Genomic DNA, 72,089 nt, shown 5'->3' with positions numbered 1-72,089 from the left:
CCTGTAGCAAGTGCCCCTCCTGCCCTGCCCTAGTTATGACTCGGAGGGTGTCACATGACCAGCATCTATGTGCTGACCAGGCAGAAGCAGCCTGTAGGTTGAGAACCACTGCTCTAGGAAGAGCCCCTTCAGTGTGCCAGAGCCCTCCACGTGTCTCATGCTCAGCGGCAGCTCCAGGCATCGGCGCTTCAAGCACGTCCCTGGGGCAGCAAGCCGCGGGGGAGCCCTGCCAGTCCCTGTGAGGGCGGCAGTCAGGCAGCCTGCCTGCGGGAGGTCCGCCGGTCCCGTGGATTCAGCGGCGGGTATGCTGAAGCCACGGGACCGGTGGACCTCCCACAGGCATGCTGCCGAAGGCTGCCTGACTGCCGTGCTTGGGGCAACCAAAAAAGCTATAGCCACCCCTGCTCATGCTTCCTCTAAAGTAAGCCATGTTGTTTCACTGCCTCCTCAGAATGGATCTCTGGGCCTTCAATACTCTTGCTTCATACCATGAGCTCCATTCAGTGAGTCTAACTGATAGTGTTAGATTTATTAGTCAACTAAAACACAGCACAGGAAGCCCTAATATTAGCACAGAGAACTGAAGGTGAAAGTATAGCCCATTCTGGTTAGCACAGAGCCCTGACAAACAGTAGCGAACCCCTTGGTTCAAGTTTTGTCTCCCCGTCTGGCCTCCTTCATTAGACTCCAAGTGGGAGCCCCTCCTCTTTCCAGCAACCAGCTCTTATCCCCCACCTCATACCCCTCCAGTCCTTTGAGCTCAAGCTGGGGATTGTTCAATGTCCTGGCAATTGCATTTGCCATTGTCTTATGGTCTGCTGATATGGAGACTAAGGCTAAAACAGCTAGGTGACACCCACACCTATGTGTCTCAGCCTGCCCAGAACGAAAACAGTCCCCTTCCACTTATTGGGTAACAATGCAGCACATAGGGGAAACTGAGGCATAACCAGGACTCAGAGTATTTCCACTTAATCACAATAAGCACCCACAACTTGAAGTGAAATAAAATGGCTTTTGGAAGAAGAAGACGACATCACAGTGAGTCACATCCTCACCGAATGTAACTCACAGTAGCTCCATTGAAGGCAGCCTAAAAATTCTTGGTGCTATACAGATTTACACAAATTGAAGCTCTGATGCAAGGTCTATTTTGCCCTTCAGTCAGTCTTCTCACTTATTCTTCTCTGTAATCAGTATAGGAGTGTTCTTTACAATAGAGTGTATAGTACTCTGGCCTTGCAGTTTTAAGTGTCAGCTTAATAGGCCTCACAGTTCGACCATTTAGCTGTATGTTCAGCCAAACAGTCCTCTGTTTAATTTTATCCCATGGCACTTAACTATAAGGGGATGTCTACACTGCCCACATTACAGAGCTGCTGTGGCACTATCTCTGTGGGGAGAGCTGCTGTAACACTATCTCTGTGGGGAGAGCTCTCCCAGTGATTAAAAAAAAAAACACCTCACCCCGAATGAGTGGTGGTAGCGGCTTATATTGGCGCTTTTCAGCACTAAAACTTTTGTTGCTGAGGAGTGTGTTTTTTCACACTAAGGCCCTGTCTACGCTGGCAAATTTCTGTGCAGTAAAGAAGCTTTGAGTGCTGTAACTCCCAAGGTATACACACTGCCAAGCCACTTAGTGCGCAGAAACTGCACAGTTGCAGTGCTGTAAAAAACCCATCCCAATGAGAGACATACAGCTTTCTGCACCAGGGATACAGTGCTGTGATGCCAGTGTAGACACCATAGCAATTACAATGCTGTGATTGGCCTCCAGGAGGTGTCCCACAACACCTGTTCTCACCTCTCTGGTCATTGGTTTGAGCACTACTGCCCTGTGACAGGTGAGAGAGTACTGGCTGTGTTTTAAATCACTGAATCAGTGTTCTTTGTGTTGCAACCAATACTATTTCTGTAAAATGTTGCATTTAAACTTCACAGAGATGACCCTGGGAGCACAGCCTCCCTCTTTGTTATTGGTGTCTGAACATCTGTGCAGAATTAGAAAGTGAGCAAGAATACCTAAGGAGTAATGTTATGATGCACTCTGAGGCCAAGAAACCAGAATTGAAGGAGTGGCAGGACAGCGAGAAGAGGGACCGAAAGGAGAACGCTGCATGCCAGAATGAAGCCACAGAGTGGCTCTTAAAGATTATGGAGTGCCAAGTGGATGTGCTCCAGGCGACACTAGCTCTTCAAACCAAGCAGCTCCTTGCCTGCCCTCCCCTGCAGCCACTATCGCAAAAGACTCTTTCCTGTGCTTCCCCCCCCAGAAACCACCAACACACTCTTATTAACCTCCTGGCTCCTGTTTATATCCACAGCATTCCACTCCTCCCCCCCTCACAGTCCAGCAATGCTGACTCCCACTATCCACTGCACTCAATACCCATCCCTCTGCTGTTTGGCCCTGCTGAAGTACAATACTCGCTCCATTTTACTCCAGAGGAGAAGGTTGGTGTATGTCCAGGGATCATATCCAATCTTTAGCCATCTTGGGACCCCTCCTCCTCCTGAGACCTTCCCTTCCCACATGCCCCCTCACAGCTAATGTTTTTTTGGTTTGACTCTTTCCTCTGGTCATTGTTTTTTAATAAAAGAATAAGATTGCTTTCAAACCAACACAATTCTATTAATTGAAAGCAAAAAGAGCCCCGCAAAACAACATTTTATTATGTTAAAGCCACATGCTTCTGTGTCTGCACCAATCACCTGCTAGCATTACAAGCACTACACTCAAAAGCATAGCAACAAATATTAGTGGTGTTCAGCTTTAAATTGCTGCCTCAAGGCATCTCTGAACTTTAAGGACTGCATTGTGTCCCTCTAAAAGTCCTGGTCTTTGGTTGTTCAAACTCAGCAGCTAGGCGCTGAGCCTCAGTGGTCCAGTCCTGAGTGAAGCTTTCACCGTTCCCTTCACAATATTATGGAGTGTACAGCATTTGGCTATAAGCATGGGAAGATTGTCATTGGCCAGGTCCAGTGTCCCATACAGGGAGCATCAGCAGGCTTTTAAATGGCCAAAAGCACACTCAGTCATTCTGCACTTGCTCAGCCTGTTGTTGAACCTCTCCTTGTTGCTGTCAAGTTGCCCCGTGCATGGCTTCATAAAACCACGGCATTAAGGGGTAGGCGGGGTTTCTCAGGATCACAGTGAGCATTTTGATTTTCCCTACAGTGATCTTCTTGTCTGGGAAGAAAGTCCCTGCTTGCAGCTTCCTGAACAGGCCAGTGTTCCCAAACATGTGTGTCATGCATCTTTCTAGAAGAGCCTGTGTTAATGTTTGTGAAATGCCCAGTGATCTACAAGTGCCCCGAGAACCATAGAGAAATACCCCTTGTGATTAATGTACTCGATGGCTAGGTGGTCAGACACCAGACTTGGAATGGCTGTGCCATCTATCGCCTCTCCGCAGTTAGGGAAGCCCATTTGTGCAAAGCCATCTACAATGTCATGCATGTTGTCCAGAGTCATGGTTTTTCAGAGCAGGATGTAATTAATGACCCTGCACACTTCCATCAACATAAGGCCAATGGTCAACTTTCCCACTCCAAACTGGTTAGCGATCGATCGGTAGCAGCTTCCACAGTGTAATCGCCATGCGCTTCTCCAGTGACAGGGCAGCTCTCATTCTCGTGTCCTGGCGCTGCAGGCAGGAGCGGTGCCAGGGTTTTTGGCACCCTAGGTGGAGGTCCTTCCGCGCTCCCGGTCGTTGGCTGCAATTCTGCAGGGGAGGCTGTCCTTCTGCGCTCCCGGTCTTCGGGGCACTTTGGCGGCGGGTCCCGAAGCGAGTGGAGGACCCGCAGCAGAATTGCTGCCGAAGACCAGGAGTGCAGAAGGACCCTCCACCACCGAATTGCCTCCGAGAGCGTCAAAATGCCACCCCCCCCAAATCCTGGTGCCCTAGGCTACCGCCTAGGTTGCCTAAATGGAAGCGCCGGCCCTGGCTGCAGGGCTGGGGCAAGCTCATCACAAGGTCCCATGAATGTGGCTTTCTTCATCTGAAAGTTCTGTAGCCATTGCTCTTCATCCCAGACATACATCATGATGTGATCCCACCACTCAGAGCTTGTTTCCTGAGCCCCAAAGTGATGTTCCACTGTGGTCAGCACCTCTGTGAATGCCACAAGCAATCTTGTATCATAGCTAATATGTGTGGCAAGATCCAATGTTGCACTCCTCTTGTCTTTGCAGTTTAAGGAGTAACTCCACTGCCACTCATGACGTGTTGGTCAGAGTGAGCAGCATACTGGTCAACAGTTTGGAATCCATTCCTGCAACCCGAAGAGGCAGGGCGCACAGTACACAAAGGGTTGAAAGATGGCCCCAAATGCAGACGGAAGCACAGGGATTGCTGGCATGCGAAGCAATGCATCGGGGCATTGGGACTGGACCCAGGATGCCCCGCAACCCTCTCCACTTTCCCACAACTCTTAGCGGCAGAAGAGGAAGAAATGCTCTGTGGGATAGCTTCCCAAAGTGCACCGCTCCAAATACCTCTTCAAGTGCTGCAAGTGTGAACATGCTATTGCCCAGGCAGTTGACAGTGTGAACACACGACAGTGGTTTCCCTTCAATGCTCTCTGAGCGACACTATAACTCCCAGCGCCGTAACTCTTTCAGTGTGGACATGCCCTAAATAACACCTCAGCTTCCTTGGTGCTTTGCTTCAAATCCCTATAGACAATGAGATTTCTGCAAATACTCCATGGTACATTCAAAGAGTGGTATATCCTGATTAGTCGAACTGGTGTCAGAGAGCCAATGTTCCCTGGACAAGACACCAGCAGAAGGAGCATGGAATGTGGTGGCAAATTAAGCTAGAAGCAACTCAGTGACATGGACAGAGCAGACCATGTGGTTTAATAAACTTTCACTCCTTCTGAATGAAACAAGTGGGATATTTTTACCAGCATGTATTATTGTGGCTGCCAGATCATTCCAAGTGGCAAAATATTTCCCTCTGCTGGTTTCCCTGTCTAACAGATTTTTTGTTTTCTGGCCCTGCTCTAAATGCAGACCAACAGGAGCCAGAATACACTTTCAGGTCCAGCCTTCCTTCTTAATGAAGGTGAAGAGAAGTGCTCTTTTTTGTGTGTTTTTGTGGGGGTGGGATCAATAAGGGAGTTTCTGTAATTTCAGCTGGTTCTGCAAGTCATAATTTCTTGTTGTTTGTTCTGCTTTATTGTTTTCCCTTCTGTATCAGAAAACAAAACTCACCTTGATGGCATTTGTCAGTTTATAACTTGAGGATTTTTGAATGCCACATCTCATCAATTTCAATATTTCAGGGACTGTTCTAGGCATCAGTAGGCAGAACTCTCTTGATTTTTTTTCCTCCACCAAAAATAGAAATTGGCAAATGGGAAGATACACGGAGTCTCTGACATCCGATTAGCATGACCACAACTTCAGGCACCTCTGTAGTTGTCTAGAATTCAGGATTACTGATTGATGGCAGTCATTAACCCTTTCTCACATAAAAGTAACCTCTCTGCCCCATTGGAGTTGAGAGCAACAAGGGCCAGTTCAATATCTAGGGTTTTTTTTAAACAATAGAGAGCAGAAATGGCTCAAGCCCCCACCCAGTAATCTGGGAAAATTTACCACCCCAAGATACCTCTAAGAGCTATACTACCCCATTCACAAGCACTGAGTCTGCGTATAACAAAAGAGAACTTTTAATAAAAGGGAAAGGAAACCAAGCATTAGTCTGGGAAAACATTACAAGCATATTCAAAAGCATGCAACCACAAGCAAAACCCTACCTCACAATGTGTTGGGCAGTGTCCTCAGTTTCCCACGTTGTGGTAGCAAAGTCCAATGAACAAACTTTGCTTTAACACATCACTCCCCTCTTCCTCCACTGCACCCCACTTACAGTTGGCTGTTCTTGTTTAGCAAAGACCCAGAGTTCAGAGATGTGTTTGTAGAGGTTCATCTCCCACCCTAGAAGTAGGGGGGGACAGGGGTGTTGAGCAATGTCTCTGGGGTCACTGCGCTTCTGCAATTGCTGTTTGCTGCTGCCTCCGCTGCTTTCCCCTGCTGCTGCTGGTCACGGGCTGCCACTGTTGGACACGCACTGCTACTTCTGCGATGCCAAAGTTCCACCACTGCTTAACCCAGGTCTTTAGTAATTTCAGCTTCTAATGATTTCACTGCATAGCAGGGAACCTTACTGCAAGTACAGCCTCTGCACTGTCTTTCATTTTACCCCTATCCCTACACCAGGTCTAAGGCATAGCCTTGGGAGCTGCTTATCAGGGAGTCAGCTCTGGTAATTACTGAACAGAAATGACTCAGTTTAGTCTAATCAGCTCTGTCTCTAAACAGTAGAGGGGAAGGACAAATGGTGTCCAGGCCTCTTCAGACAGAATCCACATCACAGGATAGGTATACATATTCATACCAATGCCCCTTCTCATCTTCACTAGGACACCCTCAATCAAGGCATGCAAAGCACGTTCCGCTGCCCTTTACTCATACAATAAAGATAACATTTCATTAACCCTGCACTCAAATACTAGAGCGATTTGTAACTTCAAGTCAGCCAGAATTGATCATTATTGCAAAGGAGTTCCATCATGCTGTGCACCTAGACAGAGCAGACACATCTATGCAAACACAGTGTACTCCTAAGTCTTTTCTCCCAGTACCTCATGGATGTCACTGGAGAGCTCATTCAGACCCAGCTTACATAAAAATAGCCCTGCCCCCCATCTCAGTTCTGCCCATCCTCGCAGTAGGACCAGGAAAGGGAGAGAGAAGAGAAAGAAAATTAGGAGGAGTAGGGTGTGCACAGCTCCTAGCATAGGGGAAGAACTGGGGATAGGGAGAGAGTTTCCAAACCAGATTCATTATTAACACCAGGAAACATGGTGATCTTTGTTTGCCACTATAGCAATTGGGAGCTTGGGGTTGTGATACTGCAGGATAGTAACATTCACCAGAAGAGACTTGTGGTGTAGCTCCAAAGCTACTTGAGCCTTCTTAATGATGATGATGGTGTAGCGTTGGCTGGCTTAAGATCCAGGCCAGGATAGGTGGTATGGCTAAGTAAGTTCTTAATCAGGCCAGAGAGAATCTTCGACTTTCCTTATTATCATTTGCAATAAGGTATGTCCTATTCATGGGAGCTCAGTTGACAGCTGCTGCAAGGATTATTCTTTGTTTTCTAGGGTTACTACTAACGTCAGTACATTTGTACCCTATATGTCATTTTACTAACCCACCATGTGAGCATTGGCATCTTTGGCAATTTCAACATGAAGGGAAAAAGGTTGTATTGATTTTGATGGTTTGTGTGCTTTTCAGTGAGATTCCATACTGAAGTCCTGTCATGTTTCTGACGAGCTAACACTCACCTTGTAATTTAATTGCTTTCTGATTGTTCTCAGGAGGTGTGTGTTTTGACACAAGAACTGGGTTTGTTTTGAATTCAATTATAGTATACAAACAAGATTGGTTTCCTCAGGAGGATGTGGTGATATTAATTTAGAAAGGGAGGGGGGGAATATTCACAATTTATATTCACTTCAAGGCAAGGTCAGTCTCTGGTTTAAGAGAGAGAATTTCCTTTTTCCTGGCTGTTACACTGCCTAGATTGAATACTTTTGTCACAAAAGTGCTGGTATGAATCTAGTCACTGGGCGAGAGAGAGAGAGAGAGAGAGAGAGAATGAATGACTCTATAGCCCACCTGGGAGCTGGGCGAGCCAGGACCCAGTCCCTCTGCTCTAGTGAGTCTTTAATTAGTTATCCAAGGTAGAACAGCGTCAACAGGAGAGACTGAGGAAGCCCTATATCAGAAGGTCCTATAACTCAGTAAAAAGAACAGGAGTACTTGTGGCACCTTAGAGACTAACAAATTTCTCTGAGCATAAACTTCTGTGGGCTAAAACCCAGTTCATCGGATGCATGCAGTGGAAAATAAAGTAGTAAGATATATATTTTTCACTGCATGCATCCAATGAAGTGGGTTTTAGCCCACGAAAATTTATGCTCAGATAAATTTGTTAGTCTCTAAGGTGCCACAAGTACTCCTTATTCTTTTTGAAGATACAGACTAACACAGTTACCACTCTGAAACCTATAACTCAATAATTAGAGCACTGCCCTGTGAGATGGGAGAGCCCTTTTCAAATCCCTTCTCCCCCATCTGACAGAGGAGGGAATTGAACCTGGGTCTTCTACATCCCAGCTGAGTGCTTTGATAACTGGCTAAGAGTTAAAAGATAGGTACCTGCTTCACTCCACCCAAAAAAGTCAGCTGGAGGTGGTGCCCAGCTTATTCTCATAAGATACTCCTAGCCATCCGGTTCCAAGAGAGGTGTTCCAGGTGGTGAATCACTAGCAGAGATGGGCACCTCTCTGGACTTAGGCCCTATCTCTGTCAGAGGGGTGAGGCTCTGATCCTCATCTTACATCGGCTAGTTTAGGTAATTGCCTGCTTAACTTGCTGTTTTTGATGAATCATGGAGCCCTTCACTGTTGTTTCACTCTGACTTGCCCCAGAACAGCAATCCCAAAACACAAGGAAATCGAAGCAAGACGTGCAGATAGGTGGTTAATCAAAACTTGCAATACACATAAACCAGTTAAGTCAGCAACACTGAACAAAACATAACAGTCCAAATAGCATGTAGCAGCAGGCTCCAAGTAACTGCACACACCTAATGCTGCATACACACACACCAGAATAAAAACACAGTGTTCAGTAAGCAGGAAGGCAACACGCACACGCACACACCAGAAATGTATAGGAACCTACATACCTACCTTGAAAGTATTGCTCCTGTGACTTTCAAGGTGCCCAAAAGTTAGGTTGCAATGCTCCCTTTGTGACTCTAGCCCAGGGGTAGGCAACCTTTCAGAAGTGGTGTGCTGAGTCTTCATTTATTCACTCTGATTTAAGGTTTCGCGTGTCAGTAATACATTTTAACATTTTTAGGTCTCTTTCTATAAGTCTATAATATATAACTAAACTATTGTTGTATGTAAAGTAAATAAGGTTTTTAAAATGTTTAAGAAGCTTCATTTAAAATTAAATTAAAATGCAGAGCCCCCCGGACCAGTGGCCAGGACCCGGGCAGTGTGAGTGCCACTGAAAATCAGCTCGCATGCCGCCTTCGGCACCCGTGCCAGAGGTTGCCTACCCCTGCTCTAGCCCTAAGTTACTTAGGAACATATGAACATAAGCCAAAGTTTCATGTAAAGTCAATGGAAGTAACAATCCTAAATCACTTTGGCACATTTGAAAATTTTACCCCGGCCTGGAACCTCAAATCTCTTTAACCCCATTTCTAAATTAGCCTTCTCCTATCCTTTTCCAGGCACCACTAAGTACTTAGTTTTCTTTTGCTCCTTCATTAGTATACATCTATGCATCAGGTTCATCATGTGTATATCTTACATAGAACACATACAATACAATGCCCAAACAAGTATTTACAAAATGTTCAAGTGATGCCAGAAAGGTAAATCTTTTTACATTAGCCAAATGTGTCATGTAGTATTGACATTGGTGAAGAATATATGCTAACAGGGAATTTTTTGTCATGTAAGCAATCTGGCAGTTATGGATCCTTGAGAATCTCTGGGGATGAATGATCTATATTAAGAATGAAAGGGTTCCATATTTCCTCACAGAACTTTAAATAGAAAACTATGCACTCATTGTTGCAAGGACACATGTCCCTAAAAGTTCTTTCAAATAATCTTGTTTATGTTCTGAAACAAGCTGAATTTCCCGCATGGGCAAATAAAAATACAATGTATACTACTATATGGATTTCTGCTGAAATAATAGTATTGTGTGGGAAAGGATTCTGCTAATGCGACTTCTCTATAAAACATTGATAGCTTTTAACAGACGATAAATAGGGTATTTGGGACTCTGATCTGTACAGGAAGTAATATTTACCTTGAAATGTCAACCTTTTCCTTTATATTTTTGCTGAAAATATATTTCCATCATGTTAGTAATTTTTGGAATAAAGCTTTTCCCATTTGTATTGCATTTTTTAACTGAACAAAAGAGAAACAATGGGTGTTTTGCCTGAATAAAGAATGAATAAAGGACTACAGGACAGGATCTTTTATTTTTGATAAAAGCTATATTTATAAGGTCTGTAAATTTTTTTTTCCTTTTCATATACACATTACCAGCTACATGGATTAAATGTGGTTTTGATTTTGCAGTCCAATTAGAAGTCAGTGGGCTTTTTTCCTGAGTTACATGAAAGACTTGTAGCCAATCCTATAGTAAACTATGTAAAGATTTGTTAAATAGGAAAAGGAAATGAGAGGTATTTACAAGATTAAAGCAGGCAACACATATACAAAAAAAGAATTACAATCTTAAATTTCAAAAGGTAATAGAAGCTTCTGTAATAAGTAAGCTCTATATGTTCATAAGTACCTGAGGATCCCTTGCTTATGTATAGAAACTTTGCCCCTCAGAGTCCAAGCAGCAGAGATACAGTTCCTTCTTAGCAATGTTATGCCCTTCCTCACTTGTGCCTCTTTCCTGTCTGGTGATTTACAGTCAGAGATTCATAATACAAATGCTCAAATATTCCCTTACAATATGGGATACAAATAGTATAAGTGAGATGAATGCATGCAGCAGCCCAGAAATATTCAATAAAGTCTAAATACTAAATATATTCTAATATCTTTTTAACAATATTTAAAAGATGAGCTAGACTGATTCCAGCTATGTATTTTTCAGTGTCCATTTGAGACATGGGGACCTCGGCATGACCTGGCGCCTGGTCTGCCGATGTCACGACAGGGTCAAGACATCCATGGTAAAAAAAACTTTTTTGGGAAGAGTATCTGAATTAGATAATGTTCAGACTACACAGAGGACATGGAAAAGACCTATTTGGTCATTTAGTACCTCTCTGCCAATCCATTAGTTCCTTCTTACACATGGTACCCAATGAAGTCAAAGGTGTTTTTCCTGGCTGCAATGTTGGGCCCCTATTCCATCTTGTACATTGACTTAATGTGGTCCAGTTTTTTTCTGAAATTTCCAAGTTGCAGCAGCTTCCATGCCCTTTTCTTGGAAGACAGTTCCTCAATTTAACAATTCTCATTAGCAGGAAGATTTTCTCATATTTAAGTTTCTTAATTCCATGCCTCTACTCCTAGTCACTTAAACCATCTCTGAGGCCATGTTATGCCATCATTTTTAAATCAGAACTTCCCACTAAAAATCAGTGATGAAATATAATTTAAAACAGATTAACAATAATGTCCTTTGCCTTTAGCACCATCAGATATTTATTAAGGCATTTTCAAGGTATGAATAGGTCTGTTAAGCTGCACTAAAGACTCTGGGGATGCAAACAGATTGTTTGTCCAAATTCAGTAAAAAAATTAAGTGTGACCCTTAACTTCTCAGTGTAACAATTTGCAATTAGACAAATAGGTTATATTACAAGAGAAAACAAGAATTTTGCTGCTCCAAATGCTTACAGAATGTGAATGAAGCTTGGATCAAACAACAACAAATTAGTCATCATGTGTGGGTGTGGATAAAACATGAACTGTTCTCAAAAAAAGTCATAGCTTCATAGGGCTTAAAAACAGCATAGCCAAAGGTCACAACAAAAGACAAGAGCTTGAACTTTAAGACAAAAAGGATGGAAATATAGGAGATAGCATCAAAGTCAGATCTATGTCTGCATCCTTGAGTATAGTTCATAAAACTGGATAAACGAAGCTCACTTTCCCAGCCTAGAGAAATGTACTTGGCAAGTGAACAAAATAAATCAGAGGTATTTACTAATTTAAGTCATAGAATCAATACCATGCAGCCCACAATAGTGCTTTTATATGAAGAGACTTATATTTACTTGTACAAGGCTCCATTCTAATACATTTTTATCCTTCAATCAGATTTTGAATGAACTGCAATAGCCCAATGGTAGAATATCATCCTAGTATCTATCAGCTCAATCTTGTGAGGTTCTCAGCACCCTTCTACTGCTATGACTTCCAAAACTTGAAGAATTGGGCCATAAATCATATGAAATCTATGCTCCCTTGTGAATTTGTCACACTGTAATTGGGATCAATTTAGTTAAAAAAATATGGGTGCCCCAAAAACCATAGATACCCATTTACATGCAAGTATTTAAGGAAGAGATTCATAAACATTTTTGCTGCATCCTCCTTTGGAGATTCATGTCCTATGTGCACCCCGCCATCTCCCTGTCCACACCCTCCTGATTAGCTCCTGCCAGCCCCCTTTCTCTCATTCTACCAGCCTGTTGCCTCCTCCTGCAGCCCCACTCTTCCCACAGCCAGGCCACAATCCCTGTCAGTAACCTGCCGACTCCACTCATTAGCTCCAGTTGTTTCCTCTGTACTGCTGCTCCCTGTGCCACTATCTGCTGCTACCAGCCCAGTGTTCATGGCACATGCAGGTTCGGTGTGAGGGGACAGGGAAATAACAAGCACTGTTGGGGTGGGCTTACTCTCCAGCCCCTCCTTCTGGAGCCTCCCTTTTTGTTCTGGCTGTTGCCACTGCCCACAGAAACGTGTTACCTCTGCTGACTTCTGCTCCTCAGAAAGTAGCTAGGATGCAGGAATGTTCTAATTCACATCAGGTGCCTCTTCCCCCGATAACGTTATTGGGTGCCTGCATGGGAGTAGGGACATACATGCCCCACAATTTGAAAACTTATGATTTAAAGTAATTTAGGGCATGAAATTGCTGACCTTGTCAGCTACATTTATTCTCTCTCTCCTTGCTTTGAAAAATAGAATCGTCTCTCCTGTCATTGCATCACTTTCAGAGTCACCTTACACACTGAATAAAATCAGATCATCCAGGGTCGCTAATAGAGTCTTCAAGGGAAAAAAAAAAAATCACTAAAAAAAATAGTAAAGCCCCGCAAAAGCCTGTGAAAGAAATGCCAAACATTACCCTCCAAAGCCAGGAAAGAAACTCCCAAAATACTAATGCAACTTCAATATGAATTGTCTTATCAGGCTCTTCCCAAAGATGGTCATGTGTCCCAGGCTGCAGTTCCTTCTCTGACTGCACTGATACCTCCATAGTGGCTACTGCCATAGCACACTTCCCATCCGCTGCTTCCAGCCTCTACAACCATCTTTCCCCCCAGCAGAAGGGCTGCTTAGTAAATGCATGGGACTCATTTTGCTCTGACTGGTCATGGGAATTCTGTGCTGTAATTAGGTTCTCAATTGCTCAGCTAACATATCAAAATCAGGCTTTTTTCCTATGCCCAGTTTTACTTCTTCTGTTACGTTGCCTCCTACATTTGGAATGGCCTTCCTGACATCCACAAAGCATCCTCTCTCCTTAAAAAAAAAACCCAGCCCTTCCAGTAGTCCCTCCAACCTTCTCCTCAACATCTTCCCTTACAAGGGCTACGGTATAACATCTTGTTGAGGTTTTTTTTGGCTTTCATCTTATCTTTATTTATCAGCTTAGTAGAGATGCTGAGTGTAGGCCTGACATTCAGCAGGCTGAAATCTGCCTAGCACCATTAACTTCAGTGGTGATAGGCCAACTTACACCAGCTGGGGATCTGGTCCTATGGTTGCAAAGAACTAGTGTAACAACCCTCTACATGTGATGTGAACACGGTTAGAACTTTCAGATCTGCAATTCCAACCCAGCTCAGAACATTTCAGGAAGGTCAAAACAAAAGTGTTACTTAGATTTTTTTATAGCAAATTTTGTTCCAGGGGAAATTTTGAAATTTCTATTTTTTAATTCAGATTCAGAACAAAAAAACAATTACTATTTTTAGGAATTCCTAGCAGAAAGGGAATTTCAGGTTCTAACCAGCACTACCATTAACTTACATTCACTCCATGTATTCTCAGCTCTGTCATCACAAATATTTTAATGATGCTGTATTGGGGATATTAACCATATTAGATTGGATGAGTGGTCTGCATATGATAATTGCCACTCGAAAGGGTTTAGTGTTTTTATTTTGATTTCAGGGGAGATATGAATAAGAGCACATAGCAAGGCACCACCTCAGCAGGCTCAGTGCTTCTCCCTCTGGTGGTGGTGGTGGTGGGTGGATGGGAGTAGAATAAGGTAGCCCCACTCCAAATGCTGTTTACTTCCCCACTTGGGGTTTATGTCTCAATATTTCCCAGGTGGGCCTCAGGGCAGGCCCAGGAAGAGCTCCTCCACAGAACAAAAAGAAATAAAGTCACAAACACAAAACAAATTGAAATACCTTTTTCTACTCACCTTTCTCTGAGGATGGAAGGTGGCCTTGTTATCAGCCCCAGATGCTGGTCCTTCCCCTAAGAGGGCAGGCAGTTAAATAGCTTCCCTTATAGGAAGGAAAGCTACCTTCCACCCTGGAGAAGCCCTTCTCACTGCTACAATTAGCCCTGCAGCAGCTTGTCACTCTTCTTCCTATCTAAGTGGGAGTGTGGGGGAGTATTAAAGGTCCCAGGCAGCCCTTAATTAGACTCAAGTGTCCCCAGGACCGGCGCCAGGGTTTCTCTCGCCCTAGGCACACGGCCATTTTGCCGCCCCCCACTCTGATCCTGCGGCTCCAGTGGAGCTGCTGCAGTCATTCCTGCGGAGGGTCCGTTGGTCCGTAGCTCTGGTGGAGCTGCCGCAGTGGTGCTTGCGGGTAGTCCACCGGAGCCGTGGGAGCAGCCGACCATCTGCAGGCATGACTGTGGCAGCTCCACCGGAGTCGCGGACCAACGGATCCTCCACAGGCATCACTGCGGCAGGTCAACCGGAGCCACCTGCCGCCCCCCTGGCAAAATGTCACCCCCCGAATAATCCTGGCGCCCTAGGCAATTGCCTAGGCTACCTAAACGGTAGCGCTGGCCCTGGGTGTCCCTAGTTAATTGACCACTGTCTGGGTTAGTGCAGCTATTACCAAAATATGTGACAATTAGTTTAGGAAGTAGTTGAAAGAGATGACTAGTGAGATACCAACTGAATTCTGAAAACTAGCCTACAATAGGGTTATTTGATTGAATTTTTATTCACGGCACATAAAACATCACAATATAAATTGCTCTTAGCATTAGGTACCAAAGCCATACCTTTACTACAGCCACACAAGTCCAAAACCAGTTACCATGGGATTGAGATTCCCCTTTTTTATATCTCAAACAGCACTTGCAAAGTTGTTTCCTCTGCCAAGCTATTTGCAATTGTTAATTAATTTGGGGAAGATGGAAGAACACTTTAATTTGCGAGCAACTGAAAACTGCCAAGGACTTTAATAGGCCTACTCACAGGAGTATGAAATTCACCCCATGTGCTGAGAGCCAGCACAAGGCCCTGCATAGCGGCTGCACAGAAAGTCAGCCAGGTGAGCAGTCATGGAAAATCCTGTGCTTGTCATGGAAATAGTTAAAAAAGATTTTAGCCATGTACAAAAATACACTTTACATGCAGTTTTTTTTTTGGGGGGGCTCTTTATATTCTGTAATGAGTAATTTATATACATTACTCCTTGCAGTAGTATATCCCGTAATGAATAATCTCTTTGTAGTGTTCCTTAGTGAGCTTTAACATACAACTCTTTTCAACAGCACTATGTTCAAACGCACAAGGGAAACTTAAGGGGACACCAACAGAGTCTACATCGGGGTAGGCAACCTATGAAACGTGTGCCCAAGGCAGCACGCGAGCTGATTTTCAGTGGCACTCACGCTGCCTGGTCACCGGTGGGGGCTCTGCATTTTAATTTAATTTTAAATGAAGCTTCTGAAACATTTTAAAAACCTTATTTACTTTATATACAAGAATAGTTTAGTTATATATTATAGTCTTATAGAAAGAGACCTTCTAAAAACATTAAAATATATGACTGGCACGCGAAACCTTAAATTAGAGTTAATAAATGAAGACTCAGCACACCACTTCTGAAAGGTCCTGACCCCAATCTACATGAAAGAATCAACATGCAGAATATTAGTGCACTTTAGAAATCACTTCCCTGTCAGCTGCATTACTGCTTTGTGTAGACAATCCCTTAGATATGGATAACCATTTCAGATATTTATTAAATAAATGCCAATATCATATATTTTTGGTTTTGGGGGTATTTTATTGGTATTTATCAGTTAAAACAAAAAAAAAGCCCATATTTTATATATAGACATATATATATATTATACACACACACACACACACACACTCGAAATTAAATGGATATCTCAGTTACAGATGCCTATATTTACCCTTGGGTATCCTCAGAATTTCCAGTGCAGTAATTTCAGTTCTTTTGAAACAATTGTTCTGGCACCAGATGTGGTCACCATATAATGAGCATAACCCATACTAATTATTATGTTGGTAGCAGTAATAATATGAATGCATCCACCTATGAGGCTTTTGATTCTTCCATCTACCCTATGTTTGACATAATTAAAATCTTCACAGGTACTTCTAACTATCTGATAAGTCCCAGGTTTTGAATTCTTACAGGCCATAAATAGAAGAGGGTAACTAAAAGGGAAGATAAGGTAGTGTCAGGATAGCTGTGAGTCAGATAGATTACATCACCTCCCAATTTAGTGGCTTTGTTCTTATTTTTGTTGAGGTTTTTAGCTCCTCTTGTCCTGGAATGAATTCCTGGGTCATTATAACACCTGGATTTGGATTATGTGCCTGATCTGTTTATTTTATTCTCCTGTTAATTCTCCATCTTCTTCTCTGGCATGTTAAAGAAAAACCTAGCCCAGGTTGCTTAAGGGGGAGAGGCCAGTGGAAGCTTGAAGAGTTGTCTGTTCAAGTAGATTTGGATGCAGTTCCTAACAAATGGAGCTGCCCCAAACTGAACAGTATTGCAAGAGGAAGATACATTTTTCTTTATCCTAAATTTTGTTCTGTATTAAAAATGCTGTAAATCTCTGAGACAGATTTTGCCCTTACATCTTTCCAATGGAATTGAATACAATGTAACTCAGGACAGAATTTGTCCCTTAATTTCTACTCTAAAAGAAATTATAAATAAAACAACACCAAAGCAACATAAGAACAAGTAGAATGATCACATCAGTGGAAATACTGGTATTTATCCAGCAATAAATTAAAATATTGATTGTTGGAATGTGATGACCTGAAAATTAAGAAGTGTTTTCTCTGAACTCTACCTCATGCACCAGCATCAAAAGCACTTTCAAAATGTCTAAGTGAAATTGTTGCAATGAGGCTGATTATATGTGTGGCAGAACACAAAACAGAGTCATATCCTGATTTCACACCATTGTAAATCAGGAGTTATTCCACTGAAGTCAGTGGAATTCCACTGGTGAAAAGACTTGTGGAAGTAAGAGGAGTACCCGGCCCCATGAAGTAGTTTAAATGTATATAAGGAATCAGTTTAAAAGATAAGCAGTGCAATTCAACTCTCCTGCACAAGGCCAGAATAAGGAAAGGATCCTCCAGGGGCTGAGAGAATTTAATTCACTCCACCGTAACCTGTAAGCAGGATGCAGATGTATAACATAGCCCATCCATACTTGCTGTTCCACAATGTAGGCTGAAACAGTGGCTGCTGTCTCCTTGTGTCCTTTGAATGAGTATTTGTCACCACTGGATCTCTCAGTCCCTCCTTTCGTGACCCTTCAGCCCCTCCCTCCCCATGGCTCCATGAGTTACTGCCTTTCTGAGGCTTTCTATCATGGAATCATCACTGCAGCCAGGAAAACACTCCCTCTGCCTAGTCACTCTGCCTGTATGCTCTCATGCTGGGGTTCTGAGGGTGGCATACAATAGGCCAAGAGCCTAATGTGAGCATCTGCATTTGGATGAGTTTCATCCCTACTGTATATTGAAGTGCAGAAAATATTTGTAGCTGTATTGATAGGCTAGTACAAGACCTTTTTATTTGGCTAATAAATATTATAAACAATATGCTGAGTCATAAAAATTGCTTCTTGGCCCCTTGAAAGCTTGTGTATTATAGTTCTGATGATGATAGCTTATCTCAATCGATTAGACTCTTCCTGTTGGTATGCATACTTCAAACTTTTCATGTTCTCTGATGTACAAATATCTCCTGTCTGTGTGTTCCATTCTATGCATCCGAAGAAGTGAGCTGTAGCTCACGAGAGCTTATGCTGAAATAAATTTGTTAGTCTCTAAGGTGCCTCAAGTACTCCTGTTCATCTATATTATGAACTCCATCCATATTTATTTGTACACACATTTAGTAGCTGGCACAATATGAGAGCCTGGCATCTAAATAAATAATATTTCAATATCACTTATCTGTGATTCCTTGTCTTTTTTAGTAAATTTGTGTGTAGTCATATTAAATCATTCAGATGCAAAATTCCCATTCGAGTCAATGGAGCTTCAGGAACAGATAATGGTAGAACTGAGACTCTTGTTATCATAGTGTGACTGTAAGAGCACCCAAGTGCAGGAAGGCAATAGGAACCCTCGTATGTAACAGTAAATCTCAGCTGGCCTGACCAGCTCAATACACTTCTCACACTTTTGTCTTGATATTTATTTTAAAGATCTGGTAATATATTATCTGGAAACTAACAACATGCTGGTCATTTAATGTGTGAAATGTATGTAAAAACACTGTGCATGAAATTATGGATAATATGTGATATTATGATTTGGAATCTGGAAACAGATACACAAGGCAAAACAGGTTTCCTCCCCCGCCCCCCTCCCCGACAAAGGAGAAAGACAAATACCGCTCTTTGGCTCAATTATAAATCGAGCCAGGTGTGGCCAAGGACGGAGACAAAAGGTATTCATTTGCATCAGAGCCTGCGGAAAGATCATTTTCATTGTAAATCACAGGAGACTACAAAATTAACATGGTGTCAGCTCCGTGGTGAATGCAGAAAGCTGAGCCCCCAGGAGGCCTTCCTCACTTTGAAGACAGAGATTAATTTTGGGGATATAAGAAACAGCTGAAAGACTTCACGTTATCCATCGCCTGAGTGGGTTATCCATCCCCTGAGAGAACAAAGAAGCCAGTGCTTCCTATCTATAAAAGATGGTTCCTCCTGATAAACAGGCTGGAGAATGCTAATAACTTGGTGAGCGTGGAACTATGTTAGGAAAAGCTATATCTTACTAGTATTGTAGACACTAGAAAGGGTGCTTTTTTGTTTTGTTCGTAAACATATCTCTTCCACTCTTTATTGACAAAGAATATAGAGTTAAGTAATTTCAAACAACTTATTCTTAGTTTTGCTGTAAATCATCTAAGTACCATGGATTAAGGTGGAGACTCTAACCCCAGTCGAGTGTAAAGGCTCTTTGGACACAGCCAAACTAGTAATAACTTCTGTGAGTGGCCAGTGAGAGGGACTGAACAATGCAGAGAGAAGTCTCAAGAGAACTCAGGAATTGGGGTGCACTGATCATTACCTTGCAGAATCCTGAACAGTTTGCTGGCAGGGCAGATGAACAATTGTGTGTCAGGAAGCCGACACATAGCTTAGCAGCAGCAAAGCTCTCACTTGCTCAAGCTGAGAGGGGTAACAGAGTGGCTCATGGTTTTGGGTCCCCCATGCTAAGCATCACACAGTTTCAGTGACTGGCTATTACTGAGTACAAGTGAGGATCTGGGAGACTAGTGAAGAGTTGTGGGCTGGCTGATTATCCCTGGATCCATGCATGGAGATAGCCCTCTACACACAGATATCCTTTCTGTGTAATGGACACATAGGCAGTGTCCCCTTTGCATCATCACGATCCTCTTGCTTGCTGCATGGATCTATTTCCAGTAGAGCTCAATGAGCACTGAGCACCACAGAATTCAGGGGAGGATGGAGAGAGAGATCAGAGGTGGGGAGCATAGGAGGTGAGCATTGTTGTACTGCCTCCTAGGCAGTCACATTATTTCCACAGGGAAATAAGAGCAGGAGGCAAAATTGCTGAGAGTTGTATTTCCAGCCTCTGGGTCCCTGCCATGGTTCCTATTGAGCATCAACAAGAGGACTGAGCACACTGGAGTATGAGAATAACAGCTATGAGAGAAGACTAAAAAAGAAGGATGTTCCTGTCTTTAGGGTACTAGCCTAGGATGCTCTTCCATGTCTAATATCTCTGATTGTGAGAAGTGTATATCTACCCATCCTCTAGTCCATTCATCTGAGCAAGGCTGAAATGCCATTCCCTACCCCATCCCCTAAGTTTTTACCTGATAGCTTAGTTACTACTATTAAAACAAACATGGAGTTGAAGTCAAGTAATCATAGGGCACATTTTGAGAACACTAATCCTGATCTTGACAGGAAGAATGTTGTTCCCATGACATTACTCAGCTGCCTGCACAGGTGTGGCAGAAAGAAATGCACAACTGTCTCATAAATTAAAATGTTTGTCAAAGTTTACCCTGAGCAGGTTTTCCAAGATCTGAATTTGTCATAGGAAAAAAAAAACACTTCATGGCAATGTTGGAAAAGTAAGTGCAACAAACTGAAGTTTGTTATGCATATGACAGGTTCCCCCCTGGGGGGGGGGTGCCACCTGGAACTGGGGTTTCACTGAGCCCTCTGACCCACCAGCCTAGGCTCCTTCTCTCACTGAGGTGCTGTGACAAGCTGTAGACCCACTCCCAGTCCCACACTTCCACCAGCTGACCAACCACTGCATGTGAACCAACCATACAGAGGGTACAGCCAAAATAATCACCAGCTTCCCAGCCTCCGACCCCGGAGCTGTATCATCCTGCCCTGGTCCAAACTCCAACCAGTATGAATTTGTTATCCAGTTCACCTCCCCCTCAATGTGGAAAGGAATATGCATAAGCTTTTGCCTCTTGAGCTGTGATTCCCATGCACTTCACTCCAAACTCACAGGTTTAGATTAAAACAAAATACATTAACTACAAAAGATAGATTTTAAGTGATGGCAAAGAGATCAAAGCAGATTACTTAGCAAATAATCAAAAATGCAACCTGGGCCTAAGATATTAGAAACATAGGATAGAAATTAGCAAATGCTCACCCTGGCTGATGATACAAGCAGGCTACAGATTCTTAAGGGACAGGCTGCACTGGCTTTACAGCTTGGAATTCCCAGGTCTTTCATACTCAGGACAGAAATTCCTTTAGCCTGGTTAAGTACTTCCTCCAGTTCAGTCTTTTTTCCTCAGCTGTTTCCAAGAGTGTTGTTGTGTGGGGAGTGAAGAACAACAGATGATGCCACTCCTTGTCTTATATAGCTTTAGCATATGGCTGGAACCCTTTGTTTCAAAACTTGTTTCCTAGACCAGTTTGTGGAAAAATACTGACATCTCAAGATGGAGTCTAGAATCATGTGGCCTGGTCACATGCCCTTGTATAGTCATAGCAGCCATTACTTACAGGCTGTCTAGAGTGTTCTCAGGCAAGCTCACCAGGTGAGAGATAAGCTTCTCCTAAGGCCTATTGTTTTCCCTAATGGTTCATTGCCCTGAATAGGCCTTTCCCAATCAGCTACCTAGACTGAAAGAATCTTGCGTAGTGGGCCTTACCCATGTGTAATTACATTTGAAGTACAGTTACATAGGCCATATTTCTAAATTTAGATACAAAAATGAAACATGCATATAAATAGGATAATCATATCCAGCAAATCATAACTTTTCCAATGACACCTTACACAACCCATATTGCATAAAATACATCATAATTATGCTATAACCATATAATAATAATATCACTATGAAGAATATTGGGTGAGGTGTGACTCTGCAATTGTACGCTAAGCTTATCATAATGAGATTTTCTTTATATCTGTTTATGTATGTTTTGTGGTCTATATTGCAAAGAATTTATGCTTGAATAGTAAACAACAGAATTTGCTTGATACACTAACACACTTGAGCAACTTCATCATGCAAACAGCCATACACCAAACACTGATTTATTTTAATCAGATCTATTCTGGTATGACTCTAAAAGTAATGTTCATTGGAAGAAATATAATTAATGCTATTAATGACAGAAGGAAACTGTTTTCCTGCATTAAAACTGTACAAATGAGTCCAAAACTTATTTGTTTTTGTGCTGGGAAAATTGCCACTGGCTGTAGCTTCTAGCAAAATGGTAAATACGCTGCCTGATTATTTTCAGTTCATCTGCTGTTTTCTGCTCTGATTTATTTCTGCAACAGTGAATTATTGCACTTGAATCTATTTCAGGCCAGATCTGCCATTAGAGTGTCTAGCTAAGCCAGGTTTGTGGCTACTTTGCATCACATACTGTTGAATCTGGTCTGTAATTTTTTATTACTGAGGAAATTCTAGTAGAGCCACAGAGAGCCCTATCCACAGCATCTGTTTGGCAGAAAGAAGGGAAGGTGCTTGGAACCTTCATGTAGGGAATTTGTGCTCTACATGTTGAGCCCACCCTAGCAAAAGGCTCCTCCCATGATGTGGTGAGTCATTCTGAGGAGGAGGTTGGAACAAGTGTGGGTCCTGACGGATGCAGGATTTATGTGGATACACTGACCTCGTCCCCACCTTCCAAACAGTGTAAGGCACAGCAGGACAGAAGCTAATGTAGCCTTATGGGTTGTAGACGTGGCTGGAGAGATTCCTCTCTTGAATCTTATAGAGTTCCTACCCCAAGGAGTGGGGCTCAGTCTATGAATACACTACATCCTTATTATAGCTGTGCCTGCGGATCAGGAGTGTGAGGAGGTGCGATCCCTGACTGATGTAGCTGTCCTGGGCCAGCAGAACCCCCTTATGTAGATGCAGGTATCCTGGGAAAACTTTACTTTTACCAACATAGCATGTTCTTTCATGGGAAGTGGTTTTATTACACTGGTTCAGCTGTGCTTACACTAGGAGATGTTTGCCAGACTAATATGCTGGTATTCCGATACTGGTAATATACTCCTAGTATAGACGTAGCTTCAGGCTTGGAACACAGAACACTGTGCCAACTTTTTTTAACATAAGACAAATGAAAAAGCAGTTTCCATTTGTTTTTCATATAGAAAACAAGCCCAGAATTTCACGGATGCACTTATCATAGAATATCAGGGTTGGAAGGAACCTCAGGAGATCATTTAGTTTAACCCCCTGCTCAAAGTAGGACCATTCCCCTGACAGTTTTTTTTTTAAACCGCAGTTCCCAAAATGACCCTCTCAAGAATTGAACTTGCAACCCTGGGTTTAGGGGGCCAATGCTCAAACCATTGAGCTATCCCTCCCCCTACTTGCATATAAGGAACACTTTAAGGCCTCTATCCTGCTCCCATGGAAGCCAATAGCGAAACTTCCATTAACTTCAAGAGAGCAGAATCAGACCATATATTCTTTGGCACAATCTGTTCTTGGAGATCACAAATGGCAGTAGATTTCTGTTGAAGAAAGCTATAGGGGCTACTCACAAGTAATTGAAATGATGGCGTTATTACACCATTTTCTGCTGGGATTTGCACTCCCACTGTGTTACTTAATTATTGCTGCTTAATATCTGTTCTCTAAATAGGCTTTCAGTTTCCATGAGATTACTTGTCACCTTTAACAAGGTTCAATGGTCCAGACAGAGATTATAATTTTGTTATCTAGTAATTACTCTGTAAAGGAATTGACTCTCTTCAGCCATTTGAAATGCAGTGGCATAGCTATTTGTCTAAAGAACTGTCTTTTCATAACAAAGGTAGAATGACTTTCCCAAGTATTCTATAATGAAGTTCTAAAAATCATATTGCTCTAATAAATTACTATGCCCCTTACATAATTCTCAGACTCTTCTTTCCTGTGTGGTATTTAACTGGCATATTTCTGCCACATGACCAGGCTTGTTGAATCTACTGCTATACTTACATTTTTGTTCATTAATGATGATAATGCATGATATACAGGAATAGTCTGTGGAGTAAGGGCTGCATAAATGTCTTAAGAAACAGTAAAATTATCTGTCATTGTCATAAACAGATAGCTAAGGGTTAATGTCTCTTTCACCTATAAAGGGTTAACAAACAGTGACCTGCAAACACCTGACCAGAGGACCAATCAGGAGACAAGATACTTTCAAATCTCGTGGAGGGAAGCCTTTGTTTGTGGGTTTTGGGTTTGGCTTTGTTCTCTCTGGATCCTGGATGGGACTAGAGGTGCAACCAGGTTTCTGCCAATTTCCCTGCTACAGTCTCTTATCTATTCAGAATTGTAAGTAAGAAAAGGCAGTCATAGTCTTTTAATTTGTTTTTTTTTTTAATTTACATATGTGTACTTGCTGGAAGTAGCTTAAATTGTGTTTCTGCTGGAGAAAGTTTCTTTCTATTGTTTATAAGTTGAAAGACCCTGTAACTGTTTACCATCTAAACTGCAGAGATAAACCTTTTACTTTTTTCTTTCTTTTTTTATTAAAAGTTTTGCTTTTAAGACCTGTCTGATTTTTTTCTCCTAGTTAAGGCTCGAAGGACTTGAGTCTGTGTACTCACCAGGGAATTGGTGGGAGAAAGGAAAGGGAGGAGGGAAGAAAAGCCTTCTCTCGGTGTTTATCTGTGTCTCTCTCTCCGGGGAAGAAGGGAGGGGAAGTGGTGATTCAAGGATTTGAATTACGGTGATCTCCTAGGGTACCCAGGGCGGGAAAGATCTGGGAGGAGGTAAAGAGGGGGAAGGGAATGGTTTATTTCCCTTTGTTGTGAGACTCAAGGAATCTGGGTCTTGGGGGTCCCCAGGGAAGGGTTTGGGGACACTAGAGTCTATCAGGCGCTCTACTTAAGTCCTGATTGGTGGCAGCCTATCAGATCTAAGCTGGTAACTAAGCTTAGGTGAATTCATGCTAGTATCCATATTTTGGACGCTAAGGTCCAGATTTGGGAATTATACTTGACAGTCATGCATTGCAAAGTTTGTTACAATAAAGTGTCAGATGGCTGGCAGATCTGTGAGTGTGTATTAGTTACTAATATGTATTTAAAATTTAACTACTCAAACACTTATCATTTCAGAATCTGTAGAGGCTATTGAGCAATATAATCATCAGCCTACCCAATTGGCGGGTTTTTCCACAAGGTCTTTGGCTGTACACATTGGAAGACAGTAGAAGCCAATTATGGATGAAGATGTAAGGCTGCTTTCTAGTGGTTAGCCCACAGATTCAAGGGACCTATGAGTAGAGGACTGGACTGGGACTCAGAAGACCTGGATTATTTTACTAGCTCTGCCACTGGCCTGCTGGGTGATTTTCAGCATGTCACTTCACTTCTCTATGCCCATCTGTAAAATGTAGATGATAGGATTGACCTCTTTTATAAAGCTCTTTGAGATCTACTGATGAAAAGCACTATATAACAGCTAGGTATTATTCTGTTGTTATTACTACTAGCAGCTAGAGGCATCCTTTAGCTCAACTGGAAGAATTTTTTCCCCTGGAGTTGAAAAACCAGTTCTAGTCATTGTTTTCCATGCATGTTGATTTATATGCCTTAGACATTGCATTTGTTTTTGTTGTATTGCTCCTTCAGCTTTAAACAAGGCTTGTGATTTTGGATATATAAAGGTATGGAATTGATTCACAATATGACATGGTTGCAGTGTGTGTTTATATAGATATATTCCTAAGACTAAGGGATGCCTTTGCAATGCACAGGTAACCTCCCACCTCCAAACCCCTTAAAACCCTCTTCCATTATTTAAAATGTAAGGGTGATGTATAAAAAAAGTTAGAAATTGCTAGTTCATTTTTAAAAAAATAACTGTCAAAATAGAGGCCAGCAGACAAGAAAATACCAGGCTAGAGCTAAGAGGAGCTTTTGCTGCTGAACATCGTGGGATCTCTGTGTATTCTGTGCTCCACGCCCCTCATAGGCTGCCTTAGTGGAAGACAGAACTTTTGCGCTATCTGTGTGACTGCTGAGGCAAAGTACGAGAGTGGTATGAGAGGTGTTCATTGCTTCCCTTTCCCTAAGGCCCGGGGACAATCCACAGGGCTCTCTCCCATTACACACTGATTAGACAGTGGTTCTAAGGGGAACTGATTTTTGCATCTCATTCCTGATAATTGGCAGAGCTTTATTTAAACAGTGATGAAACAACATTTTTCATGGCCTGACTCTAAACAGATAGAGAATCTACAGAAGAGTCTGTCTTGCAGGTACCTACCATATGAAGACAATAGAGGAAGTTGATTTTAGCTCCCACATGGGCAAAACCCTGTTTCGTTTTTCCCCTTATAAGCCTTCACCCTCTCTCCTCTTATCCCTTCCCACAACATTTTCTTTTTCTGAACTGGCAGCACATCTTGAATCTCTAAGGGGGAGGATGATTGATTGGATTTGTCAGAGAGAATTCCAAGGGAGGCATTTTTATTAGGTAGCTGTCTTTTTTTGTTTTGTTTTGAAGGACTGAGTTCTTCAATGATCTGACCGAATCTGAGACAGCAGGATTCTCATAAGCAAGAGACACCTTCTAGAGTAAGTTGTTGAGCAAGAAAGAGCTACTGTATTTATTATTTATTTGTGTGAGTGTAGCGCCCAGGAGCCTAGTCATGGTCTAAGACCCCATAGCCCCAGGTGATGGACAAACTTTATTATTTACTCTGCCATCTCAACATATTTTATAATTACAAGAACAATACATAGGCCTGTTTACTCTCTTTTTGTGCAAAGGGGAAACTTACATGCAGGGTGTTCAATTCCGTAAAAGCCAGAGTTTTCACTTGCCATCCAGACCTCCCAGCCGTCATAAGGATTCTAAGGTGAGAAGGGCCAGCAAAATCTGCAGAAGCCAGGGAACTGCCGATTTTTATTTCCAAACCCCACAGATCCACAGACATGCACGGTTGAGATACTCTTAGTCTATGCTCCCATTCACTCCCTTCTTCCCATTAGCAATGGCAGTATGGCGAGGTCAGTTACCATGTGATCTAGCTGAGAGGGAATGACCACAGAGCTGTGGTGGTTGGGTAGAAACAGACCTCTTAGGACCAAACTTTCAAAAGAGTTCAGAGACAGATTTTTGGAAGTGCTCAGTGTCCAAAAGCCTCCATTATACTGTGATCTTATGGGAAAGAAGCACACTTGTTCTGATGACTATCTTGCATCTAAGCTGTTTTGAAAGTCTGGCCCCCATAGGGTATGCCGTGTTCATTTAAAAAGTATGCCCTGAGGTGTGCAGTAGAGAGTCTACTATCAGCACATTTGTAGCATTCTCAATGACAAAAAGGGAAGATAAAAATCAGAGTGCAGTAGTTCTATATGCCTTCACCCCACCACTTCCTCCAGGTCAAAAGTCCTAGAGGAGAAAGTAAAAAATATGGTTCCTTTCCTTACCAAGCCTGCATCCCTATTTGCTGCAGAAATGATTAAACTGATTTGTTAGCAGGGGAGAAAGCCAGTTCTAAAGAGGAAGATCCAATAGACGGCCACTTTACTCCTTCCTTGCGGCATCTCCCCTGGTTATACTCTCCTCAGCACAAACCTTGCCTTTCAGTCATTTTTAGCTAACCTGCATTTGAGAGGAATGAAGTTTAAGCTAAGACAGTTTTGGGGCTCTATTCCTGACTTGGGTACTGGTTTGCTGTGTGACCTTTGGCAAATCAATGGAAAGCTCTGTGCCTGATTTGCCTCCTCTGAAAAATGGACCCACCTTTTAAAAGCAGTGTGAAGTCTTCAAAGGAAGGACACTGTATGAATGTACAGTATTACAGTTACTGTATACAGGGCTCCCACTTTGGCTAGTCTAGACTTCTGTGACCATGATGAAATCACTTAATCTCTCTGGCCTTCTGTCAGCAAAGCATGTGAGTAGACCCACTGACTTCAATGGGATGACTCAAGCACATTTCTGAGTTATGCTTAAAGTGCTCTGCTGAATCAGAAACTCTGTCTCAGGGTAGGTCTACATTACGGGATTATTCCGATTTTACATAAACCGGTTTTGTAAAACAGATTGTATAAAGTCGAGTGCACGTGGCCACACTAAGCACATTAATTCGGCAGTGTGCGTCCATGTACCGAGGCTAGCGTCGATTTCCGGAGCGTTGCACTGTGTGTAGTATCCCGTAGCTATCCCATAGTTCCCACAGTCTCCACCGCCCATTGGAATTCTGGGTTGAGATCCCAATGCAAAAACAGTGTCATGGGTGATTCTGGGTAAATGTCGTCACTTAATCCTTCCTCCATGAAAGCAACGGCAGACAATCATTTCCCTCCCTTTCTCCCTGGATTGCCCTGGCAGATGCCATAGCATGGCAACCATGGAGCCTATTTTGCCTTGTCACTGTCACCGTATGTGTACTGGGTGCTGCTGACAGACGTGGTACTGCAGTGCTACACAGCAGCATTCATTTGCCTTTGCAAGGTAGCAGAGATGGTTACCATCCCTATTGCACCGTCTGCCATGCCATTGTAAATTGGCAATGAGATGATGGTTATCAGTCATTCTGTACTATCTGCTGCTGTCATCGGTGCTCCTGGCCGGCCTTGCTGAGGTTGGCCGGGGGTGCATGGACAAAAATGGGAATGACTTCCCGGGTCATTCCCTTCTTTATGTTTTGTCTAAAAATAGAGTCAGTCCTACCTAGAATATGGGGCAAGTCTACTAGAGAACCAGAGAGTACAGCCGCTCCGTGTCAGAGCCCCACAGAAATGATGAGCTGCATGCCATTCTAGGAGGTGCCCCTGCAACAACCCCACCAGTTGCTTCTCTCCTCCCCCAACCTTCCTGGGCTACCGTGGCAGTGTCCCCTCCATTGGTGTGATGAAGTAATAAAGAATGCAGAAATAAGAAAAACTGACTTTTTAGTGAGATCAAATGAAGGGAAGGAAGCCTCCAGCTGCTATGATAGTCCAGGCAGGACATTAAACGGTGGTGGGGGAGAAGAGCTCAGCCTCCCACTGCTATGATAGTCCAGGCAGTACAGAATCTTTTCTTTAGACATGAAAGGGGGGGAGCTGATAGAGCTCAGCCTCCAGTTGCTATGATGATGGTTGCCAACCGTTCTGTACCATCTTCCAGGAATGACCGGGAGTCATTCCTATTTTTACCCAGGTGCCCCCAGCCGACCTCACCGAGGCCAACCAGGAGCACTCACGGGCTGATGATGACGATGGATAGCTGTTATATTGTACCGTCTGCCACCAGGAAGGGGATGCTGGTGTTCAGCGCTGCAGCACCCCGTCTACCAGCAGCATGCGGTAGACATAGTGTGACATTAAAAAAAGGTGAGAAACATTTTTTTTCCCTTTTCCTTCGGGGAGGGGAAGGCGTAAATTGACGACATATACCCTGAAACACCCAGGAAAATGTTTTTGACTCTTCAGGCATTGGGAGCTCAGCCAAGAATGCAAATGCTTTTCGGAGACTGCGGGGACTGTGGGATAGCTGGAGTCCTCAGTACCCCCTCCCTCCCTCCATGAGCGTTCATTTGATTCTTTGGCTTTCCGTTACACTTGTCACACAGCACTGTGCTGTGGCCTCTGTCTACCATAGCCTGGAGACTTTTTTCAAATGCTTTGTCATTTCATCTTCTGTAACAGAGCTCTGATAGAACAGATTTGTCTCCCCATACAGCGATCAGATCCAGTATCTCCCATACGGTCCATGCTGGAGCTCTTTTGGGATTTGGGACTTGGGACTGCATGGCCACCCATGCTGATCAGAGCTCCACGCTGGGCAAACAGGAAATGAAATTCAAAAGTTTGCGGGGCTTTTTCTGTCTACCTGGCCAGTGAATCTGAGTTCAGATTGCTTCCCAGAGCGGTCACAATGGTGCACTGTGGGATACCGCCTGGAGGCCAATACCATCGATTTGCAGCCACATCAACCCTAATCCGACATGGCAATACCGATTTCAGTGCTACTCCTCTCGTCGGAGAGGAGTACAGAAATCGGTTTAAAGAGCCCTTTATATCGATATAAAGGGTCTCGTTGTGTGGACGGGTGCAGGGTTAAATTGGTTTAACGCTGCTAAATTCGGTTTAAACGCGTAGTGTAGACCAGGTCTCAGTGTTAACAAAGGGATAACAACACTCTTATCTCATAGAGGTGTAATGGTGATCAGGGGAAGCAAGTTGGTAACTAGAGTAATTGGAGAGCAATAAATCTCAATACAGGGGCTCCAGCAAAAAAGGTTGGGAACCACTGTTCAACTTGCTGGCCTGTAACTGCTTTCTTGCTACAAAGACTTTTAGGGAACATAGGTGACATTAAGACATTAATATCAAATAGTTTTAAAGTATTTGACGTTTGTCATGCTGAGTTCATGCATATTTAATTTAAAATCTTGACATGCATTATTCCTCTTGGAGAGCACGGTTAGAGCCAGAACAAAGGAAATATTTTGAAGTGGAAAGTAGACTTTCAAACTGTTATTGTTATTAAATCACAATCAACCTGATGTGGTACAATAGATACTGTATGCATTTAACAAGATCTATACGCTATCTAATCAATTCTTCCATTTGTGACTCCAGCCTTGTCAACAACTATATCAAAGGAAGTCAAAGTCATGACCCTTATTGTTTAATTTATCTAGTGTAACTGTACTGTGTAAACAAGGCAATCAAGGGGATATTTTTAAACTTATGCTACTAAATGAGGTATTCAGCTGGAACATTTAATAGATGTCTATTAGAGCACATCCCAAAAATAATAATAAAATAAAAACACAAGGGAGAACAGTTGGAGGAAATTGATTTTCTGATTTCCCCCTTACCCCATATAAATTGGAATTCTACCATGAAACATATTTAAACAACAAATTAAAAAAAAACATGCAGGAAATATTAGTGGAGAAAAGGTTATTGTAGGGATCTGCAAGCTAGTTTGGATAAGTTAAAAGACTTCCAACCTTAAAAAAAAAAGTTCTCTTTGAGTTGTGGGAAAGATGCAAGACATTTCTGATTTTATCCAGAACCTTTTTGGAAGTTGAGAAATTGAGTAACACTTCCTCCTCTCCATTAGTTTTCATTTTCACTCCACTGTACTTCCTAGCTTCAGTCCAGTGCCAGAAGTACTGACATACTGTGAGAAAGGCTGCTCTCCTGGCATTTATGATGTTACCAGAGGCAGGAAGTCTCATGAGTTAACCTACTTATTAAGAGATTGCCAACACAATTCTGCAGAGCGAAGAGGATCAGGAATCCCGTAGACTTCACTGGGATCAAAATTGGAACCATGATTTCAGAAAAAGCAATGGATATGGAGATCTGAGGTCTGACGTATTTATCTTAACTAAAAATGAGGTGCCAGAAACTCAGCTGGTGTAATCCACAAAACTCCATTGATTTCAGTGGAGCTATGCCAATTTACACTGATTTGGGATCTAACCAGAGTCCCCTCAATCACTAATAATTGCTCCAGTTCAAGACCTGTCTGGTAAATATTAGGGAAGTACATATCGTCTCGCTAATGATAATTATTACTATTAGGGTAGCTCTTGGGAACCACCCTATTGTGCCAGGCATTACATAGAAAATTTATGAAAGCTCAGTCCTTACCCCAAGAGCTCACTATCTTCTGATCAGCAATGAGGCAATACGTAGGCAAAGCAGACAGACTGCTCACATGGAAAGATGAAGTAAAAATAAAATGAACTGTTTAGGACAAAAGCAGAAGTCACAGCTTTCCTAACCAATGTCAGAAGGTAGTGATTTGTAGGCATCACAACAAAGGTAGGTTTTAAGCTGCAATTTAAGAGGATACAATAAAGGCTTCTATATTCTTTAGTTTATAAGAGTGAAAGCAAAGAGCTTTTTACCTGGAATAAAATGCCCCAAACTCTTATATCATTCTTCTTCCCAATAAATGGCTTGCGAGAGATAATTATTAAAGCAAGGAAATGTTGCCTCTGCCTCTAGCAAAACACAGATGTTTTCTTTTAGATGATGTTTTATGCAAATAACTTTCAAACATGTTTAAGAATTAATTTCCACTGTTCATATATTTTGGGATGGCAGAGCTATATTAATTAAGTCATTTGGAGTACCAATGATTCCTTGACTGTGATTCTTTACAATTATATGGAAAAGTCTGTATAACACATAAAATTTACCTTTCAGCCAGCTTTATTAATATAGGGCCAGATCCTCAGATGGTGTAAATTACTGTAACATTGACTTAGATGGATTTATGCAGATTCACTTTCCCAAATTTGTTTTGGGTTTAAATTTTCCTTATTTAAGATTAATCCAATTTTGGGATAATTGAAGACTAAATGTCATATGAGAAGATATCAGAATAAACCGATAAAGTCATTGTTAACAATCAACACTAATGGGTGATATACACCCCAGTGTAATGAAAGAACTTAAGAAAGAAGTGACTATAAAAATCAGTTTCTGTTCTATAATTGAAGCTAACAAGTGTTTTATCTGCCAGTCATTAAAGAGGCACTATGGATGATCTTAGGAATAACAGAGGAGTGAGCCTTATTTCTGTAGCCAGAAAGTTGTGTGACCAGTAAAAACAGCATTTTAAACAGCCTAGATAAAAACACTATGACTAGGACAATCCAGCATAGGATTCTGTAAAAGTAAATCGTGCCTATCCAATTTACTAAAATTCCTTGAGCATGACAACAAAAATGTTGTAAAAGAAACTGGTAAATAAAATTAAAAGCCTTTGACAAAGTACCTTACTAGAGGCTACGAAGGAAACTAAGTAGTTCTAGAAATAGAGATGAAGTTCTGTTATGGATTAGATACTGGCTAAGGGTATGGCTACACTAGAAATGTTACAATGGCACTGCTGGAGTGTAGACAGTTACTACAATAATGGAAAGGGTTCTTATGGTGCGGTAGTAAATCCATCTCTCCAAGAGGTGGCAACTTGGTCAATGGAAGAATTATTCTGTCAACCCAACAGCATCTGCGCTTAGGCTTAAGCCAATTTCATTATGTCTCATGAAATTTTCCATAGCCCTGAGCTATATATTTAAACTGACCTAACTTAGCAGTTTAGACTAGCCCCTAAGAGACAGAAATCTAAGAGTAATAATGAAAATTGAACACATATTCTGACAAAATGTTAACAGTAGGAAGCCATGAGATTCCATACTAGGACAACTTGTTAAAGTATATTTATTAGTGTTTAAGAAGGGATGGACAGTGAGATGGCAACATTTGCAGATGATAAAATTATTCAGGATAGTTAAGATAATGCTAGGCAATGAGGCATCATGATGGCAGATGAAATTTTGACAAATGAAAAGTAATACCTGGAACTGCTTCACAAATCACTTGATATGTACCCCATTGAACTGAGTGATAACCATTGAAAATATTTGATTTATTCTGGGCATTATTCCATTTTATGGGCATGATTTTACCCCTACAATATCTGTACCTGTAATTTTATGCAAACAATTAATTGTTGATATAAATACTATCATTTGGATGCCTAACTACTTGAATGGCTACACCTGCAGAAATGGAGATGCTTATCAAAATCAAGCCCTATGGTTGGTCTGAAGCATAACTAACCAAAAAAAGAGGTGTCAGTAAAATCTACTCTACATTTCTGGGAGAAAGTGCTAATCTTAGAAAATGAATACATACACAGAACAACTTCAGAAAAAGAAAAAATGATTAAGAAAGCATGGCAGCTAACTTCTTCACAGTAATCAAGACCCATTGCGACACTAACACATACAAGTTTGAAACATATGTAACTTAACAACCTCATGCAGCTTTTTCAATGGCATATGTAATGCATGATTATCATCTAGTGTTTGCAGTAGTGGTCACCATTAAAGATTCAATATTTACTAACAATTAATATACAATATTAACTTAGATACCATTGTTTAATATTCCAAGTTGGGAAATACTGCTTATTAATAACCACTTTCACATTTTGTACATTACATTTTGACCTCTGTGCAGGGATTAACTCACCTCTGGTACCTCTTTTTGGCTGGGTGTGGCATTGCAGCTCCCCAGACTGAGTGTCTGATGCCAATAGCTAGTCTGTCTCTTCCTGTGATTGGCCCTCCATCCAGGTCACCTTTAAGTCTCTCCATTTCCACAGTAGTCCACCAACAAAAAGAAAGGGGAATTAACATAAAAAAAACCAAAGTTAGTAGGAACCAGAAAGAACTGATTCCCTCTCAGGGAAAATCAAGGATTTGGCCCTCCCTTCCCTCAGGGAGGGGCCTTTGGGCAGCACTTTCAGTCAGCCTTTTCCTCAGGGGCTGAGGACTCATGATCTATTCTCTTTCCAGTCTAGTAACAAGTAAACTGCTGTGCTCCCCTTTTAAGCTCCTCCTCCAGCATATGCATGCCTTGCAGCTGTGGTGGGATAGAGCTTCCTGAGCCCAGAGCATCCCATTAACCTCTTATGGGGTTTATATATCCTAGCATACCTCACAGTCAGAAACAGACTCCAAGTAAAATAGGAGAGAATGTGGCCTGAAAACTGTCATTCTTTTAAGGTTGTCAACATTATATGCCATATAAAAGGTGTAGGGAGAGACTTCCAAGTGCACAAGTGGGAGTTAGACATCTCACGCCCATTGACAATGAAATAACTCACAATTAATTGACCTGTGTGTCTTTACGTGTCCTGTAAACACAAATCTCACACACACACACACACAGTATCAGAGGGGTAGCCGTGTTAGTCTGGATCTGTAAAAGCAGCAAAGAATCCTGTGGCACCTTATAGACTAACAGACATATTGGAGCATGAGCTCATGCTCCAACACGTCTGTTAGTCTATAAGGTGCCACAGGACTCTTTGCTGCTTTTATATATATATATAATCACTATATTATGAATAATGTAGTTTGACCTTCAGCTGTCAAGAGTCTGTGCAGGTTTTACTTTCAGTCCTCCTGACAGGGCCGCCCAGAGGATTCAGGGGGCCTGGGGCCCTCGATGGTGGGGGGGCTCCCCTGCTTCGGCAGTAATTCGGCAGCGGGGGGGGCCGTCCGTCCCTGGACCCTCCACAGAAGTGCCATGAAGACCCGCAGCAGGGGGCCCCTGCCGCCAAATTACTGCCAAAGATCTGGAGCGGAAGAAGCTCCAGGGGCCTTGGGCCCCATGAGAGTTTTCCGGGTCCTCCAGAGCGAGTGAAGGACTCCACTCTAGGGGCACCGAAAAACTCTCGTGGAGCCCCTGTGGGGCCCAGGGTCTGAGGCAAATTGCCCCACTTGCTCCCTCCCCCTCCTGGCAGCCCTGCCTCCTGAGATCTGAATCATTCATAAAGAGAGGGGAAAAATGTAACAAAGGGAATATCTCTACCCAATAAATTTGATCTGTGGGGTTCACATGTGGAAGAGGTGCTTCTGAAGCACAGGATGAGATCAGCAAGAGTAAAAGCCACCATCTGGCTTGTGAGGGTTTATCTTTTCTGGTGATAATGGAGCTTGTAGTACTAATCTGGCTGAAATAATTTCAAAGTCAATCATATGGTGAAGCTAAACAACTGCTGCTTTAAACTAAACCCTTAACATGGAGAGAATTCAGTATTGCATTATAGATTCCACATGAAAAGCTGTATCATAATTGCTTTCTTAAGTATTCTCGTCTCTCATAGTGCCAGCACACCACCTGATGAGGATGATATTACATCATATATTTGTACTGATAATCTTATCTTTCTCTATTTTTGAGAGAAAAAATGATGAGGGAATATAGGCCACTACACACACACACACACACACACACACACACACACACACACACACACACACACACACACACACACACACACACACACACACACACACACACACAGTCATGAATCAATAGTACTTACTATAAAAAAAAACTGGCCCCATTACAGTACTAATGAAAGATCAGAAGACATGGTCAAGAGGCTAGCAGAAGCTTGAATTTAATACTGCATGAGTTTATAATTACTGTGTATTTATCATGTTGTCCTCATTTTCTCATTCTATTCTCCACTGGTCTGTCTTTTAAGCTATTAAATTATCATTATTCCACTCCCAGTATGGATTAAATACACACAAACATAGCACATCTCAGCAAAACTTCTTCCTTCTTCCTTCTGCTATCAGAAATGCTTGCAATAACCACTCACAATGTGGTTCTATTTTGTAACCCCTTTTGGAATTTGCAATATCACCCACGATTCACTTATTTCCATAAATCTGCCTTGTTTTTTAAGTTTTTCTGTCATTTTAAAGGTCCTTAAATAAAGATGTATAGACTAGTAGCTGGAAAAAAACAACCAACAACAAAACCCACTTTGCAACTTTATTAAGTGTCAAAAGTTAGAAATTCAGTGTACCAACATACTCAGCCTGCTTTAGGAAGTCAGTGTGGTCCAGTGGCTAGATCACTAGACTTGGAGTCAAGATAGCTGTGAGTTAATCCCAACCTATAATTGTTGCATTTTATGTCACCTCTCTTTTCCCAACTATTCCCTACCTTTTAAATTAGGACAATGATGCTTATCCTCCTCAGTGAAGTGCCTTAAGGTCTACAGAAAATGAATTCTAAAAAAGAGTGCAATACTATGTTTAGAACATTCTTTTATATTGTGGATTTTAGATTTAGAACATAACCACAAATTAGAGTTTCAAATTTCATTTGATTCTGGAGAATGTAAATTCTTGGCTACTCCCCATTTTAATGTATGCATCTCCCTTTTGTAATATCTGAATCTGAACAAAAGGTTACTTCCAGACTTCCTTGTCTTCACAGCATAGGCTTCCATTTTAGCAGAAATACTTTTCTAAACAACTACCCAATTGTACTTAAGTGACTTAGGAGTATAAGTGTTAGTTGGTGAACAATTTTATTTCGGGTGAGGTGATGGTTCTGTTATAGACTTTAAATTAAAGTCATTTTGTTAAAAAATTTGCGTAGAAGTTGAGACAGAGGTGGACGATTTTTATTATTTTTAAAATATAAGAAATTATTGTAATATCTATAGCAACTGTAATGGAATGAAATAATGAACATTTTCATTCTGAAGTCAATAGTTTCACGAAACCATAACATTAGAGGAATTCTAAAGATTTCACTGAATCCCAAATACCACAGAATCCCAAATACCACTAGAATTTGGTGGTATTTGGGATTCTGTGAAATCAGATTCTACTATCCCCATTAGAAACAGATGCCAGCTCACCTTGTGATAGATGAATATGTGCGGTTGACATTTACAATTTGCTACTCACTATTATTAGCAGGTTGCAATGCCGGCAGACCAGGTCATGTCAGAGTGTATTCAGGCCAATTCACTCATTTATTAGATCAAAGTAATTGTTAAATGTATAAGTGTTTTGGGTATTTAAAATTCAGAAGGTGTTATTTGGATTGTTTTTACTTATCTGTGTCCTGTCATAACATAATAGCAAACATTTACTTTGCAAATACTCCTGTAACTAAAAAACTCATCACACATCAAAGAAATCTTGTGAAATTCTAATGAAGGACTTTATCAGAATGGTCTTTGTTTGGGGTGACCATAAGTCAAACACTCAAAGTGCATTCCTCACTCAGCCTCATCAAAAGAAAAGTCCATGTGCGTATAGAGAGACACACTGTGCACTTGTCTTCAGTCAAAAGAAGAGATAAGAATGGATTCAAAAAAGATCCTTCATCTCTGAACTGTCTGGACTCTTATAGGGAAGTGTACCAATAGAAAGTGGAGCTCCTCAGAGACAATCTGCGTACCCTGAAAGACTTTGGGGAAATTGGCAGTTTATTGCATGATTGCCACCATTTGGAGTTAGTGATTGTGATTCACTTGTATATATATTTTACTACCTTACTACTACTCTCATTCTTTTTCCTTAGCTAATAAACATTTTGTTAGTTTACTATAGAATTGGCTGCTAGCGTTGTCTTTGGTATAAGATCCAGAGTACTAGAGAAATCTGATGCGGTGTGATTTTTCATTTAAGATCTTCTATCACAAAGTCCAGTTTGTGTGGGTGGCAAGATAAACAGAGAGTCTGAGGGGCCTATCTGACTGTGGGAAGTCTCTTATAATGATCCAGGAGTTTATATTTGTTACTGGTTTGGGGAAATTGAATTACAGGACACACCACCAGTTTGGGGCATCTGCCCTTGTTTTCTAACCGTCTGCCCTGACTTTCACGGTTGTGAGCCTCTCCAAGCAATGTGACCATGTCATGCAAATAGACTCCCTCCGGTATTATGATATTCCACAGGATTCCATCCGTCAGAATCATAATCCCCTATTATCAAAATAAATGTCACTTAAAAGTGATGTATATGAGGGAGAAGGGGATAGTAGAGCAGAATACTATTGTATCTGGTAAAAACAAAAGTATGGCAATTAATTAATACTGTGGCCTTTTAGCTAGATAGACAAGTCAAGGTTTTAAAGGGCTGTTTCAGAGCCATGAGATTGATTGGTGTTCAGGGAGCCTCTGACTTGGTAGCCTCTCCTCTTTGATTGACAATACACACCATTCATCATCATCAGTGTCGAAAGATGTATCAGCCTCTGAAGGAGCAGAAGTATCTTTACAGATGAGCATGTTCCACATTTACCCATAAGAATGCATCCTGATAACATGGAGCAGCTGGCAGATTCTCTCATTGATTGATGGCAACAGTCTCAATGGCATTAAACAGATCACTTGTTTTATAGACCTCTCCTCCAAGCACAGCGGTGGAGCCTTATAAGTGATAAAATGCCCTTTTTCTAGGTAGCTTAACTGCACCGATCCAAAAATGTTTATAACTTAAATCAAGCTAAAATAAGACCCATCATTTGGACTTCATTGCAAAATTCAGGTTTGGAATTATACAATATTGATTACCATAAAAATGGTAACTAAGGAATGATGGTCCATTATGTCAATGATCTTGTAGCAGATCAGCTCTCATGCTTAAAGATAAACACATGCCTTAGTGTTTGCAGTGTAAGGGCTTAGTTTAGAAGTGTCCTCAGAAGGGGACTGTCTTCCTTTGCGTTCTGTACAGCTCTCAACGCATTGTTGTCATTTAACAAATAATGGTTAATATTAGCAAGACTTTTTAAAATGTCTGCCATTTCGTGAAATCTCACCCACTCTAAGGATAAAAGAAAAATGCTCTTTAGAAGCACTTTTATGAGCTCCAGAGACAAGTCTCCTCGGGTAGGGTGATTTCACTGACTCTGATGAAGTTCACCATTTATGTATCTCTAAATCATTCCCGCAACAGAGGATTTATCTCTGGAACATAAAAAAAATTTCAATTTACTGGTGGAATTGAAAAAAAGAACTCCTAAGAACATTCTCCAGTACATCTCTGCTATCCAGTGCTGAATACATTGTCTGAGGGCAAGTTTGGCTGGGCAGTTATAGCTGAAGTTACTTTTGGTCAACTTGTTTGTATGCATATTTTATAAATAAATGGAGGGAAGGTGAGGCCACTGCACCACCTGCAACCCATCATACCTTCTACTGTCACAGGCCATGCTACGATTCCCCTGGCACTTGCAGCCTGGGACCATAATCACCAAAAATCTGAATGACTCTTGGACAAAAATACAGTAGGAGAGTTCCTGATGACTTCCTCAGCCCCTTTTACACTTATATATGAGCAGTCCTTGATCCTTGGACTGTAAACTCCCCAAAGCAAGGAGTCTCTACTTGTTCCATACAGCACTAACACACTGTCAGCACTTAAATAATAGACTCATTCAAAGACAAAGCGTATTCTGCTCTGTGACCACCTCTCCTAATCAGATTGCTAGATTTAATCAGTAACTTAATATCTATTAAGCAGTTCTGTGAGGCCTACGTAAAAAGTCCAAACACGGATGTATTGCGATCCTTAGCAATTTCTAATTTAGACAGAAGTGACTGGAATTATCAACTAGTAGGGCAAAAATCTCTCCAAAAAAAATCTATACTGTGTTTAATTCAGACGAACAGTTTCTTGACAGCCCTGTAGTTTGAACTTCTGTGTTTATCCACATCTAACTTATAGGACAGGTTACAGGGGTCAGCAACCTTTCAGAAGTGGTGTGCTGAGTCTTCATTTATTCACTCTAATTTAAAGTTTTGTGTGCCAATAATACATGTTAATGTTTTTAGAAGGTCTCTTTCTATAAATCTATAATATATAACTAAACTATTGTTGTATGTAAAGTAAATAGGGTTTTTAAAATGTTTAAGAAGCTTCATTTAAAATTAAATTAAAATGCAGAGCCCACGGGACCAGTGGCCAGGACTCGGGCAGTGTGAGTGCCACTGAAAATCAGCTTGCGTGCCACCTTTGGCACATGTGCCATAGGTTGCCTACCCCTGGGTTACAGTAATGCAGAGATCCCTCTCTGTACACTTTCAGTGTATTCTCAACTCTGTGCCCAGGAGGGGCACCTTGAAGGGTGAAAATTTAGTTCAGACTTTATATCCATTCAGTCCTTTGATTCTCTTCTGAGACTTCCAAAGTTCCAATAAGTATGCCAGTTACTATCAATTCTTATGGTATAGCATATGATGTTGAGAACTTTTCACTAGGAACTAAGTGAGACCATACCAATTAATTTCACATATGCTATGAACCAGCCACCACATGATAACAGTTTCATATACAACCAACCTGTCAGCCAGTTTGAATTGTTGAACCACAGTGGTTATCAAAGGCTTTGTAGGCCAGTCCTTGTCCCCTGAGCCATCTAATTCTGTTTACAAAACAGAGAAAACATGAACTGGACTTGGCAAAAGCTGGGCTGCATGTGCCAGCCAACCCTAACAACCCGGTGCCAATTATTGCTCCACAGCACAGGAAATTTCCCACCTACAAGGCAGGGGATGACACCGAGGCCTTCTTGGAAATTTTGAAAGAGCCTGTCTTGGGTACAACATCCCCGAAGACCAGTACATGGTAGAATTGAGGTCACAGCTCAGTGGACCTTTAGCAGAGGTGGCAGCTGAAATGCCTAAGCAGCAAATGAATGATTATAAACTTTTTCAAACCAAGGCCAGATACAGAATGGGGATAACCCCAGATCATGCCCGTCGGCGCTTCAGAACCCAAAAGTGGAAACCAGAGGTGTCATTTCCCAAACACGTCTACTACATTGCAAAAAACTATGAGGCCTGGATAACAGGAAACAACGTTCAAACCTTGGAAGAACTGCACCTCCTCATACAAATGGAGCAGTTCTTGGATGGTGTTCCTGAAGACATCACACGGTACATACAAGATGGAAAACCCAAAGATCTCGCTGAGGCGGGGGAGATTGGAGCCAAATGGATGGAACTGGCAGAAAGCAAGAAAGCTACTGTCAAGGGGAATGATTACCCCAGGGGGCACACAGACCATAAACCCTACAACCGAGGACAGCCAAAGACCCCACATACCACCCAAGTAAAGCCACAGACACCCTACCCTTCCACCTCACCAGTCTCCAGTAACTCACCTCGGCCCAGTGACCCATCAGATGGAAGATGCTTTAAGTGTAATGAACTGGGACATATCAAGGCCAACTGTCCAAAGAACACCATGCGAGTGCAATTCATTACACCACCATCACACCAAAGATCCCCAGGCCCGGATGCCTCTCAAATACCCTTGGAGCGAAGGGAAAATTTGAGAGTGGGCGGAAAGAAGGTTACTGCGTGGAGAGACACGGGGGCACAAGTGTCAGCTATCCACCAATCCTTCGTTGACCCCAAATTCATCAACCCAAAGGCCAAAGTTACAATTTACCCCTTCATGTCACAAGCTGTAGACTTGCCTACAGCTCAACTGCCTGTCCAGTACAAAGGCTGGTCAGGAATGTGGACTTTTGCAGTCTATGACAATTATCCTATCCCCATGCTACTGGGGGAAGACTTGGCCAACCAGGTGAGGCGGGCCAAGAGAGTGGGAATGGTTACACGTAGCCAAACCAGGCAAGCTTCCAGACCCATTCCTGTTCCTGAGCCGTCCACAGATGCCCCGTCTGTGTTACCAGAGACCCAGACAGAGGTAGTGGACCCGGATTCCATGCCTACCACTGAAACAGCCACAGCATCTCCAGTCCCAGGCCCGGAACTGGAACAGCAACCAGCACCAGCGATTGCAACCCCATCTTCAAACTCAACACCAGTGGGCGCCAGCGAGCCACAACTGGCAGAAGCAACAGACAGCCATACCCAAAAGGCTCAGCCAGAGCCTGAAATACCCTCAGGTGCACCAGCGGAGAGCGGTTCACCAGCAACGGAAACAACTCCATCACCTACATTGCTTCCAGAGGGACCAAGCCCAAGTCCACAGTCTGAGGAAGAACTGGTGACCCCAGCCTCAAGGGAACAGTTCCAGACTGAGCAGGAAGCAGATGACAGCCTTCAGAAAGCTTGGGCGGCGGCACGGAGCACCCCACCGCCTCTCAGCTCTTCTAATCGATCCCGGTTTGTTATAGACCAAGGACTTTTATACAAGGAAATTCTTTCTGGTGGACACCGGGAAGAATGGCAGCCGCAAAAACAGTTGGTGGTTCCAACTAAGTACCGGAGGAAGCTCTTAAGCTTAGCCCATGATCATCCCAGTGGCCATGCTGGGGTGAACAGAACCAAGGACCGGTTGGGGAAGTCCTTCCACTGGGAGGGGATGGGCAAGGACGTTGCCAAGTATGTCCGGTCTTGTGAGGTATGCCAAAGAGTGGGAAAGCCTCAAGACCAGGTCAAGGCCCCTCTCCAGCCACTCCCCATAATTAAGGTCCCATTTCAGCGAGTAGCTGTGGATATTCTGGGCCCTTTCCCAAAAAAGACTCCCAGAGGAAAGCAGTACGTACTGACTTTAGTGGACTTTGCTACCCGATGGCCAGAAGCAGTCGCTCTAGGCAACACCAGGGCTAACACTATGTGCCTGGCCCTAACAGACATCTTTGCCAGGGTAGGTTGGCCCTCTGACATCCTTACAGATTCAGGGTCTAATTTCCTGGCAGGGACCATGGAAAAACTGTGGGAAACTCATGGGGTGAATCACTTGGTTGCCACCCCGTACCACCATCAAACCAATGGCCTGGTGGAAAGGTTCAATGGAACTTTGGGGGCCATGATACGAAAATTCATCAACGAATTCTCCAATAATTGGGACCTAGTGTTGCAGCAGTTGCTGTTTGCCTACAGGGCTGTACCACATCCCAGTTTAGGGTTTTCACCGTTTGAACTTGTGTATGGTCACGAGGTTAAGGGGCCATTACAGTTGGTGAAGCAGCAATGGGAGGGGTTTACGCCTTCTCCAGGAACTAACATTCTGGACTTTGTAAGCAACCTACAAAGCACCCTCCGACACTCTTTAGCCCTTGCTAGAGAGAACCTAAAGGATGCTCAAGAAGAGCAAAAGGCCTGGTATGACAGACATGCCAGAGAACGTTCCTTCAAGGTAGGAGACCAGGTTATGGTCTTGAAGGCGCAACAGGCCCATAAGATGGAAGCATCATGGGAAGGGCCATTCACGGTCCAAGAGCGCCTGGGAGCTGTAAACTACCTCATAGCATTTCCCAATTCCTCACTAAAGCCTAAAGTGTACCATGTTAATTCTCTCAAGCCTTTCTATTCCAGAGACTTACAGGTTTGTCAGTTTACAGTCCAGGGAGATGAGGCTGAGTGGCCTGACGGTGTCTACTACGACGGGAAAAAAGACGGTGGCTTGGAAGAGGTGAACCTCTCAACCACCCTGGAACGTCTGCAGCGGCGACAAATCAAGGAGCTGTGCACTAGCTTCGCCCCATTGTTCTCAGCCACCCCAGGACGGACTGAACGGGCATACCACTCCATTGATACAGGTAATGCTCACCCAATCAGAACCCCACCCTACCGGGTGTCTCCTCATGCCCAAGCTGCTATAGAACGGGAGATCCAGAACATGCTACAGATGGGTATAATCCGCCCATCTACCAGTGCATGGGCATCTCCAGTGGTTCTGGTACCCAAACCAGATGGGGAAATACGCTTTTGCGTGGACTACCGTAAGCTAAATGCTGTAACTCGTCCGGACAACTATCCAATGCCACGTACCGATGAGCTATTGGAAAAGTTGGGACGTGCCCAGTTCATCTCTACAATAGATTTAACCAAGGGGTACTGGCAAGTACCGCTAGATGAACCTGCCAAGGAGAGGTCAGCATTCGTCACCCATGCGGGGGTGTATGAATTCAATGTCCTTCCTTTCGGCCTTCGAAATGCACCCGCCACCTTCCAGAGGCTGGTAGATGGTCTACTAGCTGGACTGGGAGAATTTGCAGTTGCCTACCTCGATGATGTGGCCATTTTTTCAGACTCCTGGCCCGAACACCTACTACACCTGGAAAAGGTCTTTGAGCGCATCAGGCAGGCAGGACTAACTGTTAAGGCCAAAAAGTGTCAAATAGGCCAAAACAGAGTGACTTACCTGGGGCACCAGGTGGGTCGAGGAACCATAAACCCCCTACAGGCCAAGGTGGATGCTATCCAAAAGTGGCCTGTCCCACGGTCCAAGAAGCAGGTCCAATCCTTCTTAGGCTTGGCCGGATACTACAGGCGATTTGTACCACACTACAGCCAAATCGCTGCCCCACTGACCGACCTGACCAAAAAGACCCAGCCAAATGCAGTTAAGTGGACTGATGAGTCTCAAAAGGCCTTTACCCAACTTAAGGCAACGCTCATGTCTGACCCTGTGCTCAGGGCCCCGGATTTTGACAAGCCATTCCTAGTAACCACAGATGCATCTGAGCGTGGTATAGGAGCGGTGCTCATGCAGGAAGCAACAGATCACAACTTCCATCCTGTCGTGTTTCTCAGCAAGAAACTGTCTGAGAGGGAAAGTCACTGGTCAGTCAGTGAAAAGGAATGCTATGCCATTGTGTACGCTCTGGAAAAGCTACGCCCATATGTTTGGGGACGGCGGTTCCAACTACAAACTGACCATGCTGCACTAAAGTGGCTTCATACTGCCAAGGGGAACAACAAGAAACTTCTTCGTTGGAGTTTAGCTCTCCAAGATTTTCATTTTGAAATTCAACACATCACAGGAGCTTCTAACAAAGTAGCTGATGCACTCTCCCGTGAGAGTTTCCCAGAATTCAGTAGTTAAAAAGTGTTCTTAAAATGTAGAAGTCTGTTAGTTATATACTTAGGAGTATATGTAAAGGTGTATGTGTTGTATTAATCTGTTTATTTTCAAGTTCTAGAAGGAAATCACCGCCAGTGAGCTTCCCCACTGTCTGCAATTTGGGGGGCGTGTCATAAACAGATAGCTAAGGGTTAATGTCTCTTTCACCTGAAGCACCTGACCAGAGGACCAATCAGGAAACCGGATTTTTTCAACTTTGGGTGGAGGGAATTGAGTGTCTGAGTCTTTTGTCTGCCTGCCTGCCTTCTCTGAGCTTTGGAGAAGTAGTTTCTACTTTCTAGTCTTCTGTTTCTAAGTGTAAGGACAAAGAGATCAGATAGTAAGTTATATGGTTTCTTTTCTTTGGTATTTGCATGAATATAAGTGCTGGAGTGCTTTGATTTGTATTCTTTTTAAATAAGGCTGTTTATTCAATATTCTTTTAAGCAATTGACCCTGTATTGTATCATCTTAATACAGAGAGACCATTTGTATGTATTTTTCCTTTCTTTTTTATATAAAGCTTTCTTTTAAAACCTGTTGAAGTTTTCTTTACTGGGAAATTTCAGGGAAATTGAGTCTGTACTCACCAGGGAATTGGTGGGCGGAAGAAATCGGGGAGATCTGTGTGTTGAATTTGCTAGCCTGATTTTGCATTCCCTCTGGGGGAATAGGAAAGTACTTTTGGTTTCCTGGACTGGAAACAGAGAGGGGGAGTCACTCTGTGTAGTTTCACAGAGCTTGTGTCTGTGTATCTCTCCAGGAGCACCTGGAGGGGGGAAGGGAAAGAGGATTATTTCCCTTTGTTGTGAGACTCAAGGGATTTGGGTCTTGGGGTCCCCAGGGAAGGTTTTTCAGGGGGACCAGAGTGCCCCAAAACACTCTAATTTTTTGGGTGGTGGCAGCAAGTACCAGGTCCAAGCTGGTAGCTAAGCTTGGAGGTTTTCATGCTAACCCCCATATTTTGGACGCTAAGGTCCAAATCTGGGACTAAGGTTATGACAGACCATACCAATTAATTTCACATATGCTATGAACCAGCCACCACATGATAACAGTTTCATACACAACCAGCCTGTCAGCCAGTTTGAATTGTTGAACCACAGTGGTTATCAAAGGCTTTGTAGGCCAGTCCTTGTCCCCTGAGCCATCTAATTCTGTTTACAAAATAGAAAAGGGCTTGTAGTGGTTCAGAGGCAAGAGAAGAGAATTCACAGAAAATCTTTCTGTAAGAAGAAATATTTGGCTCATAAATTATTTAATAGAGCTGTAATGAGCACTTTAGCTAAAGGCCCAGTTCTCCAGCCAAAGCAGTTCTACACCATTTCAACTGCATTGACATTAAAGGTATTATACCCTGTTTATGGTAGTGTACGTAAGAGGACAATGGGGACCTAACTATTTAAAAATAGAGAGTTTGAGTTGCATTGATTTTTCATTAAGATTGTTTAATCCAGGGGTTTGTATTAAAAATATTTAAACAAATTCCAGGGCCCAGCAGGGAGGTCTCAGGGCTCCTGGCTTTGGTTACTGTGTGTGTGTGGAGAGGTGTTTAGGGTCTTGGGGCTTAGGGCTTCAGCTGGTGCGGGGGGCTCAGAGCTCTAGACTTCAGCCACTGCGTGTGTGTGTGGGAAATCAGGGCTTCTGTCCCACATGCAGGGGGGAGGGGATAAGGGGGAAGGAGGCGGCAGCTCGGGACTTCTATAATTAACCATTTCAGGTCCAGCATTTCAGGTCAGTTCCACAAAATGAAGAAAAATCTTTTGATTTCCAAATGTCAAAATGTTTTATTTTAAATAAAAATGTCAAAATGAAATATGGACATTTTTTAATAGAATCATAGAATCATAGAATATTAGGGTTGGAAGGGACCTCAGGAGGTCATCTAGTCCAAGCTCCTGCTCAAAGCAGGACCAATTCCCGACTAAATCATCCCAGTCAGGGCTTTGTCAAGCCTGACCTTAAAAACCTCTAAGGAAGGAGATTCCACCACCTCCCTAGGTGACCCATTCCAGTGTTTTACCCCCCTCCTAGTGAAAAAGTTTTTCCTAATATCCAAACTCAACCTTTCTCACTGAAACTTGAGACCATTACTCCTTGTTCTGTCATCTGGTACCACTGAGAACAGTCTAGATCCATCCTCTTTGGAATCCCCTTTCAGGTAGTTGAAAGCAGCTATCAAATCCCCCCTCATTCTTCTCTTCTGCAGATTAAACAATCCCAGTTCCCTCAGCCTCTCCTCATAAGTTATGTGCTCCAGCCCCCTAATCATTTTTTTTTGCCTTTTGCTGGACTCTTTCCAATTTTTCCACATCCTTCTTGTAGTGTGGAGACCAAAACTGGACACAGTACTCCAGATGAGGCCTCACCAATGTCAAATAGAGGGGAATGATCACATCCCTCGATCTGCTGGCAATGCCCTTATTTATACAGCCCAAAATGCCATCGGCCTTCTTGGCAACAAGGGCACACTGTCGACTCATATCCAGCTTCTCTTCCACTGTAACCCCTAGGTCTTTTTCTGCAGAACTGCTGCCTAGCCATTTGGTCCCTAGTCTGTAGCAGTGCCTGAGACTCTTCCATCCTAAGTGCAGGACTCTGCACTTGTCCTTGTTGAACTTCATCAGGTTTCTTTTGGCCCAGTCCTCTAATTTGTCTAGGTCCCTCTGTATCCTATCCCTACTCTTGAGCATATCTACCACTCCGCTCAGTTTAGTGTCATCTGCAAACTTGCTGAGAGTGCAGTCCATGCCATCCTCCAGCTCATTAATGAAGATATTGAACAAAACTGGCCACAGGACCAACCCTTGGGGCACTCCTCTTACTGGCTGCCAACTAGACATGGAGCCGTTGATCACTATCCGTTGAGCCCAACGATCTAGCCAGCTTTCTATCCACCTTATAGTCCATTCATCCAGCCCATAGTTCTTTATCTTGCTGGCAAGAATACTGTGGGAGACTGTATCAAAAGCTTTGCTAAAGTCAAGGAATAACACATCCACTGCTTTCCCCTCATCCACAGACCCAGTTATCTTCTCATAGAAGGTAATTAGGTTAGTCAGGCATGACTTGCCATTGGTGAACCCGTGCTGACTGTTCCTGATCACTTTCCTCTCCTCTAAGTGCTTCAGAATTGATTCCTAAGGACCTGCTCCATGATTTTTCCAGGGACTTAGGTGAAGCTGACTGGCCTGTAGTTCCCCGGATCCTCTTCCTTCCCTTTTTTAAAGCTGGGCACTACATTAGCCTTTTTCCAGTCATCCGGGACCTCGCCCAATTGTCATGAGTTTTCAAAGATAATGGCCAAAGGCTGTGCAATCACATCCGCCAACTCCTTTAGCACCCTCGGATGCAGCGCATCCGGCCACATGGGCTTGTGTTCCTCCAGCTTTTCTAAATAATCCAAATTTGAGAAAAAAAAACATTTGTTGGATATTTTGTTTAATAATTTCTCCCTAAATTGCTGCTTTGTTGGATTTATCAGTGATTAACTCCTAAACCAGACTCTACTAAATTAAACAATAATTAGTGAGTACTACCTACGCATCAGAGATTAGCTTCCTCAGTTCAGAGATTGTTCTTAAATTCCTCTCCTATTTATTCACTATAATTCAACAGAATGCATCATCTGTTGTTGATTTCTCTGCGCTCTCAGCATGAATAATTTTTTTTTTGACAGCATGATCCAGCGGACAGGACACAGCACTGGCTATCAGAGGACTTGTGTGACTTCTGATCATATCATATGTTGTAGAATTCAGCCTGACCTCACTGCTGGATGTAATTTTTGTTTTACTAAATTAAAACTACATTTAATACTTATTTTAAAGTGTTATTAACCTATGCATTGCATAAACAAGTGCCATTGTGAGGCTGGTACACCTATGCAAACTGTAGATATGTCTTGCTGTTTGTATCACAGTCAAGGCTTCAACCCTGAAAACACTTACGCACATGCTTAATTTTAGGTATGAAAACATTTCCATTGAGGTCTACATGACATGAGTAAAGCTAAGCATGTGTGTGAGAGTTTGCAAGATCTGGTCTATAGTGTGCTTTGGATGGCCATTCTCTTATGTTAAAGATGGACTGTTGTAAAATAATTTAGGCCTTGAACTTGCAAAGTGATACACATGCTTAATTTTATGAACTGGAAGTAGTACCGTTGATTTCTATTACAGTAATCACAAAGTATAAACCTAGGCGCATGTATATGTGTTTGCTGGATCAGGGCCTTCATATGAAATTAGACAAACATTTAAAATATAGTGAGACAATAACACAGACAGATAATAAGAATAACTCATTGAATGAATTCACTGCATTTAGCCCAGGATGTTGACAGAAGTATATTATTAACACCAATGAGAAACAGATAGTCACATGCTAGTTACTTAATGCACAAGATGTTAAATTAGCCTCATTATAGAGAAACATTCTGACATGTATCAGCACCATTATTATATTACTAGCTCTACTACAGCCCTGAGCAAAACAAATAAAAAAGTAAATTACACCAAAAGAAAAAATAATGAATGTTAGAAGTCAACTTTCATAATAGATGCTATTTTCATCTCCTTTGGCTAAATAACTCTTATGTCAATCATTACATATATTAAAATAGCTTAGTGGAATAAATTATATGAATTGCAAAAGCAGCTCAAATATTAAATCGAGACAATAAAAATAATCCTCAGCTACTTTACCAAAATGCAGCGAGTCACTTGTTCAACAATTTGACATGTTTACTTATAGAAAGGAATAGTCTTTTTGAATGATTTCTTATGTGTTTGATAACTTTTAAAAGAGACAGTGTTAAGCATGTAGGAACATTATTTACTATTTCAAAAAATTGTAGTTCATTGTTTCTATTCTTCTGCCCCAAAGTAATAATATTAATTGTAATGGTTCCAATAATGTAAAAAGTAAATTAAAGAGCCTATGTTAATATTTTTTATTTAATGTTACCCTGTGCTGCTGGAAACAAAACATTTTGTTATTACAACTAGCAATATGAGCAAGTTCTTCCTTTAATTTGTACTTGTGTAAGGCTGTGGTAACTCAATGACTTTATTTCAGATTTACACTGCTGTAAATGAGAGCAGAATCGGGCCCTACATATTTATAATATACCCATAATCATAGCTGGCATATACCTGGAGTAATGTGGTGTTGAATCAAACCTCTGTGCCTCTATGTCTTGTTGAACTCCTAGAGTGAAAAAGCATAATTTCTGTCTGAAAATTTCATGCTCTCCATGCCTCCATCCTTACCCCATTGATTTCTCAAGTGGATATTTTCTGCAGCTGTCTGTTTACCAAAGAAATGTGGTTGGTCCATTCTGCAGATATTAGAGAAAGGCATATGTAGAGAGCTGGGTCTTACAGCACACCGCACATGAGAACCGGAAAGTCAAGCTATCCAAGTTATTTCACTGTCCAAAATGAGCCAAGTATACCTAAGAAACAGTGTTAATGGTGAAAATGAAATGAGTATTTGTAATGTTCTTCCATTTTCAATAATCTTGGCCGTATTAGTAAAGCAGTGGGAAGTATTCACAATGAAATCCCAAACTACATGCAATTTGTCCGGCGTGCGTTTCCCCTCAAAAAAACTCAGGCCAGATTTTTGAAATAGGAACAAAGCTGCAGTAGCACAAGGGTCTGCATGAATTTGTCCCATCCTCCCTACTTTCAGTGATTGGGTTGTGGGTGGTCATGCCCAGTGATTAAAGCAGACATCACTAGCCATGGGTCAGAAGTGAGGAATCAGATTTGAGGGCCAGAACCCAGTTATCTGGAATGGGGCAAAGCTAGGTCCAAGGCAGGAGCTATCCCAGCCACGGGCAAATGCTGTGAGCAGCCAGTGAACTGATGCTGTGCTTAAGGGCTAGTCTGCCGAACCTTCTAACCAATCAGATGACATAGCCAATTAGGCAGCCTATTGCAAGCCATGTGTGCTGGTTAGGTTGCCCAGAGACTGGTTGTGTTGTAGACCCTGCTTCTGAACAGCGAGATCAAAGCTAGCTCAGATATTGTTGTCACCTGCTGAAATCACACCTCCCAACTGCAGTGTAAACATGCCCATTGCGGCATGAGTGTGTCTGGTACAGTAAATCAATTCTTACTATACTGTGATATCTGGAATTCATTTGCTGGCAGTCCCAGTTAAAGACCTCACTCTTAACAACTGGCAGTTCCAATATGGAGGTAGTGCAGTTTTATTCTCCTCCAAGAAATAATCAACTCAGTACCAACACAGCCTAAGACCGCTCTCCATCGGATACTGTCACTCTGCCTATTGCAGTGCTTTCAAAATAAAACAGAAGTGGTAGCCAGGTCAAAACTCTAGTGGAGAGGGAACTGGACTGGGAGTCAGGAGACTTAAATTTGATTTCTAAATCTGCCACCGATATGCAGTCTGACCCTGGGTGGGTCACTTCACCTTTCTATGCTTCTGTATCCCCTCTAACCATTTGTCTACTCTGTCTATATAGCTTGCAATCTCTTTCTAGCAAGGACTGTCTCTTACTATTCATTTGAAGAGTGTCTAACACAACAGCTCCCCAAACTTCATTGGAGCTGTCCCTGCCTACAGGTATGTGGGATCTTGGGGAGCAATTACCACACAGGTGGGGTTCCAATTAATTTCTTTATTAAAGGAGAAAAAAAAAGGAAGTGGTGGAAATTTAATAATGAAATACGATGGGATGGGGTGTATAGGGTGTTTACAATAGACAACGATGGAGGGGTTCTTCTTATTGAACAGTGTAGGGAGTTCTAATAGTGGGGTACAGCAAGTGGGGTTCAGCACAATGGGATACAGTACAGTCAATAAGCAACTCTAGATACAGTGTGGAAATGCAAAGCGTACCCAAAAGAAATGCAAAATAAAATGGTAGCTTCTATATGAGTTAATAGCTAGATACACAACGTAACACAGTGGCATCAATGTAAATACAAAGTATATCAGAAAAGTGGAGGCAACCAATGGGGTGTTATAATCACAAGTAAAATGTGAGTTACAGTACAACAACACAATATCAATATAAAGGCTGGGCTAAGAAATGGGGGAAGGTGAGTGATTAATGGTATGCAGACGAGCGGCTGGAAGCAGCGAGAGACTCTGAAGCCCTGTAGGATGAGGACAATGGAGCAGCGTGATGGTGATCTTCGGTAGGGGAGGGGCAGCGGAGAAGCGTAAAGAAGGGCTAGAGAGAGGTTTAAGCAACAAGCGGACACCAAAAACAAAGAAAAAAAATGGCAAAGGGTTTGGGAAGCTTCACAGGGGGAGAAGCAGCAAGGGGTTTGGGAAGTTCGGAGGGTGATGCAGACGCGGGGGGGGAAGCAGCAAGGAGTTGGGAAGTTCGGAGAGAGTGCAGATGCGGGGGAAAAAGCAGCAAAGGGTTAGGGAAGTTATACAGGGGGAGATGCAGCAAGGGGTTATAACAGGGAGACACGGAGGAGCACACAGAGGGGGAGATTGGAGCGGGGGAAAAACAGACACGGGAAAGTTCAGGGAGAGATCGGGACAGCAGGAAGGCGAATTTAAGCAGCAAAAAACCTTATCTATCTTAACCAACGACTAGGCAAAACAACAAATATCGCAAAGCTATAACAAGCAACTATATGGAGCAACAAAACAGTAAACTATAACAAGGCAGTTGAAACTTACAAGCTCTACAATCTTAACAAACTATGACTTATTAAACTAAAAAAAAACAAGACCTATGGTGCACCTTATGCTATGGGGAGGTTACAGAGGGCAGAGTGGTATGTGTCCAGGACCCAGCTCCCAAGGAAGCCAAGGGATGGTGGCTACAGCGGTGGATACAGCTGAAAGCAGAGAGCCCCAAGGCAAAGCCCACAGGAGCAGAGCTTAGCAGCGGCACAAACTTATTTTTAGTGGCAAAGAGCCCTGGAGTTTAAGAGAGGTTTTTAAGACACAGACCAAGGTTTAGCTTGAGTCTGTGTGCTGGGAAAACAGAGCCAGCAGCTAAAATAATAAAATAAAAGTATAGAAAGTTTTACAGAGGGATTCTTACCAGTCCCCAAGGCAGCAGCAAAGGCAGAAGCAGCAGCAACATCAGAAGAAGCAAGGAGGGCTCGGTACAGTCTCAATAATCAGGAGATCTCTCAGGTAGCAATTAGTTCTTCGTGGCGGGGGCGTTCAAAAAACGGGGGTACGCTCAAAAATAAAACGAGAGCGGAGAAAGGACCCTCCAAAACCCCTGGCTGATCAGATCAGGCAGCAATGCAGGAACCTTTCTGAGGTGTGTTTCAAAAATGTCTGGTTTTAAAGGCAAACTTGGGCAGTTTCCCGCCAGTAATCCTGATAGGCTCCCTCTGTCACAGGGGAGGGGGCACAGGGAAAAAACTGAAGGTAAGCCCAGAGACATGCCTGGACATAGCCCTGTGCAATAGGTGACTCAAAAGCACATGAGGCCTATGACTCATGCCCAGGATCTTAAAAACACATTAGGTCTTGCAGCTCTGGACATTACCTACCCTACACCAAGCCCAGGCTCAACGAGGTGATAACAGGACTAACCCTTTGAACAGGGCAGTGGTCCCACTTAGCACGCAGCACAAGTGGCCATCCCTTTGAGAAGGGCAATGGCTCTTGTTAAACAACTTAAGGGGCCCTCCTTTTGAGAAGGGCAGTGGCCCTAGTAAACAACTTAACAGCCAGGGAAGGGCAGCCACAGGAGAACAGAAAACAAAATGGAGTCTGGGGACAGCTGTAAGAAACAAAATGGAATAGGGGATAGCTGTAACAGACAGGAGCCAGTGGATATTATCATATTCAAAATAAGAATTCACTCATCTCACCCCTTTGGGACAGAATGCAGTCTACCAGGGACAATTTTCTGGCCAGTACTTTCTGTTGGAAAAAAAATATCATATTTTGGCATGTTAATTGTATTTGTCTTCAGTGCTTTAAGGAGCTGTTGAACAGTTCCTGTCATTTGAACCTATTATTGTATGGGAATGTAGTATAGTATTTTTTAATTAATTAACAACATCCTCTGGATAATCTAAGAGAAACACAATAGGTGTGTTTGATGGCCAACTTCACGTCTTATGTGTTCATTTGAATAGAGTAATCGCCAAGTTGAGGTGTTTGACTAAAAAAAAGTGCCCTAAGTACTGTATGCTTAAAAATAATATGAAATGCTTAAATCTTATTTAGAACTATGCTAAGAAGGAATAGAAAAGCAGTGGCAAGTACTCTTGTTGCTAAAGGGAAGAACATATGAGAGAGGCAATTAAGTGTTGGAAATCTGAAGACAAAATGACTTGAAAACAAGAGTTTTTTTGTATGGTTTTTAAGATGACTGGAGGGAAAACAGCTGTTAAACACAAAGTGCTAATTAGAATGTTTGGTTAAGAGGAATGCTTATCTGAGAAAGTTTAAAATAAGTTTTGGTAGATTATAGTAATTTAAATTGAATAACACAACACTGGTGCTCAGCCAAATCAAGTTCATCTTGTTTGCAATAATCAGGGATGAAAAACACAAGGAACATCTTTCTAACATATTAAATCGCAAAACACAAAAAGCCATTGATGCAGAAAATGGTCCTGCAAAAGGTCACTGATGTGAAAGTGTAATAAATACAATCACTTCCACATGTGTTCAGATCCATCCCGCATATATTCATATTATTGCTTCTAGGTGGCAGAAGATAATGTTTCTGATCCTGATGAATACTGTATCGATACAATCAACTGTGCTCAAACAAGGAATGAGGCATGTACAAACTAAGCCCAGGTCTGCACAACCGACCCGTATCGGTATAACTACGCTGCTCAGGGGTGTGGATTTTTCACACCCTTCACTGACATAATTATACCAACCTAACCCCCTGTCTAGATAGCGCTGTGTCAATGGGAAAGCTTATCTCGTCAACAGAGCTACCGCCTCTCAGGGAGGTGGATTGACTATGCCGATGGGAGCAGCTGTCCTGTCGGTGTCGTGGCATCTTCACTAAATTGCTCCAGTAGTGCAGATGCACTGGTCCAGCTGTGCTGCTGTACATGAGGACATCTTCCAAGTATTTGCTGACATGGCTGGCTCAAATACTCACATTCTTAGATTTAAACTTGATACGGTGCCCAAGCAAGCATTGCAAGAAAACTTACTCAAGTAATTCAGATATCAAGTTCCAGTGCAGAGTGCTAATGCCAGTCTGGCTAGGGAGGTTAAGAGCTTAAAGTACATACAAGTGGGAAAACAGGTAAAATTCAAGCTTTAGTTTGGTGTCTTCTATGTTGTGGTCAAAGATATGTGAAAATAAGGCATGTTTTATCAGTAGTTACAGGAAAGAATCCTGTTCAGATACTGAACTGCCTATGGACCCAATGGAGAATGCAAAGCCCAATTTGCTGATTAAATATACTGACATTTAAAAGCTATTCACACAAGGATGTTCCTGTTTCTTTTATCTTAACCCAGCAGTCCACCCTGTTCAGTTTCTGAGACTGAAATGAGGAAAATTGCCAATCCTGAGACATTTTGCAAAAGACAGAAATGTCATGGGTGTGAAATAGTGAAAAAAAATATGCAAACGTTTAACATTTTTTCACTAAGCTGTAATAATTAATTTAATGAGGACAAACACACGTCACAAAAGTTGTACTCCTTATGGCCAGTATACCACAGCCCCCAAATTATTATTTTTTTCACTCATGTGTTCCAGCTTTTTCTCAACAAGTGATAGGGATATGCTATAATACCTACACTCCAATTCAAACACTGGTTGATTAATCAGAGACAATTATTTCAAGTCTTACTCCACTGACCGCAGATTGAGTTCAAGATCTCAAAAGCACTCCATCATGCCACATCATTGAAACACAATTCTCTTGCCAAGAGTCTAAAGCTTACGTTCTCTTTCACGTAAAACCAGTAAACTCTATTGATAGGTGATTTCAATAGATTTACTTGGATTCACACTAGTATATGCACATTCAGAATCTGTCTCTAGGTCTTCACAGTTACTAGGCTCTTTGGTCTGATTGCACAAAAGGAGCTGGGCATTGTAATGCTGAGGTCACCATGCCTAATTTTTAGGCACCTGGAAGATGCACTGGGATTCACAGAGTCTAGGTTTAGGTGCCCCAGCTCCTGCACAATGACTGGGGAGAAAGAGGCGCCTTAGACTGCAATTCACAAAAGCCAACAAACAAAACAGGGAACTGCCTAAGTTACTCAATGGGAGATGCTGACCAGTGTCTTGTTTGTGCTTAGCTCCGCTTCTCTCTTTGAGCAAGATACTCAAATCTGTGTGGCAAGAAGGCACTTATCTCTGCTTGGGATTCTCAGCTGCAAACACTCTCTTGGTGTTAGGCACCTGCACCATTTTAGCAACAATCAGGGTGAAGAGAGGGAAGCAGGGAAGGGAGGCATCCCTCATACATGTAGCCCGGTGTTTAGGTTCCTCAACTGGATTGCGGGAGAGCCAGGTTTCAAGCCCCCCTTCTGATGAGAGAAGGTGGGATTTGCCACCTTTCACATAAGTGCTCTAAGCACTGGGCTATGGAATAGTCTGATGTGGGACACTGTTAAAGAGTCACTTGGGCCACAGAAAAAGATGGAAATGACTCGATAGCCTAGTGATTAGGACACTCATCTAGGCAATGAAGGCCAAGCATCCAGTCCCCTGGTTCCAATTTGTCTTCCATTATTTATCAAAAAAATGTAACAACTTCAACACAAGAGACTGAGGAAACTCCATATGGGACTATCCCAGAACCCAATGGTTAGGGCACTCACCTGAGAGGTGTCAAATCATTTTCTGGGGGTGGAAGGACTTGAACCAGGAGTCTCCCTCATTCCATGTGAGTGTACTAAAAAATGGGCTAAGACTTATGACAAAGTCCTCCCTGTATCTGTTTTGTGTGAGCTTTCCTGAGGGGGCCTGATCTGGTAGGTTCCTCCCAAGAACACTTACTGGATCAGTAGAACCCTGCGTGTATACAAAATTAATATCTGCATCTAATCCACAAACATGGTCCATGGATATCTGCAGATTTTCAGGGCTCTGTGGATCAGGCCTCATAAGCAAAGTAGGTGGTCAAATGCTTATCAATCCCCATTTTGTGACACACCGTGGCTTAGGCAGGAGATAGGTGACTAGGTTTATAGGGAGGTAGCAGTAGTCCTTCCCAGAGGCAGAAACATGGGCACTTAGGGAATTTTACTGCAAAAACGTAGACACCTAGTGCATTTAGGCACCTACCAGGATCAGCGGTTGTGTGGTGTATCACAGTAGTCCAAAAACTGAGAGTTAGGTGCCTAAAGCAGGAGTTAGCTGCCTAACTTCTTTTGTGATTTCAGGTGTCTCTCCCTTGTCAGACCAGTCAATATGTTTCTGGTGGGATGAAATTAATGAAACACTGTGGAGAAAAAAAAATGCTATGGAGTTTTTCAACCACAATGTTCTAATTATTTTTGCAAAACATCAGAAGACTGGAATTTCTTCACACTGAAAGATGCAAAACAGGGAAGCCACTTTTGCTTGAAAATGTGCAGGACTGAATTTACACGATGATGACAGCTGGCCCCTAGAGGGCACCAGATCTTTTTGATCAAGCAGACAGCTAGAAGCCAGGAACTCTTGACTTATGTTCCTGCCTCTGTCAGGCACTTTTAAAATATTATTTAGCTTACTTGTCACAGTGCCTCTTTGAATTGGGTAAGTGTTGTTATTCCCCACATAATGTTTTACCATTGCAGAGCACCCCCTGGTGGCATTGTTATCCATCTGCTCCAGCCAGGTCCCCCTAGTGTCTTATCCCTTCCAGGGCATCAAAAGTCTTGAAAAATGTCCTTCACCAGTGTTAAAACACAGGTAGTGAACAACAACAAAAGTTTCTGCCCCACCTAGGGGATTTTACTTTTCTTCCTGTGTCTTCACCAAGTGACATCAAACAAAAAAATAAATCATCTCACACCTGGGTCCTTCTTTAGCCTCTCCACTTAGAAGAAGATTTTCATCCTGTTTCTCTTCAGGACCTGCTCCATACAGAAAGGACACAGGACCTCTTTACCTCTGAATCTGCTCCTTATACTGCTCTGAACTCCTTCCTTTATGGCAGTCACCCAGTCCTCCTCAGTGGTATCTGATATCTAAATTGAGCCTGAAAAACCCTTCATGTGCAACAAGGTAAGCTAATGGGACTCCTGTTAACCCATTTTTTTGTTGACCTATGTGAGATTTACACTGCATCACACTCCATTTAAAAAATGATATTTCAGTGGCATGCTCAGTGTTGAACACCAACCTAATATTAGGACTGGGTTTAGAACCAAGATATTCTGGCTAATAGGCTTTTCCCAAGACCACAAAGCAAGTGATTTAGCCTCACTAGGTTAGAGCTCTGTGAATAAAGGATTTTTAAATATGCTGTAAATTCTGGAGAAAAAAATAGTTTTGGGTCAAATGGAAAATGGAATTTTTTAAAACGTTTGGCAAATTGAAAAATAAAAAAAAAGTAGATTTGGGTCAAACTGTATTTTTTGTTTCAGTTTTGAGCTTGTGTTATTTTTAAAAAATAAATTTGAAGAAAATTTCAAAACAAAAAGCCATTTTGAACTGAAAAATTGGAACATTTCATCTTGAAACTGTCAAAACAACATTTTAGGACATTTTTGGAATTTTGAGGAGTGCAGGTTCAAACTGATACAAAAATAAATTTCAGACAAAATTTTTGGCCAGCTGTATAGTGGGCCACAGTTTTCACAGCCATCACAAAAGACTTTTCAGTACTGGGACAGTATAAGATAAGCAGGTTGACCCTCAAGGCACAAGATGGGTAGCAGAGACTAAGTGCATCCTGAAGATCCAGAGGAGCAAGAAAGGAGCCACCAACCCCAGAAGAAAGTAAATCAAAATAGGAGGGGAAGTTACACATCTTTGAGAAACCTCCTCAGAAGACTTAAGCCTGAGTCTGTTGTAAGGAGTGGCACACTGGGCTCAAGGCGAGGGAGTTTCATGTAGAGAGGAGGCCGTGGGCCAACAGGAACTCCACATTATTTGAAAGGAAATTTAACTCATATTTATAGTAGCTGCTGTGTATTACAATTACATAAGGTGTAAATATGTCCTTAGGCTCTACTTATATCAAAACTAAAAGGAATATGTAGATTTCTAAGAAAATAATAGTAAACTATCAATTACTTTGCATATAAGATGATACCATAACATTCAGTACTTTTGGCAGTTAATTTAAATGTAGTCTATTTCATTAATGTGGGATATTTTTGGTAATTATGATGTTCCTGCTTAGCCATTTAAGAATAATACTTTGCGTCAATATAGTGCCTTTAATTCAAGACCATCTCCAAGTGCTTGATCAATGTTAATTAAGCCTCACACCACTTTTGCAAGATAGGTAATTTTTATTAGACCCATACTACAGATGAGTACGCCAAGGTGTAGAGAGGTCAAGCAACCTACCAAGGTCACACAGTGAGTCAGGAATAGAATTTTGGTGTTCTGACTGCCAGACCAGTGCACTAGCTTGAACACATTCCAGCTTGTGGCTATTGGTCTGATTCCCCATTGAGCTGTACCATATGAAGCTCAGCTGTTTACACCGATGGAAAGTGGGTGTAGAATGTTACCATATCTGAACAATAGTGACCCACACCCAGAGGTCAGATTATACATAGTTCAAGGCAATAGAGAATTAGGCCCTCTCTCTTTTTCTCACTCTGTTCTACCTATCGGTTTTGCGTATAATCACTAAAATAGACAGCCCTAGTCAGGTACAAGCAAATCCTGGCCTAAATATAGATGAATGAAAGTCAGGTCTTCTGAAACAAGATGGTTTGTGTCACAGAGCTACCTGTACAGCTAGCTGTATGGCAGAGGCACCAACTTCCTAAGGTGCAGCGGGGTGCTCGACCTCTCCTCCACCCAAGCTCCACCACTACTGCACCACTTCCCCTGAGGCCCCATTCCCACAACGCCCTGCCTGTTTCAATCTCAGAGTATTTCAGCCGTGTACTGCTCTATTGCTTCTTGGTTTTTATTAGAATACTAAAGAATCACCTTTCTGAAACTTGTCTCAAGGGAGACATCTTTGTGAGGTGTGTGACAACTAAAATAGACCATAGCCTGGTCCTATAATTCTTATAGGATTATAGTTTAATCATTACCCCATTCCCAAACTATTTGCAATATTTATTAGGAAGAGGCAGTATATTGGTTCCTATGCTCTCCATTAACATAACTTCAGCTGCCTGCTTGTAGAAGTTAACATAAAATATGACAGCAACTAAAAACAAAAGATGAAGCAGGGCATCAAAATAAATAAAAATCACATTCTTAAAAATAGATTTTTGGTGAATAAATATTTCAAGGAAAAAATCCAAGTCACGAAATCCTACTGTCTGTCTACTCAGGATGGGTTATATTCCTCTTGAATGCAGAAAATGTACTTTAAAAAAAATAAATGTTTCTTGCACATCACACTCATGAGAAAGTGATAAGATTGTCAGATCTCCAGAAATGGAACTGTAAAGTGTGAGATATATAAGAGACCATATTGCAGGATCGGGGCGAGCACTCGAGTTAGGGATTTGCCTTGCAGGTGATCATCCTTGGTGACTAAAGAACCTCAAACCTCTTCCCTTTTCTAGTGCCATTTCCTTCTCTCACTTGGTTTAGTTTTCTGACATTCTGATCCATCTTGACTGTGTTCATTTATGTGGCAGACAGAGAAAAGGTAGGGCAAGCTTTCTAAATTACCTGTCAATGTGAGGGAAAGAGGCAGCGTGTCAGGACTGAAAACAGAGATTGTTGCTCTTTTCAGGCAGAACCATGAGTTCTTATGTTAACAAACAATATCAGCAGTTTAGAAAAATCTAAATATTTAGTCCCAGATTCTTCCCTACGCAGAAATTCACTTGACACAGTAGAGGGAGAGAATGATGGAGCAAACAGGGAACATAAACTGCCCAGGCCTGGCATAAATTAAAGCAGCTGACGTTTTGATCTAATTTGTGCCAGCTGGATATTGGTCCCCCACAAGGAACCATATGCCATTGAGAACTGGTGCACCATTGGTACACTCTGCCCCACAACCTCCCATGAAATGGTCTCTCCTGCTCTTGGCATGTTCCCTGGGCCATTCCAGGAATCGAGTTGTCAGATGTAACTATGTGTGGCAGAATTTGAAATTTTTTTTATATATAATTTTGACTGATAATGTTGCTGTTTATTTTTAAGCATTTTTTTCTATTTTGATCAATTTACATTTTCACAGTTGTGCAAAATCATGAGTTGTAAATATTTTTTAAATTACTTGTATCTCTTTACATTTTCACAGTTGTGGGAAATTATGGGGCTATCAGACAATGGGGAGGAGTCAGACAATAATTATTTAAAGACAGACGTTGAGATTTAAAAAGTTAAAGCTTTAGAACCTTTAAAATACAAACTGTCAACCTCACATGTGAACATATACAAAGTAAATATCCTTAATCAAACTTTCATAAGTTCTCAAGCAGCTTTTTGCTTACTTTGCCCATCTATAAATCTCAGTTATTATTGATGGGAATGTCTTTTCAGTAGTTTGTATGTGTACAGTCAAATCAATGTTTACTGGCATTTACCACTACAAATCTAGTCCTTCAAAGCATAGTGGTAATTTATTTTAGAGCTCACCAATACTGTGAACATTTACACCATCTGGGGCCAGAGGCTGGCCACTCTGCACTGTCTAAGTGATGCATAGTGACTGGAACAGGGGGTGAGATCCTGGCCCCATAGATCAGAAAAGTTGACCAGCAGGGGAAGGCTTGCTACTATAGACATTTTTTCAAGATTAAAAAGGTAGGATTAAGATGCATATGCAAGTAACAAACAATTCTAGATTTGGTCACCATATAAATACTAATGATGGGCCCCAAACTACAAACCCTCCCTGTGTTGAAATCAATGCAATTTCCCCACACCACAAGGGCCTGCATAACTGGGCCCAACAACGGGAGCTTTCCTTTTTAACACAGTAAAGGAAGGGTACATCTGAAAGCAGGAAGGCAAAAGTGACAGGTAAAAGTTTATGGCAGTTACTAAGGACCTTATTGTATCTACTAATGATGTACTGGCAAAAGTTTAACAAGAGAATCCTCCAAACATTTTCCACCTCCAGTGATACATGTTACATTCCCCCTGTAAAATATTCCCCTCCCTTACTCCAAAAAAACATGTACTCCATAGTCTTTCTTCTCCAAAATTCCTCACCCTCTCCCACTGAACTCCTTTAGATTCACCAAGTTTTCTTCCCCAGCACCTGATGGAAGTTCCATTAGGTGTCCCCCTACCTTTTAATTGTTCCTCAAAGCAACAACAGCGGTAGTCCATAGGTGTTTTGCAGCTTTTTCTGGCCATGGTGGATACAGGCTGATGTCCTCTGGTGTCTACACAGTAGTGACAAGCAGTTTATGCTGCTGGTTTGGGAGGTCTGGAGGAAGATGAATGGAGGGAGGAGGTAATTGAGATTGGAGGTGTGGGATGCTGAGTTGAGAAGGGAAGAGTAGTAATTGTTGATCCCAGCTTAGTCAATGCCAAGTGGACACTGCATGAATAGTGCTGTAGCAGGCAGGATATGGGCCACTGTCCCTGTGCTGCAATGGTGTGGACGGCAGGTTGTGTGGGAGCTGCTGAGCTAGGCCCTGGCAGTGCAAAGCCTTCTGTGGCTTAGGCCAGCATAGCTGTAACAGGATCTCCACAAATGTATGTCCTGGACTGAGCAAACACCAAGAATTGATTTTTATTTTAGCCCTCCTGACCGGGAGCCCAGGACTCTCCTGAAAACCAGCAGTTTCTCCTAATCTGGAACAAATGACGGTTCCCCTAGGAATGAGATTCACACTTTAAAAAAGTGGGTGCAAGCAGTGTAATGATACCCAAAGTGTTAGACAAAGGTAATTTTCAGAGTGCGGTGCCAGAGAAGAGCGTATAAATGCTGCCCATTAGCTGTAAGTAGTTAGGTTTTTGTTCTACATTGAACACCAGGCTCATTTCAATTATTATCTGCACTCTAGGTTTTCAGCTGCTGGTACAATTATACAATCTTCTTTTAAAGTATCAACTCTAAGTCTGGGAAAAATTACTATCCCAACAAAAAATTTTGAAAATATTTGTGTATCCAACAATTGAACTGTTTCTGTGCGCTTTTTCTTTTACTGCTTGTATTCTATGCATTGTGGAAAATGAATCACCATTATGACTTAAAATACTATACAATTAAAGAAATGTAATCCATAATCCTTAAATGTAAACCGAGCATTTATAATTCAACTTTAAGCAAATATGTCCAGCATACCTCCACATCATTTCTGCGTGGCCTTTGTGCCACTGTTGAATTATAAATGCTTGGTTTACATTTGAGGATTATGGATTACATGTCTATAATATTTGCATCTGTACACGAATGCCCCTGCAATCCTTTCAAACAAGGTTAAAAATCGGACTCTCAAAAGAGATTCAGATTTTTTAAAAAGCTCAGTATCCTACGGACTCATTTTAGACACTGAGGGCTAGATCCATGAAGAGATTTAGGGGCCTAACTGCCATTTTAGGCATTTAAGTCCAAAATTTAGATCCTCAAAATCCCTTCTCAGCTGCCACCTTAAACTGTAGGTACCTAAATTCCCTAGACACCAAAATTTCTGCCAGTGGGCATGTCTAAGTGTTGATGTCACTAAACAGCTCAGTGCCTAATATCTGGAAGGATCCTCCAACTAGCTTCCTATCTCATCAGCAGGGTCTGAACCAGAAGGCAGCCTCTGAGAATGTGTACAGGATTGGGCCCTGCAGGAGAAAGAGGTGCCAAACACAACCACAGAGGAGGTGGTGCTTTTTCCCTTCCCCTGCTGCTCCTTATACCAGTAGTTAGTGCACACACCCAGGATGTGGGAGAGCTGAGTTCAAGTCCTTCTAACATTTTAAAAAACATTTTTGTATTAACCAATTTGCTTTGAATTATATACTATCTTCCTCTATTGTCTGATTCTTGATTTCCATTACAAAATTAACTGTGGAAAGAATGAAACCTTTCCTCTAAAGAATTACATTTGATGCTATACAGGAATTGTTTAAAAGACTCCTGGAATGTATGATGCACCAATTGTCATCTGTGCAGCTAACATTTTAGTGGTCCCCAGAGAGATTATATATATATATATATATATATATATTAGTGATCCCCAGTAACAGATGCTTTAGAATGCACGCCAGATGTCTGTCACAGTCTGCAATGGATGACTAATTTGAATCAGAGACATGCCATTCCGACACCCACAGAAATGCTGGGAAATGTGTAACTGATTATTTAGAAGACAGCCACCATATATCTTGATGAGATGAACTCCTACTATGATTTTGTTGTCCTGCTTGTTTCGTAAGAAATCTGTGATCCTGAATTGACCTTCATCTTTTTGTTCTGTGTTGTGCAACACCTAGCATAATGGGATCCATGACTAGTGCTCCTAGGTGTTACGGTAATATAGATAATAAATAATAATAATAATGTGAATGATGTGTACAGAGTGTTTTATACATTGATGAATAGAAACCGTTTGAACTACAAAAACACAAACTGCATGCAAATGTATTTCCCCCATGCTCATTTTTTATTTCTACATTAAATTCATGGTGTACCTCTCTAGAAACTGTGCAAACTAAACCATTATTTTTTCTTTTACACTAAATTCTGTATAGTCTGCATCAGGATTACACAAACACACACACACACATGAAAGAACATGACCTGTCTGTGCAAATATCTTTAAAATAAATTTAAGAATAAGGTCTTTAAATATTTAAGTTGACTTTTGATTTTCTATTGCTGAAGAGTAAATTATGCAGAAATTTGTTTTTAACAGCTATCAAGATTTCTTTGGCTTCCGAGGTCATCCTTCTTTAAATTATTAAGCACCATCTTTATTGAAAATGATAAGGGAGTCGCAGGTCACCCAATGGCAGCATCAAGATCTCAGATCCAAACTCTTAACTTTGCATGTGTGTTAGAATATGGTTCATGATAAGGGGGCCAAATTACATTTTCAAAGCCTCTCCTACTGGTTAATTTTCATGCTCCAACCCCATTAAAAATAGCAGCCCTTTCACATATTCCTCTTCACATTGTATTTTGCTGTACTGCCCCAAGAATAGTACACAATGAATCCTCATGGTGCTAGTTCTTAATTTTATAAACACAACTCTTCTGTATCAAATGGCTAGACAGTAAAAAAATCTCCTGTACATTTTAACAACAGTAGGATTAGGTACTGGAAACCTCCAGAGATTTTGTTGAGTCCATAGCAGCAAAAACAAAACCAAAAACCAAGAAGCATTTAAAACATTTTTGTGCAATCAACATATATTTTTCAAATTAAAAACAAAACATCCCTCATATACAATTTTTATGCTAAAACTCAAGTTTTAGTTAATGCTAAAACAACTTTGTATAAAAATGGATTATAATTATGAGCCAATCTATGTCTAACAATCCCTTTTCCTATGTGCATAAAACTTCCATAACTTTTATTGTTTGAAATACAGTCCACACATGCTGTTACTCTATGGGAAGTATGCTACTGTACCAGCACTTGTGGGTAATGAAATCAAGTGAGAGACTAGGATTACTGTTCAAAGACTCAAAGGATTGGACACCATTTAGGTAAGCTAAACCAACGTTGAAAGTAACTGCTTATATGTGTCACTGCTTTTTAGAAGTAAAAAAAGATGCAGAAAGATACAAAGATGAGAAACTGTAGTGTAAGAGAAAGAACACAACAGTAGCAACAAAAGCAATAAAACAGGCAGTCATAATCATGTATGCTTCTTTTACTAGGTTTGCTGTGAAGTTTTAAATGTTTATAACTATCTATTTATCTATGTAGTAGGCCAAATCTACATACTTCACTCTGTTGACACTCTGTTAATACTGTGAGGAACTGGAAAAGAGCCCTTTGGTCTCACTACATTTATGAATTATGGGGACACCTGTGATATTAGTCACTTAAAAGGTTTGCTTCATTTCTTAATTTACTTGGATAGATTTACTCATCCTAAGTCAAGCTAACAATGATATCCCACTACCATTTTCCATCATTGATAAAATCAATTCACCTGAGCCCTAGTGCAGACAGGCTGCCAGATACCAACATTGTTGTCATATCATGTTGCATCACGCCAGTTCAATTTGCTCTGAACAGGGCCTTATTGTGGCAAGAGCATTTCTAACCTCTCCTAACATTCTCCGCTAACCTCCTTTCAACGTTGCCTGCCCTTTCATAAAGACAAAGGCCATAATTTCCTTTCACCTCTATTCTGCCCCAACCTCACACAAAGGCCTTCCATCCATTCTCCTTCCCTAGCAGCTGTAAGCACAATTTCTCAATTCCTTCCGAAGTTTAATATTTTAAGTACATAAAATAGCAGCTTACCAGATGTTAAAAGTGAAGAAAAGGATTTGCAGAGCCTCAATCACATTTTCAGAGAGTAGCGAGGCTTGCAACATTACCCTCAAACTATGTCTTCCTCAAGCTAACCCACACAGCTGCTGAAGCAACCCACTGATCAGCTCACACAGATGTTCTTTCCTTTCCAACTCTGCCTGGTCTCAGGAATACTCTGTCTCTCCCGAGAGATAACAAATCTGGGGGCTCTGAGTAATATATTCAATAGGCTTTTTCTTTTCTAACATCTGTAGTATCCAATCACAATGGATATAATCACATTAATTAGTTATTTCTGCTACAATTATGAGCAGTGTTGACATTTAAGTTAAATTCTCATTGAGATGAATATGCGAAGTTTGCATCTCTCTTTGAGTTATTGCTCCAGGCTCTCTGTCTACAGACAGGAAAATAACACTGACATTAGACTATGAGCTAAAAGGCCCAATCTACCCCATTCACCTTCCATATATAGGCTGGAAATACCTGTGTAACTTCCCTGTTCACAATCCCAAAATGAGCTAGAGAACTCTGCCAAAAAATTGCCTTATTTTCTACTGAACATAGATTTATTAAACCATTGTGCACAGCATTTGGTAATCATCAATATAGCTAAAGCTCTGCTCAAGTACTGTCAGCAAGGCCTTTTGTGCTATTATGTAATTGTATTTAGGAGATTCTAAACATAACACAGGACATAAAAATGGGCATGTCGTCGATGGATCTTTATACTTCAGGACTAAAGGCATTTGAAGCACTAATCATCTTGACCCAGTAATTAAAATTAGTTCAAGCTATTATCTAAAGCATTTGCTAATCTATAATAATGCTCAATATTATTGTGGAAATCACACAATCACATTGGGGAAGGTGCAGATGGTGCAAGATGGATTTGGGGTCACTGTTTCCTCTGAAGAAGCAAACACCTTTCTGATCCAGGTTTGAGAAAGGATTAAACATACTGTGACCAAGGTAAAACATTTTGGTTCTGTCTTCATCACTGTTTAGTTTTCACTCTGCAAATTGAGGCTAATGGAAAATGAGAACTTGTCTGGAATGACACACAATGACAATGGATCAAGATTCATCGGTATGCTCTGGCTGCTCTGTGCTGAGTCAGTGGCACACAATCATAAACTGGGCTCAATTGGACAGTTAAACTGGGGTTTACAGCTCATTTACATTGCCAGAGCACCACAAAGCAAGCAGAGACTATGAGGGAACCTGACCCAATGTGTTTGTGTGTAGTGTATAATGTAAAAACAGAAATGTAAAGGCATTGCCTAAGGTTACAAAGTGGACGCCTGTTCTACAGTTTACTTGACACACAACAGACTGACTTTTCAGGGACTGATAGAGTTATTTAAACCCAAACTGCTCTAGAGTATAATTGCTATAACAAGTGACCAGCCACGCGACATTCCCAATGCTGTCACTCGCCATCTATCCGCAGGCAGAGAAAAAGGTTTCAATTAACCCGGAAAGTGCAGCTTTTCCATCAGAGTGACTTGAGTACAGCCAGAGGCAAGTATAGTTTGACTCACTGCCAGTAGGTGATAATTTGGGTCCTTGGGATTCTAAAATTAACTTAGGGCCAGATTCACTACTATTCTCTACTGATTAAATCCCTCTGTGCCTCTTAGGGTTGCCAATATTGTATTTCAAAAATAAGGGACTGTTTTCTTAGCACCCCGTCTCCTGATATAATTAATTATAATAAGCAGTATTCACATACATTTGCCAGGGGTATTCCTTGCTGCTTTTTGCAGCACTCAGCAACTCCTGGTCTTGTACAGAGACAACTGAATAAGGGATGTCCTTTGTAATAATGGAATGTGGTCAACCCTAGCCACTCAAGGGGTCCATAAGCAGCCAGCAAGGAATTCTCTTGGCATAGGGAAAACCCTGAATGGTACAAAAGTGACAGAGGTGACACTGCCCATGGCAGACAGCTCCTATGCTTCTGATGTACGGGGGGCTGGAGGGTGCAGAGGATGTATTATATGTTTGGGGTGGGGGGTGGCAGATGACAAAGCAGAGCTCCACTATATTTATCTTCCACTGGTGCAAGGACCCTACAATAATGGCTTAAGTTAGAGCAGACATGCAGTTGCTCTAAGGGTATGTCTACACTGCATTATACAACCCACAGCAGCGAGCCTCAGAGCCTGGGTCTACAGACTTGGACTCACGGGGCTTGTGCAACAGTTCAAAGAACAGCTATGCAGACATTCAGGCTCAGGCTGGAGCTTGGGCTGTGAAACCCAGGAGGCTGTTTTGCGTACATTTATTTCCCTTATTTTGTTTACATTGATAAGACTTGCTATAGAAAATCAATAATCTGTATTTTTAAGAACTCTCTTTCAGTCTACCCCCATAACTTATAAGAGAGACCGTGTGTTCTAGTGGATAGGGCACAGGACTGGGAGTCAGGCGACCTGGATTCTGTTTCTGACTCTGCTGCTGACTCGCTCTGTCACCTTCACCCAGTCACTTCACCTCTCTGTGTCTCTGTTTCCCCTCCCATCCTTTGTCTGTCTTATCCATTTAAATTGGAAGTGCTTTGGAGCAGGACCTGTTTCTCATTATGTGTTTGTACAGCGCCTAGCAACTATTCTCAGGTGAGGTCTCTAGGTGCTTACTGCAATACAAATAAATAATAATGATACAATTCCAGTCATTCCAAGAAACATCTGTTTGGGGCCTGATTCTCTGCTGCCTTGCACCCCATGTATGAATGGATTTCTCTGCAAAGTGACTGCAAAATGCCACCAAATTAGAACTGTAGCATTTTAAACTTACTTTGCACTTATTTTGAAGAGGAGCCTGTGACTATCACAGTGATGAACAATCTAAATAGAAAGATAGCCCAGTTCTTTAACTATGAACTCCACTTTTTAATCAGAATAGTAAAATATTTGATGCTTTTAATTTTGTCTGCTAACATCCATTTGTTTAGGGTTGGGTCATGCAAGGTTCTGAATGCTTCCTGATAGATACTGAGTGTCCCAGACTCAATTAGACGAGGGCTCTCCATTTATCTAGCCAGGAGCAGGCCTTTAATTAGAAGGTGTAAGACTGGAGATCAGAAGATACAGTTCAGTTCACTCTTGAGAATAGTAACATGGTGTCTACACAGAAAGTGAAATGGATCAATATTTTCCAGTTATCAAAGACAGAAAAATCCCCCTGAATCTTTGCTTATTTTTATTTTTTGGTTATTCAGTGGGAAGGTGAGGAGCCAACCGACTCACTGAAGTGTCAGATGTGCTCTTAATAATTAAGGAAAGCTCAACATACCTAACAATTGTCTCTTACATTCAGAAATCATTAAAGGCATAAAGCTTCTCCCACCATGACATGAGCAAGTTGGAAGAAAATAGCTTTTTACAAAAATACTTTTGAAATTGCTTTCAGACAGTTCTATTGGGAATTTGCTTGCATAATTGTATTTCATATAACCACTAAAATATTATGATGATGGTTTTATACCATGTATTGTACCATACCGCTAGGATGGATCAGCTGTACCACAACCGGCAGCTATGTTCAACTGATCACACTTTCAATTATGTGTCAATCAGAGATTTATTAATTAGGTCTTTAGAATCTTAATTGTGTGTTTACTCTTAACAAGATAGTCAAAATTTCAAAGTTCTTACTAATTCTTCTTTAGAGTTCATGGAAATAAGCATTACTCTAAATAAAACTGGTTTTGCTTGTGCTCTATGTTACACTTGAACAAAATGAGTAGGTTTCTGAATTTTTTGTTTGTTTGTTTTGGTAACACAGCCTGCAGAAAGCAGCATGTAAAACTAAAATAGACCTGTTCTATTTGCCTTCACCACATGCTGCATCAGGGAATAGCGTTAATAGCCCAAACCTGTGGTGAAAATGAGCAAGTCTGAATCATGTGTTTTCAGTTTGTTTATTCTTTAGTGGATCTGGGAGATAAATTGAAACATTTCACTCAGTGAAAAGCTCTGTCCAAAGAAAAGAGATGCAAATGCGGGATGAGGGGTGTATGGACAAAAACATTTCTTGAAAGAAAAATAACATTTGATATGCCTATGGACACAAATATATATGGGCCATTTTATATTTCAGGTGTCTTTTCCCCACCCCACTTTTTTATTGTTAGGGATGGAAAAAGATCAAGAGTTGGGTCTTACCTTATGCTGCATGGATGGAGTGGGGAAAACAGGGTATAGGGATTCCTCTCTCCCCATTGAAAGACACAGAGCATGATCCCACTCTAGTGCCTAGAGAGTTCTCAGAGCTCAAATCCCTTGTTTGCCCATGAACCTTGATTCTGTGTTATATAATCTGCCAGGTTGGTGGCATGGTGGTAAGTTTACACACTCACAGCCAACCAGCTTGTATGCTGTGGTGCGCAGAATGTATTAGCCAGGGCACAAAGTAGCAGCAGAGTAAACAAAACCATTGCACTTCATCTGCCCCTCTCTCTCTCTCTCTCTTGCATGGAATCTTGCCCAGACAAGCAGGATTTGAGGAGCACAGTATGCATATGCCAGCACCCCAGCATCCCCTAAAACTGCTCGCAAGGCTAAGATTTAAGGCTAAATTTTGCGCAAATGAGCATGTCATATTTTCATGTGGAGGGACTTTGTTCTGTTAAGCCCAACAGAACTTTGCCCTTGCTGACTGGGATATGATAGAGATAAACTCCAAGTTTCACATTTGTTCTGAGAAGTGTAACCACCTGAAAACAGAACCTGCATTGGTTATGCTGCTCCTGCTCAATATCCATTTAAATATAAATAATAGGCCAGATCCTCAGCTAATGTAAAATAGTCTAGCTCCAGTAAAGTCAATGCAGTGTAATATCTATTTTCATGATGCCACTGTGAGGCTAGGTCTCACCATTAGCGCCATGGTGGCATCATGCATTGCTCCTCATCCCCCTGTTAGAGGCATTTATCTGGCATCAGGGGAGAACTCCCAGTGCAACATTGCCTTGTAGGCTTCCCACACATTTGGCTCTTCTCCTACCTTAATAAAAGTGTTGCACTTTATTCAGGGGTTTTCTTGCAACTATTGCTGCTCTATGGGAGGACACATTGTTCTCAAGTCCCTCACTATCAAAATTGTTCTAGTCTTCCTGACACCAGATGTCCAGTCCTGTTTATTTGCTCTCCCCAAACTGCACTGCAACTGCGCCTGAAATCTTAAAAAAAACTGTCGACAATATTTTAGGAACCTGGCTGTATCATGATTACGGTTACTTCCAGATATGTTACAGCTGCTGCCTCTGCGAGAGATCCCTTACCATTATCTGACAGCATAAGGGATGATGGGAATACAGAAGATAAATTATCTGACCTTTTCATCTAGGCAGGCAATAGATGGTAAAAATGCAGCGAGTGAATTAAGATCTTCATGATCCAAAGACTAGTAATGCCTTTCAGCAGAAACCTGATAGATATTCCCAGAAAAATCTCTGTGTGAAATGTGCCTCTGAAAATTTTGCCTCAGCATGTATTCAATTCATTTCTCAGTATGTCATCTCTATGGGAAAAGGCAGGGAGTCAGGCTTTACACTCCAGAATAGTCAGGAAAAGTGAAAGGAAGGAGAAGGTAAGTCCACAGGAGTCCACACCATTTGGATGAAGAGGCCCATCAAATTGTGTTTCTTGATTCATACTTTGCAGCAGCTTACCACTTT

The sequence above is a fragment of the Gopherus flavomarginatus genome, chromosome 4, assembly GCF_025201925.1.
Source record: "Gopherus flavomarginatus isolate rGopFla2 chromosome 4, rGopFla2.mat.asm, whole genome shotgun sequence".
In the NCBI taxonomy this organism is placed as follows: Eukaryota; Metazoa; Chordata; order Testudines; family Testudinidae; genus Gopherus; species Gopherus flavomarginatus.
This window is presented reverse-complemented; position numbering follows the sequence as displayed.